Source organism: Doryrhamphus excisus, chromosome 10 (genome assembly GCF_030265055.1).
Source record: "Doryrhamphus excisus isolate RoL2022-K1 chromosome 10, RoL_Dexc_1.0, whole genome shotgun sequence".
NCBI lineage: Eukaryota > Metazoa > Chordata > Actinopteri > Syngnathiformes > Syngnathidae > Doryrhamphus > Doryrhamphus excisus.
The window spans coordinates 18,037,023-18,109,111 of NC_080475.1; the positions used below are offsets into that span (position 1 = coordinate 18,037,023).

The 72,089-nt window shown below is 42.2% G+C and overlaps 2 protein-coding genes and 1 long non-coding RNA gene across 5 annotated transcripts; 2 read left to right on the forward strand and 1 right to left on the reverse strand.

Moving 5' to 3' along the window:
• Positions 1–18,721: 18,721 nt before the first annotated feature.
• avpr2aa (arginine vasopressin receptor 2a, duplicate a) lies at positions 18,722–50,045 on the forward strand. Of its 3 annotated transcripts, XM_058084138.1 has the most exons (8): positions 18,722–19,038; positions 20,461–20,512; positions 29,762–29,830; positions 29,918–30,141; positions 37,730–37,975; positions 38,070–38,216; positions 42,689–43,202; positions 46,216–50,045. In XM_058084138.1, the coding sequence occupies exons 3-8, from the start codon at positions 29,764–29,766 to the stop codon at positions 46,413–46,415; spliced, it is 1,398 nt and encodes a 465-aa protein (XP_057940121.1). In that variant the 5' UTR covers positions 18,722–19,038; positions 20,461–20,512; positions 29,762–29,763; the 3' UTR covers positions 46,416–50,045. The 3 variants fall into 3 exon arrangements, with proteins under 3 accessions (XP_057940121.1, XP_057940120.1, XP_057940119.1); XM_058084137.1 differs by having other exon boundaries at positions 18,723–19,038; positions 20,461–20,535; positions 29,762–30,141; XM_058084136.1 differs by having other exon boundaries at positions 18,723–19,038; positions 29,762–30,141.
• Positions 50,046–62,483: 12,438 nt separating this feature from the next.
• LOC131137208 (uncharacterized) lies at positions 62,484–66,261 on the reverse strand. The gene is made up of 3 exons (XR_009131863.1): positions 65,787–66,261; positions 65,571–65,644; positions 62,484–65,170 (listed from the first exon to the last, which is right to left on the reverse strand). It is a non-coding gene; the product is annotated as an uncharacterized LOC131137208 (long non-coding RNA).
• A 1,183-nt stretch (positions 66,262–67,444) lies between these two features.
• Positions 67,445–71,204, forward strand: ssr4 (signal sequence receptor, delta). The gene is made up of 6 exons (XM_058085200.1): positions 67,445–67,690; positions 68,678–68,796; positions 68,884–68,958; positions 70,402–70,491; positions 70,560–70,625; positions 70,719–71,204. The coding sequence occupies exons 1-6, from the start codon at positions 67,642–67,644 to the stop codon at positions 70,821–70,823; spliced, it is 504 nt and encodes a 167-aa protein (XP_057941183.1). The 5' UTR covers positions 67,445–67,641; the 3' UTR covers positions 70,824–71,204.
• Positions 71,205–72,089: the final 885 nt, after the last annotated feature.

Below are 72,089 nucleotides of genomic sequence, written 5' to 3' on the forward strand. Positions count from 1 at the left end.
CAAAGAGGAGGTTTATGGATGTAGTGAAGGAGGACATGAGGGTAGTTGGTGTGAGAGAGACAGATGCGGAAGACAGGGTTAGATGGAGGAGATTGGTTTTCTGTGGCCAACATTACTGAGTCGCACAGGCCACACAGCTAGGAGACCTGGGTTCGATTCTCCACTTGGGCATCTATGTGTTGGCATGTTCTTCCCGTGCATGCATGGGTTTTCTCCGGGTACTCTGGTTTCCTCCCACATTCCAAAAACATGCTAGGTTAATTGGCCACTCCAAATTGTCCATAGGTATGAATGTGGGTGGGAATGGTTGTTTGTCTATATGTGCCCTGTGATTGGCTGGCCACCAGTCCCGGGTTTACCCCGCTTCTCGTCCGAAGAAAGCTGGGATAGGTTCCAGCACGCCCTCATGAGCATAAGCGGTACAGAAAATGAATGAATGAATAAACACTTCTGAAATGTACTTATATGAACACACTCTGTTAACACTTCTACTTCTATGAAACACTATTATATCACATACTCGTTAGGTTGGTATATTCTTGTTAAATCACACACTAATATTGTTATAATGCTCTGTAAAATGAAGTCATGCTAAACTCTATGAGTGTCCCTCTGCCTGCTACTTAGCTAACGGAAAGCAATATGTAAAGCTAAGAGAACACACATCTGCAAGTTTAAATATTAGGTGTGGAGTACTCCAGGGGTCAATACTGGAACCAAAACTGTTCAACTTGAATATCAATGGCATCAGTAAAGTTACGAAAGACTTAAAATGGTATTATTTGTGGATACTTTTGTTTTCAGATCATGAAAAGGTCAGAGATGAAATGGTCATATTAAAACGATGGTTCGATAATAATACATTATCCTTGAACCTAAGTAAAAGTAAAATGATACTGTTTGCTAATAGCAGAAAAGATACGTACCAGCAAATAGAAATAGATGGGTGAAGGAAAATGATCAGAAAACATTTCTGGGCATCACAATAGATGAAAAAATGAGCTGGAAACCTGATCTCAAACATATACAACATAAGGTGGCCAGAAATATTGCAATATTGAACAAAGCATAATTTGTTCTCCATCAAAAACCACTCCGTACTTATTGTGTCGAGTATTGGGTTATTAACTATAAAAGCAATCTTCATCACTAAATGTACTGCAAAAAAGATCAGGGAGGATAATCCATAATGCCGCCTATAGAGAATATACAAAGCCTTTATTTCTAAAATCACAATTATGAAATTGTCAGCTAAAATGATGCATAAAGCTAAAAAAGTCAGGGTACCCCAGGCAGAGAAAGAGAAGAAGAAGTGGCGTTTGGACATAAGCATAGTTACATAATAGTAGCATACTAGTGTCTCTATATGATTTCTATTAGGCACACCAGCTCTGCTTGGCTCTTGAAAGGCAATAATAAAATCAAGCCAACTTGTATCGTCTCAGTGTCTCACATGCTAGATTTACACTTGTGGAATAATAGGAACCCATTTCGCTCGCTCAGCTGTTCAAAAGCATGAAACAACTTGCGTCAGCATATCACTACGTGAAACATTTTATATTACATTTCTTTTGGGATTTATTATTATCCAACACACAGACATGATCAATCAGATGAGGCATTACATTAACATGGATACCAAAGAAGGCTCTCTCTTGTCTCTCTCCCCCCACACAGAGAACTATTCACCCCCGCTTCCTCACTCTCCTGCTCTTCCTGGCCGACGTAGCACTCGCTGCCTCTTCTGACACTACCCTCATTCAAGGCCCGTTCAACTTTTTTCCACGTCTGGAGAAAAATAAACATGATCATCGTCATCATCATTAAGGCTATGACGTCAGCACCCTCACTGTGCTGCCAAGCATGTCCGAATGCACACTTTATAATACACCGTTTGGATCTGCACACTTCCTTTTCCGAAGCATTTTCCACATATGACATAAACAAACATGCATTTTGATAGAACGCACATACGTACTTACCGCTAAGATGAACGTGCATTTGTGTGTGTGCTCATATCTGGGCAACAGTTTTTCCACTCTTAGCCCTCATTGGATGAAATTTCATGCACTGTAATGTTTATATTAAGTTTGCTTCATTCTGATTTCCACTGCAAAGTGAGATTGATATGCGTCTATTGTCAAGTCCCCTCTCACCTGCAAGCCTTCATCCATCTTTTTCTGCCTCACTCCATCCATCGTTTTGGGGGTTTCAGAAAGAGATGTTCCAGGATTCTAAACAAATACCTGCAGTTCATCTGGTAGTTATCTCCACTTGCATTTTTCTTCTGCTTGAAGGATGCAGGTACGCGTGGATAGAGTGAACATGCAAAAGAGGCCCCACAGCAAATGTGAGCTAATATGTTCCTATTGACCCTCCGCTCCAGTGCTGTTCTCTGGTAATTTATACTGTATATTCTCTCCACTTTGCCGGCAGGCATAAATCCAGTTACTAGACACACCACACACTACATTTCAAAGATGAATTATATGTCGCCCCATAGCTCTGAAAAACATTTAATAATACTACCTAAGCCCTCCGATGGTAACATATGGTAACATACACACCATGTTCCGAAAAGACCTTAAACAGGAGTATGACAAACAACTTCATATTTATTCAGGTCTTCCTTGTTAGAAATCCAGCTACGTCACTTCCTGTTGAAGGGATGGGCGATACTGGCAAGAGCTCTGACTTTGCTACTGGAGTTTAATCTTTTATGGGAAAATTCCCAACCATAACTTGTGTCTAAAATGTCTGCTGACAACTGTGTCTTAATTCAGCACAAGCCAGATAGCAACTCACCATATCAAACGAACAATAATGAGCCGACAGCCATGACAAGGCTAGCTAGCTAGCTAGCTTAGCTAATAGCTGTTCCTAGCCCAAAGTCCATAACATCTTAGAATCTTCTTGGAGAGATTTGCCGGTGACAGCACTCGCTATAACAACGAACATTAAACACCAAAGACAGTTATTAAGGCAAGCGAACGGGCTAATCGATGGACAGTGTTGACATAAGGTATTGCCTAGCAAGGGCAACAATGTCAAAGGCAAAAGGATCACCCGTCGGACATACGAGCATACCTGCTAGCTCTTGTAGCTCGGGTCAAAGCACTTGCAAAATTATTAGAAGCACGCAGACAACTTTTAATGATCCACTGCTGAGACCCGCTGAGGAGAATGAAAACATTCCCACCACCAGCCGGTGAAACTGCAAATGGAGGCGATTAGCACACAAGAGGGCATAATCAGGTTGCTAAAGAGGGTGGATTACACGAACCGCAGGCTGGCTCACATTGACAGGAAGGTACGGAAGTTGGACAATATGGGGCAGAACCTAGAAGAGATGGATCAGAAGATGGAGAAGGGGGATCTAAACATGGACACCCTAATGCAGGAGATCCAAGATTTGAAAGTGGCCAATAAGGAATTACAGGCGAGTCATTCCACACTGAGGGCCAAAAAGATAATGAGGAGAACGATAAAATAACTGAGCAGCTAAAAATCACAACTGACGACATGGATCAGAACTCAAGGATGAATGACATAATAGTGATGGGGATCAAACCCAGGTCTTATGCCAGGCCAGTCGGGAATAGGGATGAAGCGGACCAAATGGATGTTGCTTCTATGGAGCAACAAGTGGCTGATTTCCGAACATGTAAAGAGGTAGCTGTTGACATTCAATCCATGGACACTTTGTCTATTCCCACTGTATGGTCATCACGGGTAAAGGTCCTGTATCCTGCCTGCATGACGAGGCTGGATTATTCGGTTGCGTGCGGACTAGGGTTTGACCCCAGATGCAGAGGAAGGAGACAGGGGTGCAGGTAAAGTGGTCTTTATTGCAGTGTTTTGGAGCTAATTGTGGGCGAGAGCGGACTGTATGTTTATTAGGTAGTGTCGCTGGAGCATCTCATCCACACCAGAACTCCGGTTAGAGAGTGAGTCCGGACACTGTGGCAGAACTGTATGGACTTTATTGATTACAGTCCAATTCCAACTGGCAGGTTAACTGGTATGCCGTAATGAGTCTGGTTTCTGAAATTACATCTTCTGAAAAACATCAGCACAAATACAGGTCACTAGCTTGAAACAGCACAGGCTAATCTATGCAACACATACACTGTATTTGGCTATGGAAATGACGGCAACAGGTTAGCTAGCAAGTGAACACATACACTGTATTTGGCTATGGAAAGGGCGGCAACAGGTTAGCTAGCATGTGAAAGGGTCAGCATAATAAACGTGGGCACACGACACAATGGGCGATATTCGCCGCCTAATTAGCATATAAATAACGATCGCGAACAGTCGTTAACAGCCCATTAGCTTACCTTTCTCATGAACCAGACAGACATGCATGGAAATGAGAACAAGCCTTCTGATGGCTAGGCAGTGGTCTTCCAGAGGACCCCTAAGCTGCCCGCAAGTTGCCTGGTACAAACACGACCACAGTCTGCCCTGAACAGTGCCTACACCAAACATGTCTAGTCACAATGAGGGAATTTACAACACTAATGCTGCTAAGACTATGTGGGTGCAGAGAGGACACCAAGCTTGGGGGGGGGGGGGGGGGGGGGGGCAGGAGCACTGGTTGCACCACCTGGAAGACGTTGGAGAGAAGTCCTCAAGAGGAGAGAAGAGGTTACAATGAAAGAACGAAGATAGCTACGAGTCTTGTGAAGTTTGTCCATACGTGATGCACAAAACCAGAGGAATAATCCAGCGTCTCCCAGGTGTGGTCCATCAGGTCCATCAAGAAGGGTAGGAGGTAATCAGGAGCAGGTGTGCCCAGTGGTCCCAAGAGCTCCTGCCCAAGAAGAACAAGGGGGACAGGAAGGGCCTGACGGTGGAACAGGACATTATGCCTTTATGTTGTTGTTCTGGTCTCTGTGGCCTTTACTTCTTTAATCACTGTACCTGCTGCTGATTGGTTTACTGATTATTTGCTTCAGCCAGGGGCATCTTTCTGTTGCCTGAGCATTTGATTTGATAGTTTGGTTTACTGATTGCGCTATGTCAGTTGCCTTTTTGCATTTTGCTTGAGTACATCCTGCAAGCCTCCCTTTACTGCTCTGCTGCAAAGTTAAAATAAATACATTTTACATGCACTGACAAATGTCCTGAAGTCATTGTCACCAATACATCATGCCATGATGTTGCAATAATATATTTCCATAGGATTTTTCAGTGCCTCTGCAACACACACACACACTGAAGGTCCATAAGGTGTTGAATGACATGAATGACTCGAAATAGGCCAACACGTCTGGACTCTGACAGTTGATCCAGGAGACCCCTGAACTGCACAGAGTTCCATTCAACACATCTACATCTACATCGACATCTGCAAACTCACTCTCCATACTGATGCTTCTCTAAACAAACTTCCATTTGAATGGAAACATGCGCCGCACTGCCATGCTCACTCACGTACGTGTGCTGTGTACACACACACACACACACACAGAAACACTACCGTGCTGTCTCCTACAACTATCATGCTGTGCTTTCAGACTTTTTTCCAAGATTATTTTGTTCGAGGCTCCATTGGGCACAATGCTCCAGAAGCGTCTTCTTTTATCCGACCAGACGTCACGGCTTCTCGTCTTTCTTCCTTTCTCCTCACTAAACAGTTACTCCCCGCACCCTCAATTTCCCAAGCTCTCAGCATTTCTGCATAATCCCTATGATTCCTAATCCCCCAAATCTGTTTTTCTTTTTCCAGGATGCATACGTCTGTGTCCACTGCCTTCCAACCATTTTTTACACTTGAATTCCAGCCAATCCTGTTTTTCCTGCTCCCCTGTTACTGGAGAGGAGATGCCGGATCTGACAGGCTGGAAAAGCAGATAGTGTTTGTGTTGCTGCCCCTGTTGATTGATGGCTCCAACAGCACATGCCTAAACATGGTTCTAATTAAAAGGAGCAAGAGTCAACATTTCAAAAACATTTTTAAGACCACTTGAAAATACAAAAGCAGAAAAAATCTCTGAGAGTCACAGAAGATTACCCAGATAGCTTTTTGATGACTTGTTTCCTGTTCGCTCTCAACTTTATATTATGTTTATTTTCACTTCTGTTGTCAACACTTTTGGTGTTTATGCTTTTCTAATTTGGACCTTTTGTGCATGTTTGCTTAGCTGTGCAGACCTGCACTGACTGGCCACGACATTAGGTACACTTGATACCTGTATTCTATGCATACATGTCAGTCTTCAGTAGGGGTCGATGGTTCTCAGATGGTTCTCAAGACCCCTCTATGTGGCATTTGTGTTCAACTCAGGATGACCCATGCAGGACTCAGAAGGATGAGATGAGCAATTATGAGTTATGTATTGCAGTTGAGGTATGATAATGACATGATGGTAACATAGACTACAGCCAGGAACTGTTTTGACATAAGTGATTATGAAAGGGTGGCCTGATTAAATAGTGGAAGACACACATCACATGCTTGAGGTTAACCCTTTGGAGACACACACACACAAGCTTTATGCCAAGAGACAGTGCCGGCATGGTAGTATGATAGCTTGGTGATATGGTACCAGGGGGGTTGGAGTTTCCCCGCAGTTTGGGCCAAATATAACCTTGACAGGAGGTTTGTCCATGAGAAGACAACTCTTTTGTTTTGTCTGTTCTTTTCCTTAATGGCCTGTAGACGTGTCAGAGACGGAAGGAGTCATTTGATTCTCTGATGCTAGGAAGGTAAGGTGAGAGGCACAAGACAACTTGAGGATTTAGAAGCATACAGAAGAAAGTACAAAAAGACAAGGAACTCATTACCTGGGTGGTATTGAGGACGGTTGATGGCTCAGGTTACAGCCCTACTTCTAAAGACTAACATGAGGAAAGGAGGTTTCCACTGGGGATTAGGAGTTGGAAGCAGAATTACGATTGCAGCAACACATCAGCAGCATGGTAAAACTAAGATGTCTCGGGATGGTGGGGACGTAGTTTAAAGGGTAAAGAATGTAGACCTTTTTTGGTGTTAATGCTGCACTCTAGAAAAAGCCTCTCAAACACTGGAGCTTTCAGGTGGTGCAGGGTTGTCAAACGGTGGTGGGTTGTGTGCAGATGTTGCAGTGGTCATCCCTCATGAGCGAGGGCCCTGGTCTGTGTGGTAACAACTGGGTTATTCACCAGGACAACGCTGCAGTTCCCAATGCTGGCTTGACCTAGGACGTCTTCCGGGAGAATAACATTCTTTTGGGCCATCCCGCATCTTCCGCCGATTGACATCCCATAGACAACATTTGGGGATGGATGGTAAGGGAAGTTTATAAAAATGGCAATCAGTCCCAGACAGTTGATGCCCTTACGTCCTAGGACCAATAAGTAGCATGACTGGGGAGTAGACATTGTGAATTGCGCTGAGACATCACTCATAACGCCGATAGCGCAACGTGTTATTTCACCAGAAATATGGCATTTTGTGTTAGCTGCTACAATTGTCACGGTCGGTCATGAGAGCTTTACGGTTCGACCCCAGGATGCAGAGAACAGGACCAAGTGCAGGTAAATAATATTTATTCTGTGCAATAACAGCAGCAGAAGAACAAAGCAACTCAGGGATTGACTGACAAACGATAATGATCCAACAAAGGGAGAAGCACACACCTGAACTAAATAGAGATGACAAATTAGGGACAGGTGTGGGTGGCTATGGCAACGAAGGCAGAGGAGGCAAAACAGGAAGTCCAATACAAAATAAGAGTGTCCAAAAAGTAAACCAAAGCCCAGACAGGGAACATAGACAAACTGTCACACAGGAACCCACACAGGGCGTGACAACAATAACAATATCACTGTAGCTCGGTAAATTAAGTTATGTAAATGGAACACTGTTGATGTTTTGACATGTCAAAATAGCTGTGTCCCGGTGACGTGCATTGTTAGCACATATTAACTCATTTTCTTGCACGATAATGCACAGAAAATGGAAAGTGTATATGAAGTACAAATACATTATACAGTGTACACGTTTATTGTATACTCAGCTCAGACCTACACTCATCCATTGATCATCATTGCCAAATCTGCCAAATGACTTGTGTTTCATGTAGGCCAGGGGTCGGGAACCTTTTTGGCTAAGAGAGCCATGAAGGCCAGATATTTTAAAATGTGTATCTGTGAGAGCCATATACATTTTGAATGCAATAAAATGTGTGCATTTTTATGTAAGACCAACAGTTTTAGATATAATGGGCTCTAATTACGTAGACCAGGCACACTACCCCACGCCAATGGGGTGTGGCCAGCATACTTTCGTGAGCAGCGCAGTGTCTAATAATAAATCAAATACTTGCTGCCATTAATGCAACTTCTGCTGCTGCATAGTTTTGAACCGTATTCAGTACATGTATTTCATTCTTTTGGCCATCTTCACCAGAAGGCTTGGTTCTGCAGCTTTAGCTATTTGACTAAAGGAGGAAAGTTTACATTTACATGTTTTTTTGACATCTCAATGACCGAGGTAGACTACCGCATTACCCAGTAATAATCAAGTTTTGGTGTTTGACCTGGAAAATATCATCAGGAAAGATGGATATGGTTGGCCGTATTGCAGTAGAAAATAGATGGACGAATTAAAATGCATGAAAGTTTTGATTTTTAATATTATTTTTAACAGTGATTTCTGTGATGTTTACTTTAAAATGTTAGCAAAAATACATTTTTATTGTGGTAACAAATGCTTGAGGGCGGCACAGCGGTCTAGTGGTTAGCGCGCAGACCTCACAGCTAGGAGACCAGGGTTCAATCCCCACCCTCGGCCATCTCTGTGTGGAGTTTGCATGTTCTCCCCGTGCATGTGTGGGTTTTCTCCGGGTACTCCGGTTTCCTCCCACATTCCAAAAACATGCTAGGTTAATTGGCGACTCCAAATTGTCCGTAGGTATGAATGTGAGTGTGAATGGTTGTTTGTCTATATGTGCCCTGTGATTGGCTGGCGACCAGTCCAGGGTGTACCCCGCCTCTCGCCCGAAGACAGCTGGGATAGGCTCTAGCACCCCCCGCGACCCTTGTGAGGAAAAGCGGCAGAAAATGAATGAATGAATGAATGAAATGCTTGAGAGCCAGATAGTGTCATCAAAAGAGCCCGACCTGGCTCCCGAGCCATATGTTCCCTCCCTCTGATGTAGGCTAATGCAGTGACTCAATGATAACTTCCTCACAGCAGGCCTCACAGCCAGGAGACCCGAGCTCAATTCCACCCTCGGTCATCTCAAATTTAGTTTGTTGGAAATGACATTTTTCCTCACTCTAACGAGGCCAAAAGGGGCACTTCAGTAACTTTAAGCTAATTAGTTGAATTACCACTTTGCGTGTTCCTTACTCTCCTGTTGCGAGAAGGAAAAAGGACTCACAAACTTCTAGATCAGGGGTCGGCAACCTTTACTATCAAAAAGAGCCATTTTACCCCCTCGCTCACTGAAGAAAAATAGAATGGAGCCGCGAAACATAATTTAACAGCAGAATATAGGGGCTGCATAGCGGTCGAGTGATTAGCGCGCAGACCTCACAGCTAGGAGACCCGAGTTCAATCCCACCCTCGGCTATCTCTGTGTGGAGTTTGCATGTTCTCCCCGTGCAAGAAATGTGTAGCAACATGCTCACATCCAGAGCAAATTGCGAGTCTCCCAAGATTTTGATTGACTGCCAGATTTGGAGGGAATTTTGGGGTATCAAAGTAGTTCAGAGGAGAAAAAGCGGAGTTGATCAAGTACTCTTGCTAGTATACGGTCTCACAGAAAGTCCCATTTTTTTCAAAAGTAATTACAAAGATGCATATTTTCCTCATTTGGGTGTTAAAACAAATATTTGAGCATTGCAAAGGGAGCCACAACAAAGAGGCTGAAGAGCCACATGCGGCTCTGGAGCCGTAGGTTGCTGACCCCTGTTCTAGATTTACTAAATGTATTAAAAATACATGAAACAGAATAGAATTGGACGGACAATATATCAGTGCTGCACGGCGGCCTGACAGCTAGGTGACCCAAGTTCGATTCCACCCTCGGCCATCTCTGTGTGGAGTTTGCATGCATGGGTTTTTTTCCGGGTGCTCCGGTTTCCTCCTACATTCCAAAAACATGTTAACTTCATCGGCCACTCCAAATTGTCCATAGGTATGAATGTGGGTGGGAATGGTTGTTTGTCTATATGTGCCCTGTGATTGGCTGGCCACCAGTCCAGGGTGTACCCCGCCTCTTGCCCGAAGATAGCTGAGATAGGCTCTAGCATATCCCGCGATCCTCGTGAGGATAATTATATCTATTTCATCTGTTTTCCAGGGATGAGCAGAGATACTCTTTTACAAAGAGTATCCACAGCCTCATCACGATCATGTCGTTCATCCTTATGTTCTGATCCATGTCATTCCATGAAGTCATTATAAAACGGGTGCTACCTAAAACATAAGAATTTGGTTCATTTTCATTTGGGAGAACACAGACACAGGAAACTAACCACACTGACTGGCCACAACATTAGGTACACCTGCACAGTAGCTGCATCAAACACTCTGGCTATGGACTAATACCTGTGTTACACCCCTGTCAATATGTTGCAGTATGCACATTGCAATCTTAAAATTGTTTCGTACACGGCGCATTTCACAAGACAGCTGTTTATGGCTCGTTGTGTCACTACCAGTGTGTATTTTTCGTCTGCCCTCGTTTAATTTGGCTGGTAAGATAAAGTCACTTGGAAAACTTTGCTTGAAGTACTGAAGTCTTAAGTAAAATACAGTGAACAAGGTGGACAGATTATTTCTGTTTGCCATCATTGCATGTTTGCATGAATCATCAACTTCCCGCAGATCATTAAAAACACAATTAAATAAGTCTTACAGATCACTTACACACATACACGGTACACATATAGCGAAATAATAATAAATATAGCAACTTCAAATTAATCCATGTCAATTTCAGACTTCAAATACTCATATCTAAATCCTGGGGGGGTAAGACACAGGCATAGGACACACAGGGAAACACAAGAAAAACAGTGCAGTGCTAGCATAACACAATTAAATAATAAGGGCTGTCATTTTGTGGCGCAGCGTAATGAGGCGCAGGGTGGCGCAGCCAACACAATGGTAATGGTAATGGTCCAGCGCACCACGTTGCGCAGTCAATTTGGTAGACTGGACTGCGCCGACATGGGCGTGGCGGCGCACCAGGGGAGGAGTCCACATTTTCAGCTTGCCGTAGTGACAGTTTTGTGACAAAACAGTGGTAAATTAGATGACAATTTACCACTGTCTGAAATTAAATTAATAAAAATAATTAAATGTACCACTGGCTGAAATTGGCCACCACAGGTCACTATCAGTGTGTATTTTTCGTCTGCCCTCGTTTAATTTGGCTGGTGAGATAAAGTCATTTGGAAAACTTTGCATGAAGTAAAATACAGTGAACAAGGCGGACAGATTATTTCTCTGTTTGCCATCATTGCATGTTTGCATGAATCATCAACTTCACACAGATCATTAAAAACATAATTAAATAAGTCTTACAGATCACTTACACACTTACACGGTACACATATAGCGAAATAATAATAAATGTAGCAACTTCTAATCAATCCATGTCAATTTCAGATTTCAAATACAGTACCGATGTAAGCACCCCCACTTCCTGCATTGACTGGCCCCAACATTAGGTACACACAAGGGCAGCATGAAGCATTCTGCATTTATGGCTGGCATAAAATATTACACCCCTCTAAATACGTTGCAGTATGCACCTTGTAATGTTAAATACTACCAAGACGTCCGGACTACTGCTGAACCCCGCTGTGTCATTTTATTGGTATAACAGGTAATAATAAATGAGGAAACCCTTTGAAAAAGGAAACAGCTATTTGAAAAGGAGCTATTTAGGAGCTACTGCTACTGCTATCTCATGAGCTACTGGCTGGAGAACGCTGACGTACCGTGTATGACATCAAAGAGCGGTAATGTAGGTCTGTGTTTAAGTGTAGACAATGTGTTCATGACACAGCTTCTATCCAGGAACGCCCATACAAACCTCATTATCTGAAACTTTGGCGTAGTTTAACATGGCAGTACAACATTCTAACTACATTTATAATGTAGGTCAGAAAAGTGGAACTAGCACAACCCTTTATCATTGAACTGTTATCTTGAGAGTGATTGGGTAGTCATCCAATGCTTTGGCCGGTGTGAAGGAAAAATGGGGCAATATTAAAATGCATCCTAATTTATGATATAACTCCTAGGGGGAGCAAGGAACCAAGGCGGTTCTCCAGCAGCCTCTACAGAGTTCACATGATGCTCTCAGGAGACAATCTGGACTTAGAGCAGTACTTGGGCGATTAAGGGTCTCCATGACAACTGCAACAACACAGACAACCAAATATAGAGATCTGGAAGAATGTGCAGCATTTTCGTGGAACATGTTGCAAATGTCTGCTTTGACAGTTCACCATAACTATCAATGTGCACACTATGTTGATATGATAGGGATAGGCTCCAGCATGCCTGCGACCCTAGTGAGGATAAGCGGCATAGAAAATTGATGGATGGATGGATGACTGGTGAGGCTCTGCCCTGAATGCACTTCACTCGAACTGACTATCTTAGAAAGCAACTCTGCAGTTTCCGTTATGCGTCGCTAATAATAAATAAATAATAATAATCTTTTTTCTGGCATTGTGGTCGCTTTGTGTGGTGATCTATGAATGCATTATACTGTAACTATGTGCAGTGTGAAGCAGATTGAAACTTACGTTTGGGATTTTCTCACACGCTCTCACAGATCTTTGACCTCATCCTTGTTCACAAATGTTAACGCAGTGCGGAACTGGGACTAACTCGGACTCATTTTTATGAGGTCGTTCACATTTTGATTAGTTGCTTTACCGAGTATAAATACTTAATTTAATTACATTTTAATTAAATTAACAATTAACAATGTACAGGGTCTCAAACGCACATGCGGCCCGCAGGACGCTCGTTTGAGGCCTCCGCCTTGATATGAAAGTTTAATGTTAATGTGGGCCGCGAGGGTTTGATATGGATGCTGTATGGTATCATGTACCCAGAAACACCGGACGTAATTGACACAATTTTGCCCCACCCCTACGCAAGCGAGCCCGCCTGTTGCTTTTTCTCTCATCATCCATGACTGAGATCACCACCGTCACTGAGATGTACTGCTCTGAAGGTCCGAAGCTCCGCTGTCATTTCTGCGTACATGATACCCTCTGGAGGCGCACAGAGCTCGGCTGGTTCCAACGCTTCTTACCGGAGCTCCGCCTCGTTCACGCAGCTTCCAGCGGTACTTCAGGCTCAGTTTGAGGACCTGCTAGCTCGGGTTAGCGCCGGGATTTCCAGGCAGGAAACCAACTCCAGGGGCTTTATTTCAGCTGCTAAGTGTCTGTCCACCTGTCCACCTGTCTCCGGTCAGTATAGCGATGTTTGTTGTGTCCAAATCCATAAATAAGGCAATGCTGTCAATGCGCTGTCTGGTCCAACAACAACTCCAACATTCTTCTTCATTAGCAGTGAAGCTACAGGCTTATGATGCTGATTTGGAATAAAAGTGTAAATACAAGTCAGAAGATAAAGCAGCTCATCAAACATGTGGTTAAAGTTACGACGCTGCTCCCAGATGGAACTGAGTACGATGCTAATTGGCTCAAATTATTACGTTTCATTCATGTTAAAGGTTAAATAACTGTTCATACTGTTCATTTGAATGTGAAAAAAATTATTTTCTTCTACCCACCAACTATATGTGGTTTCTTAAGTTTTTATTATTTGCTGTTTTATTATTTTTTTGTTATTTTATTATTTTATTTATTTATTGCTGATTGATTGATTTTCTTTATTCTTGATTTGTTTCTTTATTTTTCCATCTTATTTTGAGTAGAAAAATAAAAATGAAGACATTTGAGAACAGTGAAATGTTTTATCAGAGCTTTTCTTGTGGAAAAGCGGAACCAAAGCACTGAAAAAGTGGAGGGTGTAGCAGAAGCACAAGCAGTTTATTGATTTATTTTTCTTTCTGTTTTTAATAAATGCGTTTGTTTTGTTGTTTTGAAAACCTGATGTGGCCCAGCCTCACCCAGACTCTGGCTCCTGTGGCCCCCAGGTAAAATGAGTTTGAGACCCCTGATGTACAGTATAGTTTAGCTCATTTTAAAATTGTTATCATCAGAATATTTGGGCAATTTACTGTTCACGCTGCACTTTACATTATGTTGTTCATATTTGGTGTCTATTCTATCTATTTATTCTCCACATTATTATTATTATTATTATTATTTATTATCACTTATCTTCTTTTGTGTCTGTTATTATATGGGAGCCAGGCAATGACATTTCGTTGGCAATTTCACTACTGTGTTTTTGTGCAATGACAATAAAGGGAGTCTATCTGTCTATCTATCTATCTATCTAATATCATCTGAGTATCTTGATCCACTCTGTTGCCGGAGGAGCCATCTCTTCCCACCTGGGAGAAATCATATAGTAATATTTGCTATTCCAAGTCTGAGAACCACCATGGACAAACTTTTGTAAATTTCCCTGATTTGTAGCGATGTTACCAGTTACAGTACTACAAGAACTAAAAACACATTGTTAGCAACCTCTTACTCTATGTCTCCATCAGTATCCTGTATGCACACAGTATGTATTATCTTCTTGATGGGCTTTTCTAATGTGGCCTAAAAAACTTGCTGTACTTCAAGTCAAACTCACATCTAAATCCTGGGAGGGTAAGACACAGGCATAGGACACACGGGGAAACACAAGAAAAACAGTGCAGTGCTAGCATAACACAATTAAACAATAAGGGCTGTCATTTTGTGGCACACTGTAATGAGGTGCAGGGTGGCGCTGCCAACACAATGGTAATGGTAATGGTCCAGCGCACCACTTTGCGCCACCACCAATTTGGGAGACTGGACTGGGCTGAAATGGGCGTGGCTGCGCACCAGGGGAGGAGTCCACATTTTCAGCTTGCCATAGTGACAACTACTACTGTTTTGTGACAAAACAGTGGTAAATTGGATGACAATTTACCACTGGCTGAAATTAAATTAATAAAAATAATAAAATTTACCATAGGCTAAAATTGGCCGCCTCAGGTCGGAGGGACGGAGGCGTGGGTGCGCAGCGCTGTGCTGGACTGCACTGCTCACGAGAATTTGAAAGTGTGCTGACCACACCCCGTTGTTGCGGCACAGGCGCAGTGCAGGGTAGTTGTGCCACGCCTGCGCCTGGTCTACGAAATGAAGAGCCCTAAATGTCAAAAACAATCCAGACCAAACAGTCAGTGGAAAATCAATAGTCCAAACAGCACTGTGTAAAACTAAAGTTTCTCAGCACATTGTGAACTGACACAAGATGAAACCCGGCGAGGTCATCCGTCTCTATTATTCAAAGCTTGACTGACAGTAAATGGATCTCTCAGATGTTCCTTCGCTCGTTCCTTGCCAACAGGTGTTTTGTGTTGTGTGTAATCCTCAAGCCAAGGTAAGGCCTACTTCAAGCCGTCCCAAACAAAGACAAATGGCTTTGCCTCTTGGTGAACATTCTGTTCAACTGAATCCCTTTGCTTTTGAAGTCGATGGTTGCCTTGTTTGCGGAATCTGACAGAACCAAACATTTTGTAATGGAAATGAAATGAGATTGAAGGACTCTATGGCTTCAGTTCTAGGAGTGCCTTCGATGAGAACCGGGCTCCAGACTGACACGATGGCTGAGTTATATCATCTCAACTTTTGATGTTGTCCTCACCTCTGCTTGAATAAGTATCTAAGACGATTTATTGCAAGTTCTCTGCAAAAGAAACTCCCTCACTGAGGGAAACAGCTGTCACTTTCTGTCTGGCACAGGATCAGGACCCAAACATCTGGTCCAACATGTGACAAAATGTCCAGACACAAGTCACAGAAGGAAACGAGGTAGTATATTGAGATGGCTAATTCCTGTTTATTGCTATGCCTTTGTGACAACATATAACGTTCAAGACACTCAACTGTATGAGGGATGAAACAAGTACTAAAATCAGTGTGTGTGTGTGTGTGTGTGTGTGTGTGTGCATGCACCCACATAAAAGCTCCTTGAGGGCGTAAACTATAAAACTGTCATCTCACTGAAATCTTTTCCAATTGTTTCCCACAGAGGACCAAAATAGATTGTGGATTAATTCGGGTTCTGACGAAAAGGGGATAATCATATTAGAGAGACTCTCAGGGATCTTACCTTGTGAATGGCAGAGGTAAAATCTGATGTGAAGGATGAAGAGAAAAAAAATCTGTTTCCCTGACATCATGGGAAAATTGTGCCTTCGTTGGCCAGCAATGAATGGCTGGAGAATGTGTCCCATGGGTGCAGTAGGCTTTACGTAGGTGCACTACAGCACTACTGGATGATGTTCCAAAGAGGACGATGTGATGATTTCTTACTCCGTTTGTAAGGCAGCCACGATTGTATGACTCAGGGTAGCTGGTTCCATTTTCCTGATATATCAGTATCTCTGCATTACTTCAACTTGTAATATTTACTTCCTCATTGTCATTCGACAGATCACAAGATACTACATTCATGGACAACGTCTGTATTACACGTGTAATTAAAAATGCAAAGAAAAACAATATATGGATATTCTTATCACTCTGTAACTCTCAATGCGGAAGTACAATTTGCTGCATTTAAGTATGCTTGGAAATCCAAGAAAATAGATTCAAAAGATTCAACTTAAATGACGTGGTGCCTTTGAACGCAACTACTCATTGTTCATAATAACAGTTAAATAATCTGCTATTTGCTATATCTGTTAATACATCCATCCATTTTCTGTACCGTTTATCCTCACGAGGGTTTCGGGGCGTGCTGGAGCCTATCCTAGCTGTCTTCGGGCGAGAGGCGGACTGGTGGCCAGCCAATCACTGGGCACATATAGACAATTTGGAGTGGCCAATTAACCTAGCATGTTTTTGGAATGTGGGAGGAAACCGGAGTACACGGAGAAAACCCACACATGCACGGGGAGAACATGCAAACTCCACACAGAGATGGCCGAGGGTGGAATCAAACTTGGGTCTCCTAGCTGTGTGGCCTGTGCGCTAATCACTCGTACAACATGGTGATTAATCATGATTAATTAATTTGAAAAGCATGATTAATCAGATTGAAAATGTTAATAATTTGCCAGCCCTAATAATAATACTGTCACGATCAGGCTTCACCCCCTCGTGACAGCTTCCTTAGTTTTCGTCTTTCCTCTCTGTTCCTCGTTCGTGCCCTTATTTTGTATTCACTTCCTCTGTTGCTCTGCCCTGCTTTCCGTTTCTTTCCATTTTCTCCATTTTCTCCCGCACCTGTTTTCAATCGGTGATTGCTATTTAGTTCAGGTGCACGCTCCCTTCGTTGTCGGTTCATTGTCTTGTGTTGAGTTTTGCCATGCTAGTGCGCCATCCTGCTGCACAGCGAAAATAAATACATTTTACCTGCATTTGGGTCCTAATCTCTGCATCCTGGGGTCGAGCTTTACAACTCACAAGCCGGACCGTGACAAATACATCACATTTCTGTAGCGCTTATCCAAATAGGCTAAACAGTTTAAAAAAGGACTAGGATATAAAGAGAACAGAAAGGTGTAAGAATAGAAGGACAAATAAATGACAACATTATTCTTTATTATTCATTATTCTTTATTATTGTTTATTTTCTAATTCATTATTAATATATTATTATTTAGTATTGTTCATATTATGCTTGGCATGTTAATATCTCTGGCATCTAAAATTGATCGTACATAAGAAAAATATTGTGCTAATAATTTCATTAATTGATCATTCATTTTCCCTTTTTTTGAAAATATGTGTTTTAAATATAGTTAACTGCTCACTCTACTTAGAAGCCAGGGCGAAGTGGTTTCTGGAAGAGACAAGACAGTTTTGTTTTGGTTAAAGCTGAAAATGTACACCAAAATTTTGCCTCAGTTAGTGTACATTTTCTGGTTTACGTACAGAGTCAATTTGTGTTCTTCATTTATTTTTATGACAAAACATCCTTGTTAGCAGCATATTAGCTTACTAGATATAATAAATGATGAAGTGAAGGTATAAATGAACATTACTTACATTACAAACCAAAGGCTTGAGGTTGAATATGGAATATGGAGACTGACTGTGATTGCATGAACTTTTTCCACTGTGTACACGCCAAGGGCATGACCTGCTGCTGGCCTGGCTGACTCAGCCAAATGACATTCATACACTACATGTGCTGAAGTGCAGGGACCTGGCTATCAGCAGCAAAGGACAGAAGACAACTGAGCATGCGGCAAGGGAATAAAAACCATCGCATGGAAGAGCCATTCATCACATGAATGACGGGAATAACAACACAGAAAACATTCATCTTTATGTGAGTCAGCATGCAAATAAACAGTCTTCAAGGATGATCACCTTTCTCTCTCTCTCACACACACACACACACACACACACACACACACACACACACACACACACACACACACACACACACACACACACACACACACACACACACACACACATTACAGGTATGTATAACAATGACGCAGCCGCAGTTCCTCGACTGCCAGCACACTCCACCCTCCGTCCTAGAGGACAGGCCTGCCCAGGAGGAGGAGATACTGGGTGGGTGGGTAATAGGGGGTAATGGGGAGAAAAGGGAGGGGGAGGCAGGAGCTCAAATTCATTTGTGCTCATGCAGCTGAAGCCACAACGTTGCAAGAGAAAGAAGAAGTGACACATACAACGTTGGGACACATGGCTACCACAGTGGATTATTACCAGCACTTGTGAAGTGCAACACGTACAAGGATATTCAAGGATATTAGAGAATCAGCCGACAAAACTACTCTGTCACCGTCACTCAAAAACATAAAGATGCAGTGACCTTTTTAAAATCAGGAATTTTATTATTGATACCAGAGCCAGCTGATGTTTTTGTGCTGACTTGGATTATTTTTATTTTAATTTTATGTCTGCTGGACATTTAAGGTGAGTGAATATTATTCAAACTCTTTTATACAGTATATTGAATTTTATTATATTGAAATCTTATTATTTTATTATTATTATATGGAATAAATCTAACCAAAGAAGTGGGTGCATACACTTCAAATGTTTGTGAACCAATCTGGGTTTTAGACACACATGCCTCTCAAACATGGTCAAACATTATGGGATCAATATCAATAAATACACCGCTTATACTTAGTTTCTCCAACACTGTTAACTCTAAAGAACCGTGAGTCACAGCACTGCTTTTGTTACTGCTTCACCTGTAGTTGATATGGAAATATGACAAAATCATTGCCAAAATGTACTTTTCTGTTGATGTTAATGAAGACAACTTGAAGTATTTGCAGTCATAACACGATCTTTGTCCTAATTTACTTTGGAGATTTTCCATATCAGTGGAATATACTGTATACAGTACAAACATTCACGTTGCACTTCATTAGGTACACCTCCACTAATGACATCCAACACACTTCAGGTGGATAAATAGATCATGATACAGTATGATAATGATATAATTGTATGTAACCTGTCTAGTATTCATATTGGCCGAGTATTTACACCTCTGAGGACAACATATTGCAGATAATACATACTGTATATAGCATGCTGGAGTGAATTTCTACACCATTGCAAAATGTGAAATGAATCAAATCCAGTAGGACAATAATAAAGTCATTCTTGCAAGAGCAGAATTTTTCACAAAATGTTGTATTGGATCTCGAGAGATGGTGCAGGTGTGATACCTGATAAAGTGTCCAGTGAGTGTATCTCTCTCAGTCCTGATCCCCTAAAATCCGCTAAGTGATAATGGGCTCTATTTTCGCAGACCAGACGCTAGAGCGGCGTACCTGCCCAGCCCCACGCTTACTACGCTGCGCCAACAGGGTGCGGCCAGCGCAATTCTCGTGATCAGCGCAGTCAGGAGGAGGAGAGGGTTTACCACAGCCTAGTGTAATCTTAACCAATCAAATTAAACTTTAAACCTGCAGGACTGGACTGCGCATCAGCGGAACCCCACAATGTGTGTAATTCACCTCATACGCCACCTGGTGGGACATGTCATCTGTTCCTGATGGTTACATTAAACACAGCAGCAGGCTAATCCAAGCATCTTACTGGTTTCCCACCAGCATTCCTGCTCTCCATCGCCAAATAGGAGAACCTTTGATGGTATATTGGTGGTATCACTGCGTGGGGTGCGCCATTGTCAGCCACACAAAATCAGAGCTCATTGTGTTTAATGGCAGAAACCACAAGTGAAAATTCATGTGTCCCTCAAGGGGTTTGACTGGATGCCAAAAGCTCCAGGAAAGTGTCAGGTTATTGGTGTGAGCGGCCGAAGCATGCAATGTTAATGGAGTGTAATGGTGACAGTTCTCATGCTTTGTCTCACAGTTGCGGCTGCAAAAACACGTACGTGAGGAGCTAACCATGCACTGACAGCAAGGTGAACGGCAGCGCTGGATGGGGGCATGTATTTTTATATTCAATGCGTGATGCTCAATTGTTTGTCCAATCAATGTGCATGTGTCTTTGGGCTCATAGTTTCTTTTATGGCACATAACACATCATCTGTTATCAGCTTGCACTTGTCATTGCGGCACTTTCCAACCGGAGTCATCGCAATTCATCTCAGAAATCTATTCCACTTGTCACTTGGAATAGATGAATGTTTGCCAAAATTCTTTTAAATGATGAGTCCAAGACTGAAGGAGCAAGTATATAGTACAATAAAACCTCATTGAGGCTGCACGGCACCCTCAGCCATCTCTGTGTGGAGTTTGCACGTTCTCCCCGTGCATGCGTGGGTACTCCGGTTTCCTCCCCAATTCCAAAAACATGCTAGGTTAATTGGCTACTTCAAATTGTCCATAGGTATGAATGTGAGTGTGAATGGTTGGTTGTCTATATGTGCCCTGTGATTGGCTGGCCACCAGTACAGGGTGTACCCCGGCTCTCACCCGAAGACAGCTGGGATAGGCTCCAGCACCCCTGCGACGCTCGTGAGGATAAGCAGTAGAAAATGAATGAATGAATAAAACTGATTGATTGTAGTTGCTATTAGTTGTATTTGTTCAGGACACGTGCAGCTTGACAGTACGCTGGTTAATGATACATAACCCCCTCAAAAACAACAGTAAGTGTTCTTTATCAGGGCTGATAAGTCTTCAGCACGGCCATGGTGTATTGTGGCAATAGCCTGAAGGCAATGAAAAGGCTTCTGACAACAATGGCTACCAAACACAGGTGACAGACAGAATGTGGGCAAGTAATGAGATGTCTGCCCCACACCCACGTGATTCATATTTAATAGGTGAACAAATTGTTTACTTTTATTACTCAGCTGGCACAGGCTGGAAGCTGGCTGAGCGTCCGGCTGTCATGTAAGCAACTCATTCAGACCGTGTGCTGCATGAAAAAGTATCACCGGACCACCGGACCACCGGAGATCAATTGAGGCCGCTACATGTTTTATAATGCGGATGAAGTGCAGCAGCAGTTCACTGACTCACCAATCTCTTTCTTGTGTGTAACCACCTATTGATCGCTATGTAAATAAAGTTTCATGTCATGCCGACAAAAACAACACGAAACTCACCACATTGTGAGGTCTAATACACGCACTTTAATTGTGTTCAAAGACTCCATGACATACAGCGTTAATCCCTCTCGGTGAATATGTCAGATGGTTTTCCTTAGATTGCAATCATAATTGATGGGAAACAGTAAGGAGTGACACAAATTTGAGTGAGTGATCAGTCAGTGAAGACCTAAATAGAAAAGAGGAAGAAGAGTAGAATTAAGAGGAAATTAGTAGGACATTGTAAGTACTTTTACGGAAGCACAACCGATGTACAAAATGTGAACCAGTGGCATCATTAGACCTATTTTAGGAGGACTTTGGCCCCCCTAAAATGTTCTTAAGCCATCCTAAATAATTTGATATTATTTATAGATTTTTTTTATTTTTTATAGATGTTTTTTTTTTTATTAAAAAAACTCTCTGACAAGCCAATAAGCAGACTAATACTAGCCTACTACTACTATAGTAGTAGTAGTAATAATCAGAAGAAGAAGAATGATGACAGTAATAATAATAGGCTAATGAAAAATATAATAATGATTATTCTATAATTGATGACTGTCCACTGGACAGAATGGTTGCAGAGCTTGAGCAGCGGTTTTGCAGTGTAGATTGTGTGTACTTGTGTACATTTAATGGTGGCCTAAAACAATTGAGTATCTCTACTAAATCTGTCCAAAAGTGGGGAAGTTATATCCCAGTTCTTGTTCCTTATTTGTTTTGGGGATTTTTTTTAATGTTTACTACATTCATTCATATCCTGTGCATCTCCAGGGGGCTAAGCCCCCCCCGTCCTCAGAACCTAGTGACGCCCCTGATGGGAACTGTACTTGCATATTCATTTCAGATCCATAAGTTTAGAAAGTTCATATGAACACACACACACACACACACACACATAAACAGACACAGTGGAACCTCGATTTTTGTAATGAATTGATTCATGGGGCATATACCGGAGATGCCATATGAATTGTTTATTATACAGTTACTATAAATGTACTGTGTATGTGTGTAAGTGATCTATAAGACTTATTTGTTTTTAGTATCAACTCTTGTCCAACTTTCATCACAGGCCCATAAAAAATGCCGTCCACAAAAGTCCCACGGACATTAAATACATCGGGACTTTGGACATCCCAGGGAGTGTTAACAAATGAGTATGTTCATGCTGTGGTTTTGTCGCACTTTCGCTAAATACACCCCCCCGCTAGGAGCAAAAGCTGGATGCAGGCTTCCACAGTTGTGCATACACACCGGGTTGAGAAAGTGCGCTCCGGTAGCAAGCCTTTCGTTTTTCGAGTTACGATGCATTCAAATAAGTCTTTTTAGTTTTTTTTTGAGTGGGACAGTACTTACATCACAGAGAGCAGTCATGTTTCCTGCAACGCTCCATTATTCGTCTGATAACATAGTTAGCTACAAGTCCATCTTGTGCGGCCTAGACGATGTTAGACGGCCAACTTGCCGATGTTAACAAAGAAAAGTTGTAGGAGACTTCTAGATTTATTTACAGATACGCCAAAAAAAATCGACTCTACTTTGATTCACTTTTTGTGGAGCAAAATGCGTTTTGAAAAACGTACTGGACAAGTGTTCCCTTATGCGAGTGAAATGCTCCATTGTCCAGGGAGGGGCGGCCTCTGTGTGTGACTGGCCAATCACAGAGCGTGAAGAGTGAATACATAATTTACATCATCACGTTAATGGATAATAAGGAGCTGTATTCATTTCATGACAATACCAGGCAAAAATGCATCATTTGTAATGAACACTTATTTACAACGAGTATACAGCTCAAACATATTCCAAAGGATCCATTTAAAACTGAAATGTATGAAACTATTTTTCCACAGGAAACAACGTCAAATCAATTAATCCAGTTAATCCAGAACATTTTTTTTAAATAACAATTTTACACCAACCTTGATTGAAGACTTGTACACAAAGAGAGCCACAGCAAGGTTCAGCTATGAGTTATTTATTGAATTCAACAGTGTTTCTCACCTTTATCAAACTTTTAAAGCACCAAATAACTCTCGGGCACCATTGTGGGTAACAGACGTGATCAATAAAAAAGCAAAATCAAATGATCAATCAATGATGTCATAGATGGGTGATGGAGCTGTGTAACAATAATCTCTGAGTGTGTCTCCCAGCTACGTACATGCATGCACGGTGCACAGTTGGGTTTATGCAGTGTAGTAATAACACGACAACACCAAAGCCTGTTTTATGCTTTCTGCATCTGCGAGGTCCGCAAATGACATCATTTTCAGCACCCTCGGTAGCCCCTGCGACATATGGAAAATGTCCACTCCACACACCTCCACATTGTTCGAACTATGCACACAGAGACACGCAGACAAGCAGGAAATCCTTGCAGCTGAAGTACAGAAATGTCGGCAGTTATAAGAGGCAGCCTACCCTAATACATAAAGAAACACTGAAACAAGTTGTGTTTTGTTTTGTGTGTGTGTGGGGGGGGGTTCTGTGCAGCTCATTTGTGTGAAAAAGTATAACCCAGCCTCAAAGTGGAACAGCACTTTTTAAAAAAAATTCACCCATCATTCAAAATCCTTATGTGAAACATGAACACATATTTCTTTCCCTACAATGCTGTCATTGGGGTACACCTATTTCTACTATGAATCCCTCTAAAAATAAACCTCTACCAACGTTGCATGGTTAGATATCCATGCTGTGATCATGCATTAACACGTACACTGATGATAACATGGAATAGTTGCAGTATCTTGCCCTATTTGGATGCCCTTTGGACGCCCTTTCCTTGGCGCATTGATACTAAGTAACTAACACGACACCTCGCTGAGCGCTCACATCAGCGTCATTCACAGACGAAAGAGTGGATACCTAGCTCTCAATTTTGCTACAACTTGTTGCCGAGATGGACAAATAACTCCTGGTCAATTTTGAAAGCAGCGGAAGATCCACTGACCTGATTTGCTTGGTTTTTCCCCCGTGTCCAATGAGGAACTAGACGGGGAGGCGGCGGTAGACTTGTCCGTGTTGTGGTGTCCCCTTTTTCTTTTCTTAACACGGCATTCTTTGCAAATGACAGACGTTTTATCGAGCTTTCCGCCGATCTTTGAGAATCCATAGTGCTTTCAAACATACCATTTAAACGTTGCTGGGGCGGGGGGTGAAATATAGAAACTTCCTTGCTGCTGCTTGCTACGAACGTCCATGCTGTTTTACTAGTAGTTGTATGTGCCTCACGGCTTCTGTCCGTATTCAATAAAAACGCAAAATAATGATGGTGCATTCATTGTGCCTGGGGAACAGCATATGGGGTGAAGTTGAACATTAATAAAACGGCGCTTGCATCGGATTTTACCGATACCCACAAACACATTGCGATGAATCTCGATTTCACCTGTCAATGCATCCATACCCAGCAAATGAGGACATGCACATCGATGTATCGATTAATATCAATTATTTTCCACATGCTGAGTCTTGTGCTGGAAGACAGAGCCATCCCAAGGAGAACGGGCATCAGAAGTCTTGTCGCTGCTGTTGCAGCATTGTGAGCTAGCTGAAATTAACACATTTTCTCATGTTCTAATGCACAGAAAAGGGAAAGAAATATGTGTTCATTTTCCCCAAAACAAAATTCCCCCAAAAGTGTAGTTTTCCTTAACATCAGCACGCACAGTAAAAATGTTTATCTTGAGTCACATTTTTGTTGTTTGTTTGCTGTTGTTGTTGGCAGGACTAGCATAAGTATTTGTATCAATGCGCAGAGAAAAGAGGTTTGGGTAGTGTTTTAAATCATCCAAATGGGGCAAGATACTGTAACTGTACCATATTATCATCAGTGTACGTGTTAATGCATGATCAGAGCATGTATAACCAATGATGCGACTTTTTTTGGACAGGGCTTCATTGTCAAAATAGGTGTATCCCAATGACTTGCAATGTAAGCTAGCCCATATTAACTCGTTTTCTCCTGTTATAATGCACAGAGGGATGTAGTATATCTAGTATAGCGAACTAATGACTAATGTTTGCAGTCCATCCAACTTGGAGATCGGACCGATGGCAATTGCATGGTGGGCTCTAGTCCTTGGGGGAGGGCAGAGAATTTATATATAAGGAAGTCCGCCCCTCTGTGACATCACAAAGGGACGGTTTTACCACGCCTTTTCAAACCGAGCGTTTTGATCCATCCCAAAGTTCTTTCAGGGCTCACTTCCAAATGTTCAAAACTTATGATCTGAAACTTTGGCATGGTTTAACACCAGAATACAACATTCTAACTACATTTATAGGTCAGAAAAGTGGGAAAAGCATCACAGGCCCCCTTTAACACATCAACTTTAGTGGACCTTTCGAGTGCAATTTGAAAATAATCCATCCTAATTTCTCAGCTACATGAGGCATACACATAAGAACATTTAAAGGAAATTAGATATAAAGTCCCTCATTTATCGTGGTTAAATGGTTCCAATAAGGGAATTTCTACAATATTTTCCTTGAAAGAGCATAGAAAACCTTATTATCACCAGAAAGATCTTACGTCATTATAACTCCCTAAAGCAAAAAAAAACCCCTCTGAGATTATGTCATTAAGAGAAAATGCATTTCAGTCTTGCAGCCTCGAATTTTGTAATCAGCCCACACATGAAAAAGGGTCAGGATATGGCCTTGCTCTGTAATTATACTTTGTCTTGGTCACATGGTCAAACATACAGTAGATAATGAGACGATATTGTAGCTATAAAGAACTCCAGCAGCACAAAGAATCCTCTCAGGGAGCATCGTGTAATTAAATAATAATTACAACTACTGTGTTCCAACAAAGAGAGGCCATGAGATATTTGAATGGAAAAAAGACCTCATTGTCCCAAACCTTAATTAAAAAATGTAAATCAGAAAAAAATCAAAGGAAACAGTCATTCAGGTCACAATATATCTGTATAGAGGCATGATGGATTGGCCTAAAGCTCCCTCCGTGTGTTCAATGTTGCCTTTGTGTGCAATTTGGACCAATATAGTAACAGCTAACATTTAATATAAAAGGCTAAGTCTGCTCATCATTGAATATTTGAAGGAATGTTTCACGAAGTCCATTCCTGAATCTCTACCCCGCATACGTGGTTCCGCCTCGCTGGTGCTATCCAGAGCGGTCGCAGCTGGCATGGCTTGTCATGCATTTATAACGACGCATTCCTTCCTGAAAGCCAGTATGTAACACTTGACAATATGTCATGCAGCGCTATTACTGTCTAATTGGCCAACAGGACTAAGAGGAGGAGTGAAAACCTGCAATATACAATTCTACGACTGAACTTTGACCTGCCTATTTTAGTCTACTGTGGTCATTTTCAAGATGTTCCTTTCTAAATGACTGGTTGTTGGGATCATCCATTCCAGGTAAATATATCATATAGCAGACCAACACAGGGATAGATGAGAAGGGAAATGAACTTTATAGGATTTACAGAAAGTCTACAATCATTATTTAAACTAAAGTAGGCAGGTGGATAAATTTGGGCACTCTTGTTGTTTTATTGATTAGAATACCTTTAACACTAATTATTGGTACACAACATTAGTTTGGTAAGCTCATTGACCCTTGACCTGCATACACAAGTGAAGCCAATCATAGAAAGGGTATTTAAGATGGCCAATGGCAAGTTGCATCTTCTCTGAAGAGTAGCACCATGGTAGCCTCAAAACAACTGTCACATGACCTGAGAGCAAAGAATGTTCAACATCATGGTCTAGGGCAGGGGTGGGCAAACTTTTTGACTCGCGGGCCGCATTGATTTAATAAAATTGACGGGGGGCAGACTGTATAGTATTTTACACGTGACAGTCCATTTGTACACGTATATTTTTACACATATTTTAAGTGTCATGTAGTCTGCTATATGTGCACTTTGAGATCATTTATTTGATGTAAAGTGCATTATACATTTATTGTGATTATTATTGTTATCATTATTATTATATTAATAATGATAAATATGAATTATATTAATAATTTTTATTCATAATTTTATTAATAATGATATTTTTATTTTTATTTTTATTTTTATTTTTATTATATTTTTATTTTATTATTTTTACGACCAGTCCAGGTGTACCCTGCCTCTTCATTTTGCTTCATTTTGGAATAAGGTGCTGTGGACTGATGAAAGTCAAATGGAGTTATTTGGACATAACGCGGGGCGGTATGCATGGCGGATGAAGAACACAGCATTCCAAGACAAACACCTGCTACCCACGGTAACATTTGGTGGTGGTTCCATCATGCTGTGGGGCTGTGTGGCCAGTGCAGGTACTGGAAATCTTCTTCAAGTTGAAGGTGGCATGGATTCCAGTCAGTATCAGCAGATTGTTGCCAACAGTCTTCAAGAATCAGTGACAAAGTTGAAGTTGGCTGGATACTTCCACCAAGACAATGACCCTAAACACTGCTCCAATTCTACTAAGGCATTCATGCAGAGGAACAAGTACAACGTTCTGGAATGTTGTCCCCAGACCAAAATATTATTGAAAATCTATTATTGCTTGGAAACCATCAAACCTGACTCAACTGGAGATGTTTTGGAAAGAGGAATGGTCCAAAATACCTCCAACCAGAATCCAGACCCTCATAGGAAGCTATAGGAGGCATTTATTTCTGATAAAGGAGGATCTACTAAATATTGATGTCACTTTTGTTGGGGTGCCCAAATTTATGCACCTGCCTATCCATCCATCCATTTTCTATGCCGCTTATCCTCATTCCTCGCTGGAGCCTATCCCAGCTGTCTTCGGCATTTCCGAACACTCATTGAATGTAACACTTGCATGTCAAAGCACTCCTTGCAGTTTGTAAATCATTTCTGATCTCCCAGTATTAAGTGAATATAAAAACACAGTAGTGCAACACGCAAAACATATTTTTACTGTGCATGTAGTCCTTTTGAATGGTCTCACATTGGGACCCACATTCTCCGATGGCCAAATGTTTGAGAATATGTACATGTCGAGTAAAACATTACACATAATATATGTCCAAAGTTTTTATTAAGGCTTTTTATTAAGGAAATGACGAAGGTCATTTTCTTGAAATTATACATCTGTTGTGCATTACATATCCGCGATCCACTTTTGAGGGCCGACCCACAGGTTGAGAACCACTGAAACAATGAGAGTCATTAAAGAACACATTTTAATAAAGTTATTATCTCATAGATTGTTGTCCAATAATATAGTATATATAATATAATATATATTATCAGGTTTGAAAAATTATTTCACATTTTTTTCACACTGCTGCACTTCCCCAAAATCCCCACAGGATGAAATCTGTTCTAAAAAGAAACCCAGATCTCTTAAGATCCATATTTAGCTGCCCACTCTTTTTTCTTCATCTCCGACTTTCAACCTTATCTGGGATCTTTTCCTTTCCGGGCCCGATATCCGTAATGTCCTCATCATCTTCCTTCCATTCTCCTCTCGGACTTTCTTCTCGTGCGCGTTTATTTGACCAAGCCTGTACCCAACCTCTCATGACTCCGCTCCCGAAATGTTCATGTCAGTGCTCCATGACTTTTGAGCAATTTATAAATAAAAATAAACATTGCATTTATTGAGCTTGAGGGTGACATGGGGAAGAGAGAAAAGGGACAGGATGCATGCGAGAGATGGATAACGAGGGAAAGGAGGAATGAACGGGAGTCAGCATGGAATGAGAGTGGAGGTGAAGGAATAAAAATGGAGGGATTGAGGGAAAATCTCTTCAGTCAACCTTGAGAAAGTATGAAAGAGAAAATAAACCATGCCGGACTTGCGTCATCCAGAATAGGTGGACAAACACACTCGGTCCAGACTTATTAAAAGTGGAGAGGTAATAATGTTGACATGACAGCACCATCGCTGCCCTTCTGGCTCTTGCGTCTGCCTGTCCAATCGGATCAAGACACGGCTGTTTATAGCAAATGCAATCAAATAGTGCAGACACAATTAACGAGGGCATCTGGGAGGCTTTTGGAAAGGCGGAAAACAAACCACGACCTTACACGTTTTCACCACGTTCACAGACAACTAAGGATTCTATTATCTTTCACACATGACCGCATTGTTGTCTTGCAGGAATGGAAAGCATCAGCGTGGAAACGGACTGGGATGCTTTAGCCCTTTCTTCTGTGGTGGTGGCAGGAAGTAACAACCTCTCTTCCACATCTTTGCGTGAACTAAACTATCTCAACGGCTCCCACAGCAGAGGATCCTTCTTTGGAATCTTTTCAGAGAATGGCTCACACACCACCCCTCACACGCTGCCCCAGCCTAGGGTGAGGGACCAGGGCCTGGCCCAGGTCGAGATCGCCGTGCTCGGAGTGGTCCTGGCTCTGACCACACTGGGGAACAGTTTTGTGCTGTGGGTGCTGCTCCGGAGGAGGAAGCACAATGCGCCCATGCACGTCTTCATGGTCAACTTGTGTCTGGCGGACCTGGTGGTGGCATTCTTTCAGGTCAGTTCATGGGTTCTTCACGACAATACTTAACCTTTGATCTGTGAGGTACATTTCTGTTCCTCCCTTGCTCAAGAAGATGTTCTCTAAAGAATTTAGCAGGCTTTTTTGATTTAGAGCAGGGGTCTCAAACTCAATTTACCTGTGGGCCACTGGAACCAGAGTCCGGGTGAGGCTGGGCCGCATCAGGTTTTCAAAACAACAAAACAAACGCATTTATTAAAAACAGAAAGAAAAATAAATCAATAAACTGCTTGTGCTTCTGCTACACCCTCCACTTTTTCAGTGCTTTGGTTCCGCTTTTCCACAAGAAAAGCTCTGATAAAACATTTCACTGTTCTCAAATGTCTTCATTTTTATTGTTCTACACAAAATAAGATGAAAAAATGAATAAACAAATCAAATATAAAGAAAAACAATCAATCAGTAATAAATAAATAAAATAATAACAAAACAGCAAATAAGAAAAACTTAAGAAACCACATATAGTTGGTGGGAAGATAATTATTTTTTTTATATTCAAATGAATAGTATTAACAGTTATTTAACCTTTAACATGAATGAAACGTAATAATTTGAGCCAATTATCAAGTTAGCATCGTACTCAGTTCCATCTGGGAGCAGCGTCGTAACTTTCTTTTTTTTCTTCTTTATTTCTTTATATCATCCAAAGCACAACAAACCAAACATACATCAACACAAATACAAATACCTATGTACATATAAAAATACACATGTTCGAAAGGGAATGGGAAGAAGTCAAGACTTATCTAGTCCCACCCCCCTAACCACCCAGATTCCAACCTCATCCCAACAAAACATATATTATTCCTTGTCTACCAGAATGAAAATCCCACATCCAACCACCCTCACCCAGCTTGAGGCACCCAACCACGTGCCAAGAGCAACCAGTTCATTACTAGTCATCGTATCGTACATATACATACATAGTCCAGTACAAAAGAAAGAAAGAAAGAAACCACTGCAACTATACAGTCACCACACCATCATCACAAGCTAACATGGATATAAAAACATCAATGTTATGGTATTGTTTCAGTCAGATTGAAAAATAAATGTGAGAGAAAAAAATAAAAATATTCTTTAAAATACCTCAAATTAAATAACTTGAGTCTTACTACTTCCCTACTACTTTAAGCACATGTTTGATGAGCTGCTTTATCTTCTGACTTGTATTTACACTTTTATTCCAAATCAGCATCATAAGCCTGTAGCTTCACTGCTAATAGAATGTTGGAGTTGTTGTTGGACCAGACAGCACATTGACAGCATTGCCTTATTTATTGATTCGGCATCAACCAAATTACCAAATTGCCACTGTGTGGGCCGCGCCACCAAATTCGAGCCCATTGTTCCAAAATGTTCTACTTATAACAAACATCAATGTTAAACAAAGCTTTGGACAGATACTGCTAAACTTCCCCCTTCTATTTGCTATGAAATTAATATGCAGACTTAAACCATAGCCATCCTGAGTGGACAAAAATGAAGTCTATTCAAATTGAAAAAGGGAAGTTGAATAGTTTTGGTCCCAGTATTGACCCCTGGGGTACTCCACACGTAATATTTAATGTTGCAAATGTGTGTTCTCTTAGTTTTACATATTGCTTCTGTCTGCTAGGTAGCTTTTGACCCAGTTCAGAACTAATCCTCTGATTCCATACCTTTGTAATTTAGTTATGAGGATGTCATGATTGCTTTTGTCAAATCCACTTTCACTTGTACACTTCCTATGATCGATAGCATTCGTGATTTCCTCTGTAATTTGAATCAATAACATGGAGGTAGAAATGTTAGCTCTGTATCCATACTGACTTTCTGCTAGGATTGATAAATTTGTCCTACCTGTTATTGAAATGTACGTCAGCGGTTCTACGATCTCGTTGATTACCCTTTTTATAGTTTCCATTTTGATTCCATTACAATCAGTTGATGCTTTTTGTTTTACAATTATTGACAATATCAATTATTTCCTCTTTTGTCACACCATTGAGAAACATAAAATTAGGATTCCTTTCTATTGTTTCATTCCTTTCCTCCCTTGTCCTGAATGTTGGAATTCATTCTTCCAGTTTTGGACCAATATTGACAAACTAGTTGTTGAACTTTTATTTCATTCATATCATGATAGATGTTTCCAACCATGAAATAACGAGAGTAGTCTGTCTTCTTGTTACTTTCTAATAATACTGTTGTGGTCAACTTATAAGTCTTATATTTTCTTTCTGATTCTTTAGTCTGTTGAGTGATGAATTTCCTGTATAGTGTGTTCTTCTTCTTGCAAGCATTAGTAAATCCTTTTGTCATCCATGGATGGTTGTTTTTCTTTTGCTTCTTGGATGTTTCTTTCCAGGGACAATTCTTATCGTACAGCTTCATAGAAGTATGTAGAAAGTGTTCGTATGCTTCATCCACGTCTTTGGCACTGGACACACACTCCCATTTTTGTTCTTCTAGATCCTTTTGAAGGTGTTGACGCTGTCTTCTGAACGTAGTCTTTGGACAGTCTTTGTAGCCTTCATCAGTCTTTTTTTGTAATGATGGTTGCATGTCGTGAACACTGGAAGATGACCACTGATGTCTTTAATTAGCAGGCGACATTGGGGAGTATATTGTCGATTAAGGCGGAACAGTGGTCTGGTCATTCTGGGAAACTCAAGCTGTATATTGTGTCTAAAATCATCAATGAACTCGTTCTTGTGTGGATTCAGAAGAATATTGAAGTCTGCACATTAGGGCTGGACGAAATGGACCAAAACTAATATCCTGATATATTTAGGTAGAATTGTCACGCCCTGTGTGGTTTCCCAGGTGACAGTTTGTCTATGTTCCCTGTCTGGGCTTTGGTTTCCGTTTTGGACACTCTTGCTCACACTTGCTTAAGGGGTCGTATGCTTTAATAAACAATAAGGAAGGAATAAATAAAAAACTAGGGCGGCACGGCGGTCGAGTGGTTAGTGCGCAGACCTCACAGCTAGAAGACCAGGGTTCAATTCCACCCTCGGCCATCTCTGTGTGGAGTTTGAATGTTCTCCCTGTGCATGTGTGGGTTTTCTCCGGGTACTCCGGTTTCCTCCCACATTCCAAAAACATGCTAGGTTAATTGGCCACTCCAAATTGTCCATAGGTATGAATGTGAGTGTGAATGGTTGTTTGTCTATATGTGCCCTGTGATTGGCTGGCCACCAGTCCAGGGTGTACCCCGCCTCTCTCCCAAAGACAGCTGGGATAGGCTCCAGCACCACGCAACCCTCGTGAGGAAAAGCGGTAGAAAATGAATGAATGAATAAATAAAGTACTATGAAATACTAAAAACTGCAGGAGACACAGAGCTGTTGTAACCAGCTTGCACTCGGGTGGCGCCATCTTGCATCTCCGCAAGAGATTGCATCTCTCCAGTCTACGTATATCGATATGAACAATATGCTTGTTTTTGATATATTATCCATATATATCGCCCAGCCCTACTCCACATATGAAAATAGTTTTTTGACTATGGTCAGGATTGTGAATAGTAGACGACATGTTCTTAGAGTTCTTATAGTTCAGTTGTTTGTCCACATACAGAGCGACTCCGCTTCCCCAAGGGTTGTTCTTGTTGATGCAGGTCATCTCGTAACCTTCCAACTCAAAGTCCACGCCTTTGTCCACGTTCAGCCAATTTTCCGAGATTGCGTTCCTTGAATATGTTCAAATATTGTCGGATGTTGTTATAATTTGCATACATGCCTCTGCAGTTTATGTGAATGATTGACAACTTGTTGTCGATGTTAAAGGAGACCTCTTATGCTCATTTGTGGACACGTGTAATGAGTTGTAGACTCCTATAGAGCAGCTACACACAATAACCCGCACAGAAAACTTTTTAGATTTTCCAGAATCTGCACCTATTCCAGTTGTATTTCCTGTGATTTGTGCTTCCCGTCAAAACGGTCTGTTTTAATTTCTTCCACTTGTTCTGATCTGATTTGCTTGTTTTTTCCCTGGTGTCCAACCAGGAACTAGACGGGGAGGGAGCGGTAGACTTGTCTGTGTTGTGGTGTCCCCTTTTTAAGGGGGTCTGCATGTTTGTCGTGCTGCCGTTGTACGGCTTCTTAACGGCATTCTTTGCAAATGACGGATGTTTTATCGAGCTTCCCAACGTTCTTTGAGAATTCGTAGTGTTTCCGAATGTGGCAGGTTGAGCGCTGTTGCGCTTCCACCTTAATGTGCCATCGGCAGCATATGTGAAAGGTAGGCATAAAATCCCTGGGCTTGTACCGGTGACGGCGCATCATGTGACCGCAGCTGTGATTGTTTTAATTTGCAGCGGGGTTGGTTGTTGGCAACCTGGCGTGTATTTTGGAGGGCCTGCAGGAAGTGCAGTGTCGGCTTCTTCCTCTTTAGGCTAAGATTGCATTGTTAAGCTACCTTCGCTCCGGTAAGCTGCTGATGCTTTGTACATCTTTTGTAGCCCTGCTAACCGAGGTTAACATTCGCCCTGCTTTGTCTGTGGTAGCTGTTGAAGCCACAACCTGTGGCTTCCACTCTTCCTCTATGCTCGGCGCGGGCCTGCACTGCATGCAGGGGATGTGCATTGCCAGCTGCCCCCCCACGTACGGCTATCCAAAGCCTCCAACACCGTTGCGGCCGCTCCGTCTCCATGCTACCTCCACACTTCCTGGTTTGAACTGGTTCAGCGCACCCTCATGTGCGCCCATACCCCTGGGCTTTTTGCCCCACCACGTTTACTTTCTTTTGGGTTAATCAATTCTCTTTCTTATATGGTTTAATTGTGTATCGGTTCTTGTTTACGGTTTCCTTTTTTTTTTAGTGGTTTTGATTCCTCAGCGGCTGGGAACGAATACAATCCCTGGCCCCGCCCACAGCTTAGTTTTGTTCGGGTTTGGTTTGTATAGATTTTCTTTAGTTCAAATTACTCCTGTTTTGTTTAGTCTGGTCGCTGCGCTCAGCATCCTTGTTCCTACCTTTTTAAAATTTGTTTTAAACGCATTAATTTTGTGGCCTATTTGGCACTCCGGCTGTTTTGATCTTTGTGTGTATTTTTAACTTAGAAATTTTAAACCAATAAATGTATTAATACTTTTGGAAGTTCGTCTCTCATCCTCTGTATATTGGTGTGATGAACTTTTGTGACGTTGAGTGTACTATATTTCTTGGGGTGACAACTTCCCCTTTGTACCCCTCCATTAGCTCGCCACACAAACATACCATTTAAATGTTGTGGGGGGTTAAATATAGAAACTTCCTCGCTGCTGCTTGCGTGTGAACGTCCATGCTGTTTTACTAGTAGTTGTATGTGCCTCATGGCTTCTGTCCGTATTCGATACGAAACGCAAAATAATGATGGTGCATTCACTGCACCTGGGGAACAGCATATGGGGTGAAATTGAACATTGATAAAACGGCGATATATATTGATTATTTTCCACACCCTTAGCACATATACATATACATGTAGAAATGCACACATACACCTACAGTACATATGTACTTCCCCACATAACTCATTATACTATTGGTTATATTATAGTCATGGTGATGTCAGCAATAAGATTATAGTTCTTGCAATTCTGTGTTATTGCCATTCTGTCATAATGTCATAATTCTATCATAATTCTATCATAATGTTTAATATTTTCATTACTACTATTACTACTATAACCACTAATATGTTTGACTGTTTCATTTCAGTAATATTACTGTGGCTTTTTAATACTTAGTCCCTCTCCATTATGGCCTTGTATAACCATCATGGATATTTGCTGATGTGCTGTTTCTGTTGTTCTGTTATTGTCGTTGCAATTGTTGTTGTTTCTGTTGTTGATGGGTGGAGTAGTCATTTAAGATTATTGTTACTTTACAAGAATTCTACTCAAGAAAAATGTATGTGCACATACCAGTGACAGTATCAGTTGATATCAAAATCGAAAACTGAGAGTTGGACTATATCGTCATATCGGTTAATGGCAATAAACCCAAAATTGATCATCTGTAGTATTAGTATTCGGGCTGTAAAGGTTATTCGGATAGTTAGAATACTCCATTTCAAAAAATAGTCTAGGCGTTTTTCTGCTTTGAGCAATCGAAGCGGATGAAAAAGGAAGCGGGTGTTTGAAGAAGCAGGAAGATTGAAGAGGCCATAAAAAGCAGCAAAAACTGAAAAAATTGCTAACCAGGAATTTGAACACCATGACGTGTATCCATTGTACCGCCTTTCACAATTGTTACTCATCGTATTTTAAGGTGCTATGTGGTGTAGGTTGTGTGGAAAGGTTTGTCTCATTTAATTTACTTTAGTTGACCTATTAATTTGTGGCTTTCCGAATTGGTAATGGTAATGGTTTTATTTCATTTGAACATGCATCAGATGTGCATCCCATAATCAGTTCCCAGTTCCACATGTCCAAAAGGAGTAGGAAGAAGCAAAGCTTATTAAATCCTACCCCTCCATCTGGTATTTTTACAATCAGTAACTGTTACATTTGTTCACTTCCTGCTTTCCATAATACAGTTTAAGGTTTTTTTTTTGTTTTTTTTTATAATGTACCTCGTACCGAAGTAGGAGGTGATATGACCATCCAATGACATAATGGGTACCATAGTAAGTGTCAATATAGTGATATATATAGCACATCATGACTGGTTCAAGACTCTTCATCCTTGTATTTAGCAAACATCAACTGCTTGTATTGTTTCTTGAATTGGCTCATCGTTGTGCATTGTTTGAGGTCCTTACTCAATCCATTCCATAGTTTGATTCCACATACTGAAATGCTATGGCTTTTTAACGTAGTCCTAGCATAGAAGTGTTTCAAATGTACTTCTTCCCTGAGATCATATTTCTCCTCTCTTGTAGAGAAGTATTGGATGACATTTTTAGCTAATTGGTTGTTTTTAGCCTTATGCATTATTTTAGCTGTTTGAAGATGAACTATATCAGCAAGTTGAAGTATTTGTGATTTTAGAAATAATTGGTTTAGAAATGTGCAAATGGCACAAGTTCTTGGAAGAAGTTCTACGGGAAAACGATTTGATGCTTGACTGAATCGGAGGAAAAATGAAGTATATAGGTACCAAAAGACTGGCGGAATAGGAATAAAACTGCTAATAATAATAATAACAATAAATAGAAATTTTAGTGGAGAGGCCATCTGTTTTGAACGTAATACGAATTGGTTGAGAAATGTGGCAGAAGTTACAAAAATGGCCCTATCGAAAATTTTTCATTTTTTCTGTGGAATTTTTGGAAAACCTGGGAACTTTTTCCCGGGAAGTCTGGGCTTCCCCATTGAGACTGCTTCCCCCGTGACCCGGACCGTATAAGCGGAGGAAAATGGATGGATGGATGGGAACTTTTTGAAAAAACTGAAATGTTACCGTAGATGTTGCGAACGATCTGACCAATTTGATGCTTGAATGGTCTGAATTGGAGTAGAAAGGTACCAAAAAAACTGGTGGAATAAGCATAAAACTAATAATAATAATAATATAAATAAAAAATGTTGTGGAGAAACTCAAGCTGAGGAATCCTTACCAAAAAGAATGATCCATCATGTGTGTCCAGGTTCTTCCCCAGCTCATATGGGACATCACCGATAAGTTTCAAGGACCTGATTTCCTGTGCCGCGCCGTCAAGTACTTGCAGATTGTGGGCATGTTTGCTTCCTCCTACATGATAGTTGCTATGACGGTGGACCGGCATCACGCCATCTGCTGCCCGCTGCAGGCCTACCGTGGCGGGGCAATGTCCCGTTGGAACACCCCAGTCATGGTAGCTTGGGGCCTGGCACTCGTACTCAGCCTTCCACAGGTAAGGACTCCCTTTCTGTCATAGACCCGTGTTGTCATAGTAACAGTTCAGCTGAAGTGACAGTCATGTACCCAATGTCTCTTTGATCTGTCAGGTGTTCATCTTCTCTCGTTCAGAAGTAAGTCCTGGGGAGTTTGAGTGCTGGGGTCACTTTGCCGAGGCTTGGGGACTCAAAGCCTACATCACATGGATGACGGTGGCGGTCTTTCTTTTGCCCGCCCTCATCATCACCATCTGTCAGGTAAAACTGGTCTAAGATGGTCTTAAATCCTCAATCGGACGATTTAAGACTTATATAGGATTTAAGGATCTTAGTATATTCAAGTGTTACATGAATGTAAGAATGTACAGAGGTGGTTTATTTCTGAATACTACAGCAAATACTTTGAAACCCTAAAGGCAGTAGCATCCATCATAGCCTTAAAACAAGCCACACTGCCCACTAGTGTGAAAGAGGTATGATACTTGGCCCACTAGTTTTCATGCAAGAGGAACCTCTGCAGTTTGTAGCTGGAGGCTGAATCCGAAAATGGCAGACTACTTTGTGTTGACACAATGCTGTTGGTTGAGCTGAATATTTCACAGTACTTAAATCAGCTTAATGTCACGGATAGTTGGCTGCCTTGAGGTCTTGACAGGGTTGGATGGAGGAGATTGATTTGCTGAAGGGAAAAGCCCAAAGAGAAATTTTCGAATGCACTGCAAGAGTTATGTCTTGAACTCCCGCTTTAAGCATGTAAACACATAACACATAGACATCATTAGTTATGTTTTTGTCAGCTAATGAAGAGCTGTCTTTGACAAAAAATTATCATCATCAAATCTTTCATCGTCAAATCTGATTTGTTACATTTTGTTAGTGGACTAGTCAATATTTTTTTTTGGAGCGCAGCCAATGGGGATCCCTTCCAATAAACAGATCTCATTTGCGACTGTTTCCACCTCAACCAATTAAAACAGTCAGATACACAAATAAACAACAAAAGGTACATGTATTTATTTGGGACAAACATGGTCACTGTCAGCAAGTTGGCAGAGCAAACATCAAAAAAGTACACAAAATAAGTACAACACGGCTTGACAAACATCAGTTTGCCAAATCTCAGTTAGCAACCTAATTTAGTGGATTAAAATTTAGTTGGTATCACAGCCTTACCCATTTTAAATGATACACTATGTTGGTTGTTGTCACGCAACACAGTTGCTCTTTACTTCCTTGCGGTCGTCTTTAACCTTTTCACAGTACTTCCACATTTTAGCAGCCATTATGAGCCAATAGGTCCATCAATGTCACGGTTGGCCCAGCAGTCACCTTGGATTTTATTAAAGGGGATCTGTTATGCTCATTTTTTGGCCCTTTGTATTGAATTGTGGACTCCTACAGAGCAGCTACAAACAATAACCTACATAGAAAGCTTCTGCACCTATTCTCGCTGTATTTTGGGGGATTTTGTGCTTCCCGTGGTCTGTTTTAATTTATTCCACCTCCGGACCTACTCCAGGCACGCCCACCAACACTGTGGTTGGTCACACTCCCGAGTGCTTAAAAGTACCTCCGGTTTGTGCCGCTAGCAGCAAACTCAACTTTATAGGACTTGATAAACGGTATAGGAGTTGATAATGAACGGAGATTTATCTTTTTAAAATGATTTTAACATTTGCCGTATATGATACGGAGGTAGCGACTGGACAGTCCGAAGTTTATCAAGAAAAGAGGTTACATCAAAACGTCTCTCAATAGTAAGTAGCTTTAGCGTCTTACCATGAGGTTTTCTACAGGGACTACCAGTCTTTAAAAAACTCGAGTAGAGCCACAGATTGTGGTGGGAAGCGGCAGTTAGCAACCCTGCTCCCTGTATGCACACTCTATAATGCTTCACAAACAACTGCTTTTGATCCATGACTTAAACACATTTATAGGACACTGATAAACTGTTACATCCTGCTGACCCTTCTGACTCATCCACGTGACCAAGTAATGTTGGAAAGGCGTAGGGCTTCAGCAGCAGTTTGTGGGCTAGTCCAGCTGCATAGTGGCCCATGTTCACTAAACAGTCCATGATGAAAATACATTTATTTGGCTGGTAGGGAATCAGGAACTCCAACCACTTGCGCCTGATGTTGGCGTCTTTAGGTGGCTTTCCCTTACATACAAAGAAACACTTTTTAAGAGATAAGATATGCCTTTATTCGTCCCTCAGTGGGGAAATTTGCATTGCACAGCAGCAAGAGTACAGAAAAGTTAAGCAGTACAAAATACACAATATAGAAAAATAAACAATGTAAACAACCCAACGCCCTCTTAAACCGAGCGTTTTGAGCCGTCCCAAACTTTGTGCAGGACTCACGTCCAAATGCACAGACCTCATTATTGGAAAATCTGGTAGGGTTTAACATGAGAATACAGTGGAAACTAAGTATGTATAGTAACTATGTATAGTAAGTATAGGTCTTCTGTTTAATGGTAAACAAAGACATTTTCAACTTTTAGGCAAATTAGGCTGATTTTGGATAAAAATAGGCTAAGTGTAACAAATCCATAAACTATTTATTTTATTTTATGTAAGGTCAGCAGCAGCTGACATTTTGCGGCCGGTCTTGTAATGCGACCTGCAAGGTGAGGCTAGCCAATGTTACTCATAGGATGCACACATCAGCCTACAATGAAGTCATTGTGAATGAGTCACTTCAAAAATTTGGTAAAAAATTCCACCCATTCTCTATCCTGCTCGTCTTCATTTGTGTCATGGGCAAGCTTGAGCCTATCCCAGCTGAATGCCGCATAGCTGCCCTATAGGAGTCCACAACTCAATATAAAGTGCCGAAAAATTGTCCCATTTAATAATGCTGGGCAGTGTTTCATATCAATTGCACATAAAAGAAGATTAATGATGCATCGCATCTTACACAAATATGACAATGTAATAATGAAATTGGTGTTTTGAGTTTGTGGGGGGGGCACGTGTGAAGAGTTTGATAAGGAGGCTGCATTTGGTGTAATGTAGCAACCCCCCCAGCAGCCTGGCTTGTTGCCCATCTATTTAAAGAAAGATATTTCTAGGGTCTAGCTATTTCCCCTAATTGACACAACACTTGGAGGACCACTGCTGAGAAGACTGCCAGTCAAAGAACTTCCTGCCAAGGAGTGGAGTATACCTCATATCAGCCAAACATAGAATCTCTGACCTGTTTTCGTGATCCAATTCCATATTGAGAGGCCTCTTTGGGCACTTTTCCACAATTCATTCATTTTCTACCGCTTTTCCTCACGAGGGTCGCGGGCGGTGCTGGAGCCTATCCCAGCTGTCTTCGGGCGAGAGGCGGGGTACACCCTGGACTGGTGGCCAGCCAATCACAGGGCACATATAGACAAACAACCATTCACACTCACATTCATACCTATGGACAATTTGGAGTGGCCAATTAACCTAGCATGTTTTTGGAATGTGGGAGGAAACCGGAGTACCCGGAGAAAACCCACGCATGCACAGGTAGAACATGCAAACTCCACACAGAGGGATTGAATCCTTGTCTTTTAGCTGTGAGGTCTGCGCGCTAACCACTCGACCGCCGTGCAGCCACTTTTTCACAATGTTATGAGCTATTACTTTCACTACAATGAGTGAGAAATTGTTGTGTGGCAGTAAATGTTTATTGAGTTCATTCTTTGTTCATTTGTTCGTTCATTATGTGGTGCATGTCTGTATTAACATTGAAAGCAGAATCCATTTCGATGAGCGAAGGTCGCTATGATTGACTGTTTCAACTCAGTATTATTACTTGCTGTTATATTATTTTGTCGTTGGGCTGGTTTAAACGATTATTTTTGTAATCGATTAATCTAGAAAATAGTTTTTCGATGCATCCATTAATCTAACGATTCATTTTTAAATGTGATTTGATTCAATTTTGATTCAATTATCACTTATCTCCCCATAATTTGATTTATATAGCATTCATTCATTTATTCATTTTAGCCTCACGAGGGTTGCCGGGGAATCAGCCTCCCTGGGAAAGTCTATTCCAGGGTGCTGGAGAGAAGGGTACGAACGACCCTTCTCTCCGCATTGAAGCTCTTGTAGCAGATGTTGGACTTTGGTCCAACATCTGCTACAAGAGCTTCAATGCGGTTTTTGTCCCGGTCGCAGAACACTAGACCAGCTCTACACCCTCATGAGGGTGCTGGAGCGTGCGTGGGAGTTTTCCCAACCGGTTTACATATGCTTTGTGGACTTGGAAAAGGCATTCGATCGACTGAGACTGCTGCCCCCGAGACCCGGATAAGCGGAAGAGAATGGAATTGAATGATCCCACACAGTACTAATAATTCACATCTAGCATTACAAAACTAGTCTGCTCTAGTTGGTGGACACGTTCCTCTAGCAGGGAAAGCCTCTCATGGAGAAGGGTACAAGTGGTGCATGAAGGCATACTCACGTCTAGTTGGTCGGCTAGTTTTCAGGAAACTCAAAAAAAAAAAACTCTGCTTGGAAGTCCAAGTCGACAGGGCGAGCTTAGTCTGGTTGGTTGTTTACTTTTAGAAAAAGTAGAAGAAAAAAGGCTATAAGAAAAGGTCTGCTGAAGGTCCAAGTCAACAAGGCTAGCGAGCATTTAGATGAGCAATACTATCTGCCCCAATGGCTGGAAAGAATATAAAAATAATAAAGTGAACTGTGGTATCCAGTATTCATGAAAATATTGACATTTTTTCAGATAAGAATCTTCCGGGAGATCCACAATAACATCTACCTGAAGTCAGAAAAGATGGTAATGACTGAGCTCAGGAGGAATGAAATCCTCTTCCGCTTCCACAGCTTTAAGAAGGAAGAGGAGCGGGCCAAAGAAAAGGGTCAGCGGATGTCTGGTAGATCAGGGCAGCACTTGAAGGCTGTGAATAACACAAATAATAAAAGCCAAGAGGGGGAGTCTTACGACTACGTTGGATCCACGGCATCAACAACATCACCCATGGATACTCAACTGCAGCCGAACCGTGCTGATTGCCAGGAGTCCTGCACGCCCTACGAGGTGGGCTCAGGATCGCCTCGCTGCTCCCTCGATTATGCCAACCCTCATTCTGGGACAGCTCCACCACCTAGCATCACCAAAGCCATGTCTAAAACGGTCCGAATGACGCTGGTCATTGTGCTGGTCTATACCGTCTGCTGGTCCCCTTTCTTCATTGTCCAGCTGTGGGCCGCCTGGGACCCCAACCCTCCCAATCAAGGTTAGTAATAAACACGCGTCCAAAAACAATCTCATCAGCACCATATTAAGTGCATAAGTAACAAATTGGCATACAGTGGTGTGAAAACATTTGAGCACTCCTGATCATTTTCAAGATGTTTCTTTATAAATAACTGGTTGTTGGGATCATCCATTCCAGGTAAATATATCATATAGCAGACCAACACAGGGATAGATGAGAAGGGAAATGAACTTTATAGGATTTACAGAAAGTCTACAATCATTATTTAAACTAAAGTAGGCAGGTGCCTAAATTTGGGCACCCCAACAAAAATGACATCAATATTTAGTAGATCCTCCTTTATCAGAACTAAATGCTTCCTATAGCTTCCGATGAGGGTCTGGATTCTGGTTGAAGGTATTTTGGACCATTCCTCTTTCCAAAACATTTCCAGTTGAGTCAGGTTTGATGGTTTCCAAGCAATAATAGATTTTCAGATTTTCAATCATATTTCGGTCTGGGAACTGAGACGGCCATTCCAGAACGTACTTGTTCCTCTGCATGAATGCCTTAGTAGAATTGGAGCAGTGTTTAGGGTCATTGTCTTGGTGGAAGTATCCAGCCAACTTCAACTTTGTCACTGATTCTTGAAGACTGTTGGCAACAATCTACTGATACTGACTGGAATCCATGCCACCTTCAACTTGAAGAAGATTTCCAGTACCTGCAATCAATAAAACAACAAGGGTGCCCAAATTTATGCACCTGCCTACTTTAGTTTAAATAATGATTGCACATTACTTTAAATCCTATCAGTAAATCCTAGATCTTCTCATCCATCCCTGAGTTCGTCTGCTATATGATATATTTAACTGAAATATCTGATCCTAACAACTAGTGTTTTATAAAGGAAAATGTTGACAATTATCAAGGGTGCCCAAACTTGGCAAACTGTACAGTGTCAGTCTGCCACTTTATTTGGTTCTGCACCAACACCTAATGAGTTTTCAACAAGCACACAAAGGGAAATGATTACATAAGGTATAATCCAAGAACTGCATCAAAAAGCATTGACTGACACTTAATTTAAAGCTATGTTTGTTGTTCTTCTGTTTATGTAATAACAATAACATGTTACATTGTTACATGAAGACCTCTTTAACTGTGTCACTCAAAACTGATAATAAAGTGGACTGTCAGTCTAAATGCGTATCTATAATAATGCCATTACAAGGACATAGTACCTAACAATAGAAGAGTATTTTCATTGTTAAAAGATTAAAATGATCATAGAAATTCCCAGATGTTTTAGATCGATTAACATTGTAACTTTCTGAAAACACATGTTTCAAAATCAGATATTCAGTGTATCACAAAGTCCAAAACAATGTTTGTTTTGAAGAACAACCAGGGAGCTCCCTCGGACAAACTCTACATCGGCCCATTTTTAGGACACAAACAGCACGTGTTGATGCCAAGTGGCAAGTGTATACAGCTTTTATATTGTTTATATAGTGTGATGGTGTCCTCTGATCTGAAGCTAAAGACAAACAGCAGACATCAGTAAATAACCTGATTATGTTCCCCGCTGATTTGTAACCTGACCAGATGTCCACATTTCATAAACAATGATCCGCAACGGCAGCTTGCAGAAAGAAATTGCAGGCGGGCGGCCGTCGAAGGACAAGCCAATAGTATTCATACGCCAGCCTCAGTTAATTTGAAGTGACCTTTACCTTAAACTGAATCTTCCAAAATGTCATCGTTTCTAGCTTCTCATTTGTTGTACCAAAATGTGAACATAGAAACTAATATTCTCCAGACACTGGTGCTCTTGATTGGTCTGTATTCTAAAATCCTTTTGCTGTCATTTGTTATCCACAGTCGGTATGACATCATAATTTTTCTGTTCTATAGAATATTTGTTATTGTAACAAAAAAACACAGAAGTAATAGTAAAGATACTAAGTGTGATGATAATCATAGAATCTGAAATCACCAACATTACTAATGAAATATCAAGGAGAAGGCGAATACAACTAGCGCAACTGGATGAATTAATTATGATCTGTAATTAATTGATCTAACTAATCTCTCTCCTCTCCTAAAAATGGCTGATAAAAGCCCTCACTTTGATGTCTTTCCATTGGCATTCATTACATTGTTGTGGCAGATCAAAAGGTTGATATGCAGTATAACAATAAAAGTGAATTTAAAAAGTAATTTCTTGTTTTTAACAGACTTGATAAGATGTAGTCCTCATCATTTACATTCCCATTATCAGTATAGTGCATCAACAGTGACTTACCCCCCACTTTGTCCTGTGAGTTCTGGTCGAATTTCGGTGATGAGGAAAGTAGTTCCGGTTAGTTAATGGGGTAACTTAAGTTAAGAGTAGGGATGAGCGAGTACACCACTATCTGTATCTTTATCTGGTCAGCTATCTAAATGATCTGTATCCATATCTGTACTTGGAAAGGGCGGGGCATACACCTGGCATGGGCGTGGTTTACCTCAGAAATTATCAGTCTGAAATGGACATGTATTGATCAGAAGTTGCTATATTTGTTGTTCATTATTCAGCAATAAGTGTACTATGTAAGTGATTTTTTCTTGGTTATTTTTGTTTTATTTTATATTTTGTTTCTAGAATGTGCCATTCACTGGTCCATAAAATATGTGATCTCTGATTTACATATTTCACAGGGAGGAGGGGTGTTAACAAATGAGTAAATCCAACACACCAAATATGACTAATCAATTAATCAATGAATGCTTATTTTTGACCACTCTGTTCCTTCTCCAATACATATCTTTAAAGCATCTTCAAAAGGTGAAGAGTTTCGCTTTATTGTCGTGTTTATTTTAGTTTTATGACACAGTGGTTAGTTTATCTTTATATTTGTATGATCAATAGGTGAACTTGTTAATTCATGTTTTCTCATAGGAAATATTTGTTTTGCAATTAGACCAACGGAGTGTCAACCAGCATCACAGAAATGACGATGGCGTTGTGGTGATGGTTAACTGATGAACAATCCGATGTTTGCAGGCGTGGCCTTCACTATCCTCATGCTGCTGGCCAGTCTAAACTCCTGCACCAACCCATGGATCTACACGGCTTTCTCCAGCAGTGTTTCCAGAGAGCTGCATAATCTGCTGCTTTGTGGGTCACGGCCTGGACGCCGTGGCTCGTTACCCGATGACTCCACCGCCACGCACACCTCCACCACCAAGGACAGTCAGTACTGACAGATAAGATTCAGGAGACATGCAAGTGCTCTTTGCAAGGACGCAACTCTGCCACGTCAACTGAGGTTGTCTGTTTCTGCCGGATGTTCCCGACAACATATGACAGCGAGGCCGTCAACAGGAACTCCATCTGCAAAGGTGCTCTCCAGTCATACAGTGAATGAGTATGTGTCACTGGAAGCATCAGTGTATAATAGAATACACAAAGACGGTGTCAATCTAGGTCGCCTCTTTTGGGTAAATGGATTTTCACGCCAGCTTGAGTACCATGCGTACTCCCTGAGGAAAGCCTTCAAATAGGGAACAGCAGGAATGCAAGGCGTTAAAGGCTTGTTGGCACTCCCAGTGTACACAGCTGAAGACAAAGCTAAGGGCAAAGGAAAAGAAGAGAGGGCGAAGTGCATATATGTACGCAGAGTGAAGCAACAGCAAGGCTCCTGCAAGACTGAGAACAGACAGTTGCTGTCGTGGATGGATGGATGGGAATTTAATAAACAAATTTAATGAACAAACTTTGTTCAATGAAAGAAAGTGAATCAGCAACGGTTGAATTTACATTCACGAAGGAGGAACCCAGTGTCTTGGAAGAATAGTGAACTGTGAGCGAGCTGGTCACAGGCTCACTAAGGAGCCAGTGGAGTCAAGGCTGACACTGACAAACAAATGACAAACAAATGTGATTTCTATTACACATGAACACAGCCTACGAGGCCTCAAAGTATGAAATGAAGCATTGTGCTGGAACAAGAGGAGACATTAAACCTGCATTCCATGTAGAAGAATGAACAAGTTAAAATATACGTATTGAAGATGTATGGTGCACATTAGACAGGACTATATTGTGTCCAAGATAAAGGTTGCTGGATGTGACTCAATTCTGCAAGATATTTATTGTATATTAGTAGTGGTACAAAGGTTTTTTTCAAACTTTCATATCATTGAGCTTCACCAGATAAGACATTTCAAATGAATCAAAGTGTACGTCATTCAGGTTGCATGTCAGCTCCACAAAAACGTTATTCATTCGCGGCGAGGGGGTGCTGGAGCCTATCCCAGCTGTCTTCGGGCGAGAGGCGGGGTACACCCTGGACTGGTGGCCAGCCAATCACAGAGCACATATAGACAAACAACCATTCACACTCACATTCATACCTATGGATAATTTGGAGTAGCCAATTAACCTAGCATGTTTTTGGAATGTGGGAGTCCCTGGAGAAAACCCACGCATGCATGGGGAGAACATGCAAACTCCACACAGAGATGGCCAAGGGTGGGATTGAACTCGGGTCTCCTAGCTGTGAGGTCAGTGCGCTAAAAACGTTATCTTGATCATTAAACTCGTCCCAGTCTGCAGCAAGTGACTGTGATGTCCGTGGACGTTTTTCGAGAGGCCCCTCACTCTGGCGAAATCTCACGCTAATGTCAGCTATGTTATTCTAGACGGCACTATCAGCAGAGGCAGGCTCTTATTTTGTAACACCCCAGCATACAGTCATTCTTCTTCGGGAGCTGAATGACAAACTAAAGGGGAATTGCACTTTTTTTGGAATTTTGCCCATCATTCCCAATCATTAGTATGTAACCCTGAACATATACTTATTCCCCTTTTCTGTCCATTACAACACGAGAAAATGAGTTCATTTCAGCTAGCGTACGATGCTGTCATTGGGATACACCTATTTTGACGAAGAGGCCGTCTAAAATAAAAACCTCTACCAACGTTGCATGGTTTGATATCCATGCTGTGATCATGCATTAACACGTACACTGATGATAACATGGAATAGTTGCAGTATCTTGCCGTATATGGATGATTTAAAAACCTACCCAAACTTCTTTCATTGGTGCATTGATACTAGCTAGCTAACACGACACCTCGCTAACCGCTCGCCTCAGCGTCATTCACAGACGGAAGAGTGGATACCTAGCTCTCAAATTCGTTACAAAGACTCAATAAGATGCTGGTTTGCCGTCAGCATTTTGTACCTGAGGACTTGATCACATGTCTTGTGCTGGAAGACACAGCCATCCCAAGGAGAGCGGACATCGGAAGTGCAACTATTACATGTTATCATCAGTGTACGTGTTAATGCATGATCACTGCATGTATATCAATATGTGATGTCTGTAGCCGGGTTAGCGCTGTTAGCGCTTCCTTCACACGTTCACCATGACGACAGACGGTAAACATGGTTGATGCCATCTTTATATAGCAATGTTTATAACGTCTTTTTTGCTGTTCACTCCCGCTATGCAGCCTCTCCCCTCCATATATCTGCAGGGATATCCGATCATTCAGCGTAGTGGGGATGCTCAAAGCTAACAGCTGCTCCCGAGTGTAAACAATGGATGGACCAAGATGAACATCCGTAGCTGCACACTTGCTTAAGGGGTCGGTATGGCATAAAAACAATAAGGAAGTAAAAATAAACACTAAAAACACAGCAGGAGACACAGAGCTGCTGTAACTAGCTTGCACTTGGGCGCCATCTTGAAACATGAGACCTCCGCATCAAATCCAGTCTATATCGATATGAACCATATGCTTGTTTTTGATATTGTGCTTAAAAGAAATATATATCCCCCAGCCCTAGTGTATCCCAATGACTGCATTGTAAGCTAGCTGAAATTAACACGTTTTCTCGTGTTATAATGCACAGAAAAGGGAAAGAAACATGTTTTACATAAGGATTGGGAATGAAGGGCAAAATTCAGAAAAAAATTGCAGTTCCCCTGTAAGTACACATATTGTGTTTGTTGTTAAGTTAAAGTACTGCTATGTAAGCTCCTGGACATGCCGTAGGCGTCAGTGCATATAAGCCTGGTTCCCACCACACAGGGCTGCAACGTGGGTTACAACCGCACAAACCAATGAGCTTCAAACAAAAACGCAAACGTCTTCAAACTTCTGCCCATAACTAGAATGGCACCCAGCAAAGCGCAGGCTGAACTGCTAACGAAAGTGGAAAAGGCAGATGCTCAGAGCCATTTTTGTGTTTGTTTGTCGCGCATGCAAACTCAACAGGAGAATCTAACCCATGTCTTCCCAACCTCCTGAATGTGTGGCCAATATGCCACCGTGCAGCTGGAAAATATACAAAATGTATTACAATGTAACTTAAAATGACAAAAAGATAAAAACAAATTCCTTAAGCAAAAGTGCAGAACTATTGTGGGCCATTGTGTTTATTTATTTGTGTACATCTTAGAAAGGTATAGAAAATGGATGGAAGCCATTTGTTAATTCCTGAAGCATGATAAAAAAAAAAAAGTTAATTCTGGTCACGGTCAACAGTTCCATGATAACTCAAATGGCAAACAGAGAAAATACCAGGAAATATGTCAACCATAAGTGGAACAAAACATGGAGTGCTGTAATTATTTTTGTTTGTCCTTTTGTCTTTTAGATTGCGGACCATTTCATGGTTTCCGGAGTATGGTATAGGAATAGACGGACAATTTGCCTTCTCACCTTCTCACTCTTATTGCGGTTGTATTTTCTACTTGGGTACAAGTACACTGTACCATACTGAGAGTTGTTTCTCTCAATACTGTAAATAAAATGATATATGCAGTGTCCTTCTACAACATTGCAAATTACACCCATTGTATTAAACATTTGAATGAATACTTCTGTTACAGTGTCTAAGACTGATACTAACTAACTAACATGACGCCTCGCTGAGCGCTAGTCTCAGCGTCATTCACAGACAGAAAAGTGACGCTACAAAGACTCAACAAGATGCTGGTTTGCCGTCAGCATTTTTTACCTGAGGACTGGCGCACACTTGTGCTGGAAGACACAGCCATCCCAAGGAGAGCGGACATCGGAAGTGTTGCCGCTGCTGTTGTTGTTGAAAAAACTAGCATCAATGCGTCGAGAAAATAAGAGGTTTTTTTAGAGGGATTAATAGTGGAAATAGGTGTAACCCACTGACAGCATTGTAAGCTCGCTGAAATTAACAAATTTTCTCGTGGTATAATGCACAGAAATATGTGTTCATTTTCCCGCAAAGCAATTGTGGCTGATGGGCAAAATTCCCCCAAAAGTGGAGTTTTCCTTTACATCAGCACACACAGTAAAAATGTTTATCTTGAGTCACATTTTTCCTCATGAAAAATTGACAGAACTTGCTCTGTTCTTCTTAATAACGTGACAGAGGTTTTCTGTGACAGTTCACTTCCTACATCCGCCAAAGAACTCATTGGAATGGGTTTGTTTGTTATTGTGAAACTTCCTGTCTCAAATTTGATATAGAATATCAGCCTGGATCTCTATGATGGGAAGGCCTTCTTCTGAAAACGATCCCATAACAAAGTCTTCAGACTGAGGGCTTAGCTGCAGTGTTGCATTTGAGGACACGCCCTGTATATATTATACAATATTATACGTTTTTTGTCATCTTATTTTTCAAAAAAAATTTCTCATAGTATTACAACTTTATTAAAAATGTTTTTATAAAAATGTTTTTTCAGGAGGACTACATTATAATATGCCCATGTGCACTTTAAGCATATATGTAATAGTATATGCTTACATTACCTACAGGCACATATACTTCACACTTGCACATATATACACACACATATCATCATAAGCTAGTCTAGGATGTCCTCACTGCAATTTGTCACTTGGAATGTCAGGGGAGTCGGGTCTCGAGAAAAAAGACAAAAAATGTTTAACCATCTAAAGAATATCCAAGCAGACATTGTCTTATTGCAAGAGACTCACATCTCCAATGCAGCTGCCCATACATTTCACTCACCACAGTTTCCACACATATACCTAGCAAACTACAACTCCAAACAGAGGGGCGTAGCCATTTTAATTAGCCGGAGGGTCAATTTTACACTGCTCAACAATACTATAGACATAGAATGTAGATATATAATAATCAACATATCGGTGGACAATGTTAAATTTTGCATTGCCAACATATATGGCCCTAATGTTGATGACCCCTCTTTCTTTCACACCTTTTTTTCTTCTCTCTCTGCACACCTGGATTCAAGCTTGATCTTGGGAGGGGACTTCAACTTGGTATTTAATCCAGATTTAGATAGGTCTAGCCCAGCTGGAGGACATCGTGAGTCTCAAGCAACAACAACACTGAAAAAATATATGTCTGATTTTGGTCTTTGTGATGCTTGGCGCTCTTATCACCCTACTCACAGAGAATATACGTATTTCTCACCAGTGCACCACACGTACTCCCGAATTGACTACTTCTTAACAAGTAGCTCAATCTTATCTGACATATCAAATATTCACATACACCCTATCATTATTAGTGATCACGCACCAGTCTCTCTCTTTCTCACTAACCAAACCACAAGTACACCTACTAAATGCTGGAGATTTAATACATCATTGCTGAAAGACCCAGACTTTTTAAACGACTTTGAGAGAGATTGGACAATGTTTTTAGATTTTAATGACCAACCGGGAACCTCGGCTTGTGTTCTCTGGGAGACAGCAAAAGTAGTAATGCGCGGGAAAATTATCTCCTACTCATCATATAAGAAAAAGAAAGAAAGATTATTGGAATTGGAATTGGAGGAAAAAATTAAACTCCTTGAAACCACTTTTCAAGGATGAGAATACTCTGAATAATCTTAGAAAATTGAAATTAGATTTAAAAGAAATTACTGATAAGAAAATTCAGTTCCAATTACAAAGACTACGTTTGGAGAAGTTTGAACATGCCAATAAATCTGGAAAATTCTTAGCTAACCAACTAAAACTTAATAAAGAAAAAAACTCTATCTCCTCCATTAGAAACTCAGAAGGTAACATCACTCACCTTCCGGAGGAAATTAATTCAGTCTTTAGGGACTTTTATAAAAGACTATACACACCTCAGATTAACCCTTCTGATCCAGACATTGAAACATTTCTAAGTACCATAGAATTACCAAAATTAGAAAAAAATCAGGTGACAACCCTGGACTTACCCATTTCACTAACAGATCTTTATGATGCTCTACAGGAAATGCCAAATAACAAGGCACCAGGACCGGACGGGTTTCCTGCCGAATTTTATAAAACATTCTGGTCACTGCCAGCCCCAGTTTTTTTTAAAATGGTTCAGGAAATAAAAGAAAATGCACGCCTACCCCCATATATGAATTCTGCTACAATCAGTCTTTTGCTAAAATCAGAAAAGGACCCAACATTACCTTCCAGTTATCGTCCAATTTCACTTATTAATGCGGATCTTAAAATAATATGCAAAGTATTAGCTAGAAGACTGGAAAAAGTTACCCCTCATATAATACATCCCGATCAATCAGGATTTATCAAGGGGAGACACTCAGTTAGCAATGTACGCCGCTTAACCAATTTGATTGATCACTCTATCATCCATAATTTGGAAACCACAATCGTCTCACTAGACGCTGAAAAGGCATTCGACAGAGTTAACTGGAAATTTCTCTTTGCAACCCTACAGAAATTTGGCTTTGGAGAGTCATTTAGAACGTGGATCCAAATATTATATAGCATCCCAAAGGCCTCCGTTCGAACCAATAATCTGATCTCTCCAGAATTCACTTTACAAAGAGGTACTAGGCAAGGTTGTCCACTCTCCCCCTCATTGTTTGCTATCTTTATTGAACCTCTTGCAGCTGCAATTCGATAACATGGAAATATTAAAGGGATCCACACAACAAACGTTCATCATAAGATAAGCCTTTATGCTGATGATGTGTTACTCTTCCTAAAAAACTCACACTTCTCACTGCACCAAGCTATCACACTCATCAATAACTTTAGCACCTTCTCGGACTACTCTATTAACTGGTCTAAATCCATAGTATTGCCCATTAATTTCGTTTTCCAGAGCACCCCCTCTATACCACTGCGTTCAGGGAATATCAGGTATTTGGGCATCAACATTTCCTCCAATCTGTCAGACCTGATCAGCTTGAATTTTACCCCACTGTTGAAATCGATTGAGGATGATCTTGAACGTTGGAGAACTTTGCCGATCTCTCTTATGGGCAGAGTATCCACTGTGAAAATGATGATATTACCAAGGATCAATTATCTGTTCTCTATGATCCCAACCAAACCATCTATAACTTGGTTTAAGTCATTAGACTCATATATAAATAAATTTCTTTGGAAAAATAAGCCAGCACGAATAAGCCTAAAAACATTACAAAAATCTAAAGAATGTGGGGGCTTAGAACTGCCAAATTTCTCCAATTACTTCCTGGCAAATAGGCTACAGTATATCTTAAAATGGATAAAACCTAACCCCTTGGATCAGTTATGGCTAGACATTGAACAATCATTTAGCCAAGAAATCCCCATCTTTAACTTACCTTTCATAAGTCAAATCCTTAGGAAACACGATTGTTTTAAAAGCATAAATATTAAAACCACTCTGACAGCTTGGTGGGAATTTTTAAAAATAACTAGGTCCTCGCTCAATCCTTGCCAGTACACTCCGATCTGGAATAACCCTGATATATTGCTTAAAAAAAAAACCTTGGATTTTACAACATGGCATGACAAAGGAATAAGTTGCTTGGAAAATATCATAAGGGGGGGAAAGTTTGTGTCATTCACTTACCTTGTTACACAGTATGGGTTAAGCCAGAATACATTTCTTGAATACTCACAAATTAAATCCATAATTAGAGCTAGGTTTCGTAACATATCTTGGGAAAGCTATCCCACCATTGACCAATTCTTAAACATATCCGCTCCCCAAACATTATCCAAGTTGTACATTCTTTTGTCAAAGTGTGACAACACCATTGGGGTTCCAGTCTCCAAATGGAACCTAGATTTATCTACAAGCTGTGACCCTGAGTTCTGGAAGCAAATATGCCTTAATTCGTTCCGTTTAATAAAAAATCCCAACCTACAGTTGGTTCAGTTCAAAACCATTCATAGAGTACACTACACAGGGCAGAGAATGATTAAAATGGGTCTAACCGACTCCAACATCTGTGTATACTGCCCAGATCATGTAGTAGATGATTATTTACACTCCATGTGGGCATGTGCCCCCATTAGTAATTTCTGGCAAGCAGTGTGCGAGGACCTTTCTTTGGCACTTGGGACCTCTATTCCTTCCTCACCTGTATTATGCTTGTTGGGTGATCTTTCTACAGTCAACGTAGAAACAAATCACACACAACTCCTCATCACAGCGTTAAGCATTGCCAAGAAAACCATTCTTATCAATTGGAAATCCAAAAAAAAACTGAACATAGCCTTTTACAAAAATCTTCTGTTAGATCATATAGCAATTGAGAGAATGTCTGCTGAATCCAAAGAACAACTGTCAGAATTTCAATCTATATGGGCTCCAATAATTAATCTCTTAAATTAATCTCTTAATGTAATTCACGAAGGGCTGAGTGTGCCTGTCTCTGCCCCTGGCGGTCTCGTTCCTCTGGCTTGGGGCATGGTCTTGGTCGCCGGGTTGCCCTGGCGTCTGGGGGGTGAGCGGGTGGGTGCCGTGTATCTCTGTCCCTTCCTGCTGGGCTGACCCCCTGGAGGTTCTGGTGGGGGTTGGTGGGGGGCTGTCCGGATCTGGGGATGGGGCGTGGGTGGGGTGGTGGTGGTCGTCCCGGGGGTGGTGCAGGCCGTCCCTCGGGGTGGTGGGTAGACGGGGAGCCGCATCCTGTGGGTGGTGGGCACCTGCTGCTGCTGGGGGGGGCCTGTGTGCGTCCGGTGGCGCTGGTTCCTCCGCGGCCTCCCTCGCCCCTGGGGGTGGGCCGGGTTTGCCCTGGGTGCTCTGGCCTGGCTACTGTGTGGGACCGTGGGGTGTGGGCATGGGAGGCTTTGGCCCTGCCCTTGGTGTGGGCACGGGTGGTTATACCCCGCTGCCCTTGCAGAGCCTTCCCTCTTAGGTATGTACATGGCTATATATGTGTGTGTGTAGGTATGCATGTATATATTTATTATTATCATATCTAAAATAGCTAAAAGATCTAAATTATTAGAAAATATATTTTATATAAATTATTATATATTAAGTAGTAGTATCATTATTATACATACATAACTATCAATAAATATTATTATTATTACTATTATTGTTATTATTATTATTATTATTGTTATTATTATTATTACTATTATTATTATGGTTACTATTATTATTATTATTATTATCAATTACTTTACTTTATTTTTATTTTTTTATTTATTATTTTTATTCTCAATTTTAATTTTTGTGTATGGTAGGTGTATGGCTCCGGGTGGGGCGCCTGGTAAGCTCATACGGGAGGGGGGGTCTCGTTTGTGCAGCTTGGGCTCTGGGTGGGGAGGTGCGGTGCTGGGGTGGGGCATTACCTGCTTCCCTCCCTTCGGTGGAGGGATGGCTGGGTTGTGGTGGATGTGGGGCGGGCGGGTGGGGGGCTGGCTGTGGGTGCGTGGGTAGCGGGGCGGATAGCGGTGGGGGTGGTGCTCTGCGCGGCGTGGGCCGGGATTAGCGGGGGGCTTGCTTGGGGGGCGGGGTGGTGGGCTCTGGGTCGTGGGGGGGCCTCGACCAAGGGTTGGGGGGTGGGGCTGGCCGGTGGCTCACGGGCGGCCCCTGCTATTTGCCGGTGTCTGGTTGGCCCCTTCTGTCTCCGGTCTGGGTGGATGGGAGATGTGGTGGAGACGGGTCGGCGCTGTGGTGGAGGGTGTGACTGGGGGGGGCATTCACTTTTTGCGGCTGTTGGGGTATCGTCTGCCTGGTGGGCTCTGCTGCCTGGTGTGTGTGTCTCTGTCCCGCCCTGGCACTCTTGGCTCACGAGCCCGGGGGGTGGGGTTGGGCTCTTCCCCATGCGGGTCCCGGTTCTCCTGCGGTCTCTGTGGTGTCACTCCCTGGGCTGCCATGGTGACGGATGTGTTGCCGGGGCGCGGTTCCTGCTGTTCTGGTGGTTGTAGGAGCTGCCTCGGGGCGTGTGGTTTGTCCGCGGCTCCTGGTGGTCCGGGGGTGGCGTAGCTGGCTCAATCTCTGGTGGGGCCCTCCAGGGGGGAGCTGGCAGGCCGGACTGGCCGCCACGATGGGCTGGGTGGGGCCCGTGGTTGGTCCTGTGGCCCAGGGCTTGCTCCGGGCGGCTGGCTTGCCCGGCTCGGTTGGCCGGTAGTGCGGGGTGGGCGTGTGTGGGGCCCCGATCCTCCCTGCTGCACTGCACCACCTCACATACATGTAGGACTTTGGGGGGTGGCCTGCAACTGGTTTTGCCGGGGGCGAAGGGTTTCCTTGCGGATGCCCTTTTGTCCTCGGCATTCCTCTGGCTGGTCACCCTTCAATTTTAACCGCACCTTAGACACTCAGTTCTGGGGGGGGGTCTGGGCAGGCAGGGGACCCACCATTGCTCAGCTTCCCTCCACACACACACACACATACACATACACATACACCACACACATAGGTCAGCCATATGGGGCAGGCCAATTTTTAATTGCACTATCTACACAATACCATCTTCACACACACAGGTGTAGCGGGCTGGACCGGAGAGCCTACTGCCTACCCCGGTGATTGGCCCGCTGGCTGCTGGGGCTTGGCGGCTCGCTCGGGGTGCCCTGGGCTGCAGGATATTTTGGTCTGGTCTGCCTGGCCTTCCTGGGGGTCCCGCTGGAACCAGCTGACGCTGGGGCTTGCCCTGGTGTCATGGTTGGCGCTACCTCCCTGGATCTGTCCTGGGTCGCGGGCGCCAACGTGCCCTTGGGGGGGCGTTCACCGGCCTCCAGGCAGTGGGGTCCGCGCTGCTGGTGGCCTGAAGTCTACGGTGGTGGCTTGGGGTTGTTGCGCTGTGGTGGCTGCTGCGGGGACCGGGCTGTGTGTTGGGAGGGGACCTGATCCTGCTCGTGGGTACGGGGGCCGGGGTGGCGTGTGGGGATGGGGAGCATGCTCCTCGGGGTGGGGCCTGCTGGGGGGGCGGTGCTCTTTCGGGCGTTTGGGTGTCTGCTGCCACTGGTCCTATGCTCTGCCGCATCGCTGTCCCTGTCTTTGCCCATCCCCAGTCTTGCCTTAGGGCTCGTCGGGGATGGTTCTCCGGTACGTGGGCGGAGCGCTGCTGGTTCTGGGGGCGGGGGGGGGGGCTGGCCCTCCCGGTGGATGGTGGGGTCCGTCGGGGGCCTTGCGCTGGTCTTAACTCCTCGGCTCTGGTGCGTGGCCTCCCCGTGACTTGGAGCTATGGCTCTCCCTCACGGGGGTGAGGTGCCCGGCGGATGTCGGCCGGCGCAGTGGAGCGCCTCACCACTCGCCTGCTCGCCCCCTCCGCTTGCTCATGTGCGGGCCTCCTCCCCTCGCCCGCTCCTTTGTCTGCCACACTGCAGTAGCCCTGATGCCGTGGTCGAGGGGAGTCTGGGGGTGCTATGCCTTGGCGGTCCGTACCTCCCTGGGCTCGGGGCCTGGTTGTGGGTCTGGGACCCCTGGGTCCCCCACCCTGTGATGCCCCGGACGCCCCACCCGGGGACGTCCACAGCATGTGTGTGTATTGAGTGGATGGGGTGTGCATGTGTCTGAGTTTATTTTATGTATTTATTGTTTTAAATACTTAGATAATTAATGATTAGTTTTATTATAATTATATATATATATATATATATATATATATATGTATATGTGTGGATGTGTATGTGGGTATATGGCCATGTAGATATACGGGGGGGGCTCTGCGGGGGTCTGGCGTAGGGTGTTCCATCTCAACCGCCCGGTCCTCCATGGGGCAGTGTGCCCGGGCCTCTTCTGTCCTGGCCGGGGCGGTCCTATGTCGGTGGTCGGGCCTGGGGTTACCTGGGGCGGGCCTGGTTCTGCTTCCTGGGGGTGTGTGGGGGGCGGGAGGCGGTGCCTCCGGCCGTGAACGGGCTCCCTTCCGGCCGGCGGGGGCGCCCCTGTGCCCACGGGTGTGTGGCCTTCGATGCCCTTCTGCCCTAGTAGGGTATGGTCTCCCGCTGGTCTCGGGGGTGCGGCTCTCCTCCGGCCTGCTGGCGCCCTGTTGCCGGTTGGGATTGCTCCTCCATGGCCTCTTGCTGGTCTCTTCGGGGAGTTGCTTCGGGGGCGGGTCTTGGGGAGTCGGCCCTGGCTTTGCCCACACCCACGGGGCCGGAGGATCTCTGGCGGTGGGGGCTTGACCTGGCTGCGCGGGGCGGGGTTTGCTGGGTGGTAGAAGGCAGTCTCTCTCCTTTTGTCATTCTCAGTGACAATTACACATTCACACACTCGCATTCACATACACAACACACCTCCATATGGGCACTCACAGCACATGGGTGCTTCTCTATACAATCTACTATCTTATCCCTGATGTTTATATAGTATTGGTATGCTATTATTACAGTAATAATGATGTCAAGCAATGAGATTTTAATTACTGTAACTGTATGGTTGTAATTGTGTTTACTATCATGGGTCATATCCTCATTGTTACTATTGCTACTGGTAAGTTGGACTGTTTCATTTCACTGATATCATCTCCAGGGTGACCCTTAGCCATCATTGACATTTAACTGTTCTGTTTGTCACTGTTGTTGTTTTGGGAATTCTTGTTGCTGCTGTTTTTGTCTCTCCCTCTACTCCCCCCCCCCCCCCCCCCCCCGACCCCACCTTTCTCTTCTCTCTTCTTCTTTTCTGTTCTTCTTCTTGCTCCGGTCCGGTCGTCCCAAATGGCATAACAAAGACATCAAATAACGGCAAATAAAATTTCATGGTACAGGGAAGTTGTAGCCAACACCTTTCCTGACACAGAGCAAATCTGTCTAGCATGTAAGGGCATTTAGATCAACAATACTATCTGCCCCAATGGCTGGACGGGACAAAAAAAAAAAAAAAAAAAAATGTTTTTATATTTCCACTTTATGCTATAAAAACTTAGGACACCACTGGTTTAGCGCTATAAACCACTTCGGACACCACTGGTTTAATGGTTTAACGCTATAAACCACTTAGGACACCACTGGTTTAACGTAGACGGTGTACATCTTGGAAAGGGGTATAGATTTAGGGTGAATCCCAAATATATGCCCTTTGTCTTTCGCCTACCCCTGCCCCTTAAAACCTTGTGCCGAGCGAAAGAAGCCACGATAAAATGGAACACCACTTTGCATTTCACCTCACCTTTCACCCCTCGCTGGCTGTGACATAGTAGATAATGAGATCATTAAATTGTTCATGAAAAATGTTTCCTACCCCAAAGTTAATAAGAGTCCAAAAGTGCTTTCTGTTGCATTTTACTTTTCCATCCTGGGATTGCAGCCTTTGAATGGTCCTGGAGTTCTGTGTGGTGTAGCGGAGGGCTCACTGCACTTGGCTCAGCCTCATCTCCTGCAGGATACACGTATGCATGATTGATGGGCTACAGCGACTATCCATCCATCTCTTTTCTATTGCGCTTATCCTCATTAGGGTCGCAGGGGTACGCTGGGGCCTTTCCATGTTTTCTTTAGTTCACGTCCTTCCCAGACATACTGTATGCTGAATGTGTTAAACATATGTTACCATGAGAATAGTTGCTCTACTAGGGGGATACAATTCACAGCAAAACAGACTTCACTACGGTGTGCTGCGTTACGTGAGTGATTAGACGGCTAATATAAAAGGCAATCATCACGGCACAGTTCAGCAATGTAGATTCCCCGCACTAGCGAGGGATTTCAAAATACAACTCACAAATAACAGGCTAATGTGGTTGCTATCTAATCATTGTCTAATTATTGATGAAACGCAGTACATTACTAGGAGGTTAGATATCTGTGTTAGCTAGTTATATCTAGCGACAACCAACAATTGAAAACATGCCCAATATTTAAGTGGAGTAAGAAATGATGAAATATTTCATAAAACATGAGTGACATTACTGTGAAAATCAATAATTATGTATAATTACGGCTGCACGGTGAACAAGTGGTTAGTGTGCAAGTGCAGGTAGAGGAGACCCGAGTTAGATTTCACCATTAGATTTCACTTTTCTCTCCGGTTTCCTCCCGCATTCCAAAAACATGCTAGGTTAATTGGCCACTCCATAGGTATGAATGTGGGTCCAGGGTGTACCCCGCCTCTCGCCCAAAGACAGCTGGGATAGGCTCCAGCACCCCGCGACCCTCGTGAGGATAAGCGGTAGAAAATGAATGAATGAATGAATAATGACTTACATTTATTTGATTCTTTTGGCATAGTTAGCGTGTGTTGTAGCTCCGCCTACTTCTTCATTTCAAGTCTGGTCCCCCGCCACATTTGATTTCTGGGGCTGTACACCCCTTACTCCTCCGTTTTAGGAGACTTCGAACATCACTTGATTCTTGGAAACGCGCAAAACCGAGGGGTAAAGGATTAAGGGATTAGGCTTAGAGGTAGAGTTGGGATTCAGCCTTAATGTCTGCTAATGTCCGCTGATGCACAATAAAAGCAGTAAAAAAAGAGTAAATAAATGGACATGGACCAAAAATATAGCTAAAAAAATACAAGGTTTTCTTTTCATTCATTTTGCAAACGTTTCCACCTGAGGTGGTGTTGCCCTGTACTGTATGTGGCGGTCATGCATTCCAGGCTGATGTCACATGTCAAGGTCATTTTGTTATTACATGTTGTTTGCTGCCAAGACGTGGACTATAATGGGAATGAATGACTCTGCTTGGAGGCTGCCACAAGGTCAACAAAAGAGGCGAACTTCTTGCATGAAATCAATTGAGGTTCAGCCGAGAAGGGCGCCCAGTGTGTAGAATGACGGGGCCTCCAGCCTTGACCAAAGTCAATATACCGTAAATCAGACCCTTGGACCTGGGGCTCCTGCGTTTCTTCACTCGAGACTTCTCTACAGATGTGAGCACATCTGCACACAGCCAATCCCTTTTGTCCTGTGCAGCAACACACTCGCAACTATGAGAAACAAGAAAACTGTTAGTATGCTTTTAGTTTGTCCATGCAGCTGGGAATGTATGTTTTTATAGTATAGTATATCTGCTGCAGGTTTTTTACCAAATATAGCCATACTTCTATTTTTATTGTTTGTTTGTAATTCTTCAGAAGTTCTCACCTCATTCTTTTACAGACGCCATTTATTTAAAAGGGCTTACATCAAGAGCCGCACAGATCCGGATTACCTTTTATCGTCTTCTCACACCTTTTTTCCATTACACAGGGTCATCTGTGTTTCCACCGCAACTAGAACCTGTGTTTTTGTGTTCTTCTTTTAAGTCAACAGTCCAGTGAACAGCATTTGATAAAAGCCATTTTACAGGAGATCATCTAACATGCTTTCATTCGATTTATGGTTAATAAAACAGTTTGTAGTGCTGTGTCTGCTGCACTGTTTCATGGCTCACAGCCAGCTGGGAGCAATAAATAAAATATTACTCTCTCACAGTGGCTGTTCTGTGAAATAGGCGCTCTAATATAATGGAAAAAAGGACAGAAACACCAAATGAAAGAAGAATTGGAAGTAATGGGGTGGTTTCCCATATATGGTTGGTTTTTGACAAGCAACTGGCTGGACAGACAAAGTGGATTAGTGGATGCTTATGCGGGACAGGAAGAGGGAGAGGAAGGCACAGAGGCTTTGATGGGCTCACTGAGGGTTTATTCCCTCATCTAAAATGGTTACGTTAGCAGCTGATCTACTGTACGCACCTTAAATCACTCTGCATGACTGTACATCCCTGAAATAACCAAAACAATACTTTTACTCTAATGTCATAATGAGTGAAGCTGGTGTGACTTCATGTGACAATCATTTGTGGGACGCCACTTTCCACATGGCTGAGTCCCACCAAGCTGGTTGGGTGTCTGCCCCAGAGATGTTTTACACACCTCTGTCAAAGCAGCTCTGCTTGGCCTCACACACACATGCAGTACACACACAGTACACACACACACAGTACACACACAGTACACACACATTCCTCTATCTCATTCGAACTTTAAACTTGCTATTGTTGGATCAGCAAAAGAAAGCATGTTTGTATTGTTACATAAGTACCTGCACACATCATACTGACATATTGTAAATTACTTCACAGAGACATAAAGTATCTCTTGTCTTTTCTCCTGTAACTCCAGACCATAACCCATTATGACTTGTAATAAAACAATAACAACAGTAAAAGTTTCAATCCAACCACTTTCTATACCACCAGATTTCGGGTGAGATGCTGGATCTGGACTGGTACCCAAGTTAATAACGGAGCCATTGGGTGGGAATTGACTTCAAGTCAACGAAGTGAAACACAGCATTATCGATGACAGCAACAGTCAGAGGAAGAGAAAGTCAGGAGAAAATCAGTGTTTTTCATGTCTCAAATCCTTCATCCTAAGTCTCAAGTCAAAGCAATACAGGTTTCATTCTTTACATATCACTGTTCAGTGTTACCAAATAGAATGTCATTTTAACAATGTAACAATCTGTTACATTTTACAAATACAAGGTTTCTTTACATACAAGATGTAGTCTTGGAAAAAGAGTGCTAACATAGCATTCAAAATTGAGTCAGTACAAACCAGGACAACAAATTAACTTCTGAAGCCATGCAAGGTGTACGCATTTTCGTTAATGGGACCTATCATGCTCATTTTGTGGCCCTTTGTATTGAGTTGTGGACTCTTATAGAGCAGCTACACACAATAACCAGCACAGAAAGCTTTCTAGTTCTTCCAGAATCTGCACCTATTAAGCTGTATTTCCTTGGATTTTGTGGTTCCTGTGTCTATTTTTATGTATTCCACCTACGGCCCGCCTCCAGGCGCACCCACTCAGCTGTGGTTGATCACACTGCGCAGTGCATAGAAACACTTGCCGCGAACTGTTGCTGATAATAAACGGCACTGCTGAATGCATATAAGGACTTCCGATCCGGAAGTAGAGACTGGACAGTCTGAAGTTTCTCAAGATAAGAGGTTACTTCAAGACGTCTCTCAATGGTAAGTAGCTTTAGCATTTTAGCGTTTAGTTTTCTACAGCATCGGTAACGTCTAATGTGTTTTGCGGGACTACCAGTGTGTAAGAAACCTGGATAGCGCCACTGATTGTGGTGGGAAAAGGCTATTAGCAACCTTGTTTCCTCTATGCTATAATACTACCCAGACAAGCGCTTACTTACGCAAATTAAATGCCGTTAGGCCACTGATTAAATAAAATTCTACCTGATGTTTGCCTCTTTAGGCAACTTCAAACTTCAAGCCATTAGTGTTAGCTTCGGGCTAACATGGGGAAATCTTTGACAAACAGCAGAGTGGGGGGAGGGCAGGCCCACAGCTGGTACCCGGGAACGCCCATGGAAAGGAAGAAAGCATTCAGAGCCATCCCCAACTTTCAGGGCTTATGTCTATGGGCAAACCTCATATCTGAAACTTTGGCATGGTTTAACACCAGAATCCAACATTCTAACTACATTTATAGGTCAGAAAGGGGAAAGCATCATAGGTCCCCTTTGATTAGTTGTTTGTTCTCTTGCTAGAAATTAAATGAATATTTTGAGTGGGGACACATTTTACACATTTACTCAATGGAAATCTGTAAAATTCTCAAGTCATTCGATGAAAGTCGGAGTCGAGAACCAAGTCACTGACGTCAAAGTCCAAGTCAACTTCTCTTTGATGATATTACAAAGTCAACAAAATCTTACTTGAGTCTAATTACAGTCCAAGTCATGTGACTCAAGAGAGTAGGGTTCTAATCCAAATTTTATCTTGTTAAAATTTGATCTTTGACCCCTGAAAGTCAAAGGCTACATTCCATACACCACGGGACCATATTTCATAGGTCGTAACTCATAAATCAATCGCACGCCACTGAGCTCACAGGGACGGAAATCATGAACGGACGTCTGGAAAACATGAGGCGTCTTTGAGGTTAAAAGTCATATTTCATAGGTCATAGATGGTATTTAATAATTCATAAACCGTGTCCACGTGATTGTATGATTGCGACAGTTCCCTCTGTAAGTTCTCACTTGTCATTCTCTCCACCTGCAGCGATTCCAGACCTGTCCTTGCACCGACCCACTGCCTCACACTGCCGTTCCTCCCTCCACCCACCCTGGACCTTTCAGGACTAGGCACCGTCTGGCATCCATTCCTTGGAGAGGGGACACCGTCATGCGCCTGTGCCTCTTACTTTGGTATGCTGCACTTCCACTGGGTGTAAGATGCAGGCGCTTCACCCCAGTGGAATTGTGTGCAGCTGTTGGCAACCACATTAGGTGGGTTTATAAGCCTCTGTTGCTTTGTTGGCTCTGGCCACCCCTCCAGACAATGAATGGATGGATTAAAATGCATAAGAAAGTTTTATATGTTTTACATTCAAATGTCAGTAAAAATAAAAAATAAATGCATTTAAAGTTATGAAATGTCTGGGAGCCGATGCAGTCATCAAAAGAGCCACATCGAGCTCCCAAACCATAGGTTTCCTACCCCTGCTCTAGATACCTTTAAGAATGCCAGCAATGATTTTAAAACCTAAAACTGGACAAAGTTTGGACAGTTTCACTTAGGACTCGACTTCCTGCAGCTACAATTACTCCCAAACAATAACGCAATAACGCAAGTACAAATATTCATTTTTTTTCCTCCCACAGTGATGTGTAATCATGCCTTGGAACTTCATCACACAACAAGAAAAAAGAAAGAATGGAAGAGAAGCCTGCAGCCTTTTTGTGCAGTGTTTGTTCTAGCCACCCAATGATGCACCGCTTCCCACAGTCTAGTAGGTTATTCCATCTGGGAGTGTCTGGATTCCTTCCAACTCATGTCTCCTTTTTATTATCAACACTGGGATGTCTCCATTGTCCTCTATTGCTGAGGTGACTGCAGACAAAAAAAGATTTACATGTGCTTGGACCATGAGAGTGTGTATGTGGACAAAGGCACGGAAAAACAGCCATACGAGAAAATTATCGTACTTATTGTACTGTGTTTACAGGACTGGATCCTGTTACAGATGTAGAGTTTACATTTAGCCTCATGGGATTGGATGATGCTACAGTTGTGTTATGAGAGCCAAAACTTAGCATATGATTTTAAAAAAGTAATATGCCCCTAATATACAGTATTTTCTTGTCAGTGACAAACAGTGCATAATGATAATTTGATTTGCATGCATACTGGTATGCATTAAATATGTGGATCAGAGGTTATGCAATATGTCTCATTACATTAGAGGCATGTGAACTCCTGTTCAGGCAATAATAAGATAATAATAACTGACCTCATTAGCAGCCAAGACCACAGGACCTGGAAGAGTACAACACTGCCCCCCTCTGTGCACTTGTTGTAACTGCACTACAAGGGAACGGCATGAAAAAACTAAATAAGACAAGTATAGAAACCCCCATTTGAACATCGTGGTTAACAAATGTGCCGAACAAAACAGCAGACATAAACACTTAAAATGACCAAGATTGATAAAATAAACCACACTCACCGCTGATGTCAAGCTAATATCATGGTCCAAATCAGTCTAGTGGGATTTCTACGTATCTTTTAATTTGCTTTGGGAAATAAATTTGTCAAAAACATAAGTTCAAAAATATATACGTATACGTTTTCGCATGTGATGCTAGTGTAACCCCCTTCCTTTTCTCTGCGTTGTGTTGTGGCGGTGGGTATAAAAGAAGGTCTTGATGGTCTTTCATGTGGTTTATTGAGCTGTGCGCCCCGCCACGAATTCCCTGTTGCTTCAGGAAATAAAAGGAGAAAAAATGAGGACAGCTAGGAAAGGACAGGCCGCTAGCTAACGGAGCTAGCTAACGGAGCTATTTATTGACTGAATTAAAATAATTATGATTTACGATTATTTTGTATGCCTAGACCCGCCCACATCTCTAGCGCCCTATCATAGCGGACTTTCAGCTCTGAGGCATACTTCACTCTGTTCCATTCATTTGTGGTAGAGTGGACAATCCTTGGTTCCGGCGAAGGAAGTAACTCACATTTAGTTAACTATTGATATAAGTTTTGGAAATATCAATCAATCAAACTTTATTTGTAGAGCACTTTTCATACATAGAATGTAGCACAAAGTGCTTTACATGTTAAAAAAAGAAAGACAACAACAAGACACATATACACACACACACACATACACATAAGAAGTTTGTTTGCCTGAGTACAGAGGAACCAGTTCAGGAAGCGCTGCCATCTGCGCTGGGGGCTGCCCACGTCCCAGGCCATGATGCCGCAACTCAGGGGGCCACCACACAACAGTTAGGCAGGGGACCCATAGACATTTTATTACATTTTGCGTCCATTCATGCCTATTAGAAATATGTACTTGCCGATTGTACTTGCCAGCACACCCAAAGTAGGTGATATTTACAAAACCAACCACTTGTTGCTCATACAACAATAAGACAATGTTAGAAAATGTTCTACTTCTAACAAACATCAATGTTAAACAAACCTTTGGACAGATACTGCTTTATCATGATTGGTCAAGTTTCCCCTTCAATTTGTTATGAAATGAATGAGCACACTTAAACCATAGCCATCCTGAGTGGACAAAAAAGAGAAGCTCGAATTCGGTCTACTTAAATCGATTCATAGGGAAGGATGCCAACATCAGAGTGGAATAAAAGATATGTAGGATGATAATTTATCTATTTATCAATGCTAATGTCAAAATTGATACTAATGAAAAATACACATTTCACCCAGGATTACTATAAAATGAACGAACCAATAGATTTTCTTCAATATTTTAAGTTAATTAACATAATATGGTTGTTTTTTTTAAGTGTATAGGAAGGGGCCCTTGACTGTTAAAGGTTTGGGAACCACTGTTCTAGAGGATTGAATAAGAGGGGTTTTTTTCGAAACGGAGAAATACCATCCTCCAGAGCAAATACTTTTGTGTGTATTTTTTCGGTGCCGAAAAAAGTAATAAAAAAATCGATTATGTTGTGATTTGTCAAATTTCTATCTATTTTAATAACGACTGTGTGTGTGTATGTGTGTGGGTCGACGACTGCCGTAGATTACGCATGTCGAACATGTGACTACCAAAAAAAAAGGGCGCCCGGATGTAGACGCCTTCTGTCTGCACATGCGTAGAATCCAGTTAAACCGATTGTCTTCCGGGTACGTATTGCGTCGACAAACCTATATGTGGTTCTTGTGTTGTCGGCGTCCTGGACAAGGCCACGTCATGACATCGCATGCGCGGTGACATCACAGCAACTCGCTGATGTGTACTTCCTTTGCCTTCCTTGCAGCCCTTTAGCCAGGAGCAGGACTTCTTGTGAGCTACACTTGAACAAACAACAAAGTCAAAAGACAAGATGATTCGGATAGCTGCCTTCCTCGCCCTGCTGGTGGTGGCCTGCTCGGGTAAGCGTGAATGATATAGTCATTGTAAAAGCTTTACTTGAATAGCTCTATATAGTACATGCTATTAAGCTAGTGATTTACTCCATGCTAATCAGGTCTACACATGCATCCACATTGGACGTCTTGGGTATTTAAATGGTGTTAATGTAACGTGTAAAAGCTGTTTTGCCGTATTCATGTAGCAATGTTTTGAAACGTTTTGAAACATTTTGAAATTTGCCGTTTACGGCAAAAATCTGTACACATGCACTGTGGGTAAAGGCTAAGCACGTTAAAAAGCTGTGCTCGCACACCGACAACAGGCATTTAGACACACATTGGGTATTCACAAGGGGTAATAGTTTTCCTGTCTGTGGATGAACTCATATTATTCAGCGTGTGTGTGTGTGTGAGAGAGAGCGAGAGAGAGAAATACATTCGTGCGCCCGGAAGCTCAGGTCTGGGTAACCGGAAGGCACCTGACGCTGCAGTTGCTATGACTTCCAGTCTTCAGTTTCAGAATAAAATGCTCTCCAAAATGCTAAAACTCCAATTTACCCACAATGTGAGGTGGTTTGTTCTTACAGTTTGTAAATTTACGTAAAATAATAAACAATGAGTCATTGTCTCTCAAGTATGAAGTTTTTATAGCATAGCCTATAAACATTTATAATGTAGACAAAATTATTCTGAAGCGGCAAAACGTTGGCAGGCTTCCTGGAATCAATAATTTTTAGGTGCCTGTCTGTTGCACTGATCTGAGCTTCAGTGCACACTGAATTTATTTTTACACACAAACACACACGCTGAATAATATAAGTTTACACAGAAAAGAAAACTACTGCCCCGTGTGAAAGGTGGTCCAAGTGAATATTTAATGTATGTGCCTGTTTTTGATGTGTGAATTGTGTTTGTTTGTAAAAAAAAAAAATTGTTTTGCTGCATATGTGCCAAAAAATCAGTAACATTTTGTAACATTGCTAATTTATGCTATAACCGTGGTGACAGGAGAGACCTGTACCGAACCGACCATCACCCCTTCGGCCTACACCACCTCGGACGCTGTCATCTCTGCAGAGTCAGTGTTCATTGTGGAGCTCAGCTTGGTCTGTGCCAACGGTGCTCAGGTACCTAGCCACAAGTGGACCACGTAGTTAATAATAATCATAATAATAATAATAGTTATTGTTGTTAATCACTGTTCTCGTCTGCAGAGTGTGACTCTTTATGCTGATGTCAATGGAAGACAGTTTCCTGTGACCAGAGGCCAGGATGTTGGCAAATACCAGGTAATGTATGCCTAACCAAACTGACTGTGGATTAGGGTTGGTGATTGTGCACGAATGATATGACTGTGGAGCTTAAGGAATGGAAAACGTGCAAAATTTGTCCAAAAATAATGCCTTTTTATTTTTACAAAATTGTGTGACCTGCATGTTGAACATAATGACCTGCTTGTATTGTAATGTTGATGTTCAGACATCCGGTGTTCATGAATGCACCTTGCAGGCTGTAAATGTGATTAGTGGATAATGAAGATGGCTGGATTTTGTTTATGATGTTATAAAAACAGGGAACTTTAAAAGCCAACTTTTGAGTGCCTCTTCTCTTGAAAGGGAAACAAACAAGTGAGAGCGATAATTGATACATTTTTCTCCCATTTGGTGGGAAACCTCTTGGGACCCATGAGCTGTTATAACAGTAATAATAAGATGCTTTTGCATAATATGGAACCATTAGAATAAGCCCCTTTCCTTGAAAATGTCTTCCCTGATATTATTTGACTTAAGTGTTTGACCTTTCGGTGCTACATGCACATTAAATGGACATTTCGGTATGGGGAAATTAGCGTTGCACTCAGCCGTAAGGTCTTTTTCACAATCTAAAAAAAAAAAAAATACACATCGGTGACATCACACCATGCTTACTTAACGTGTTGTGATCATGTGGGTCATGTGTATCCGGTGGCTACAGCATAGCCAGGCAAGGGTGGTTTATGGAATTGACTGCTTGTGTTGGAGTGCCAATATCTTGAAGTTTTAGATGCGGATGTGGAGAGGATTGAAGATTAGCCACAGCAGACTGAATATATGTGCGTGAATGAGAGGGACCCAAGTGGAAGTGGAGTGGAGTGAGGTTACAGGGAGAAGAGATACAGAAGGTGGAGAATTTGAAGTACTTGGGGTCAACAGTCCAGAACAATGGAGATTGTGAAAAGGAGGTGAAGAAGCGTGTGCAGGCAGGATGGAACGGGTGGAGAAAAGTGTCAGGCGTGATGTTTGATAGAAGAGTTTCAGTTAAAATGAAAGGAAAGGTATGCAAAACTGTGGTGAGACCAGCCATGTTGTTTGGTCTAGAGACAGTCCCACCTAAAGAAAAGACAGGAAGCAGAACTGGAGGTAGCAGAGATGGGGATGCTGAGGTTCCCATTGGGAGTGACCAGGATGGATAGGATCAGGAAGGAGTACTTCAGAGGGACATTACATGTTAGAGGCTTTGGAGATAAAGTCAGAGAGGCCAGACTGAGATGGTTGGTGTGAGAGAGACAGAAGTAGAAGACAGGGATGGATGGAGGAGATGGTTTGCTGTGGCGACCCCTGAAGGGAAAAGCCCAAAGAGAAAGAAGAAGAAGATATAATCATAAACTTTGCTGATATCGTCCCGATAGCCAATACCGTTATCGCATCTGAACACCCCCATTAAAAACCCAATTCATTTACGTTTTCCCTTAGGTGTCCTGGAGTCTTCCTCACAAACAGGCCAGCTCTGGCACTTATCAGGTGAAGTTCTTCGATGAGGAGTCCTACAGCGCCCTACGCAAGGTCAGTCGACATCTTTTGCCATGCAGCTGCTTTGTAACAACAGCTTTTAAAAGTAATTGTGTGTCTAGGCTCAGAGAAACAATGAAGACGTGAACGCCATTCAGCCTCTATTCTCCGTCAGCGTTGACCACAGGGTGAGTCTCCTCTCATGCTGCCATGACCCCACGACCACACCTACTCGTCTTTTTCTTTCATTCCCGTATGATGTCCTGTTTATTTCCCTTCAGGGTGCGTGGAACGGTCCATGGGTGTCCACTGAGGTGGTAGCGGCTCTCATCGGCATCCTGGTCTACTACCTGGCCTTCAGCGCCAAGAGCACAATCCAAGCATAAAAAGATCCACGGCCGCTTTTTGGGATCATGGGATCATCGACAAAATGTTTCTTCCTGCTTTGGGATGAGCACTATTTGACAGTCTTTGGATGATTCTTTTTTTTTTTTTATTATTATTATTGGGACGGTGTCTGTATGTGCTCACATGGACATTGCATCAGGTTGCCCTCATCAGCAACGATGGACATTTGTAATCGTTTTTGTAAACCACAAGACCGTAAAGCTGGACCCGTTCATAGGTAATGATGCATGTGTTTGGTATGACCTCATAAAGGCCCAGGCCACGATATGCTTTCATGAACCACAGGCCACAAACCTAACACATGCACCATAATAATGTGATTCCAGTGCTCAAAACCAATAAAAGAGGGTTTCTTTTCAGTTTTTCATGTCCAGTCCATTAACACCAATAATGTTAGTTTACAAAACAAATTGCAGGGTTTATTCATCTCCGTGAGTTCTTTTGGCCAAACTCAAACTTTGGACACTTTATGGCTATTTGTATCGCCACAAGGTGACTGAAAAGAGCTGCAAGTTTGAGCACATCAGTACCGTAGCCATGCCCTGCTGGCTGGGTTTCCACGTGCGCTGCACCAACAGGGTCTCAATCACAATGTGTCAATGTCACAATCATTCTATTTCAAACATGGTTGTTGACATAACAGCCACGAGTTGCCCACTACCCGTGGTGGCTTGCAAAAAAAGTCAGTCCAAAGCGTCGTCTTTGATGCAGCGTTACCCGTTTGATGGTAATGGTTTTATTTCATTTGAACATGCATCAGATTCCAATTGAGTGCATCCCATAATCCGTTCCCAGTTCCACATGTCCAAAAGGAGTAGGAAGAAGCAAAGCTTATTAAATCCTACCCCTCCATCTGGTACTTTTACAATCAGAAACTGTTACATTTGTTCACTTACTGCTTTCCATAATACAGTTTAAGGTTTTTTTTTTAAATAATGCACCTTGTACCAAAGTAGGAGGTGAGATGACCATCCAATGACATAATGGGTACCATAGTAGGTGTCAATATAGTGATATTTATAGCACATCATGACTGGTTCAAGACTCTTCATCCTTGTATTTAGCAAACATCAACTGCTTGTATTGTTTCTTGAATTGGCTCATCGTTGTGCATTGTTTGAGGTCCTTACTCAATCCATTCCATAGTTTGATTCCACATACTGAAATGCTATGGCTTTTTAACGTAGTCCTAGCATAGAAGTGTTTCAAATGTACTTCTTCCCTGAGATCATATTTCTCCTCTC

Excerpts from the sequence above, each read along its gene's own strand:
- avpr2aa (XM_058084137.1), top strand. The coding sequence starts at position 29,764 with ATGGAAAGCATCAGCGTGGAAACGGACTGGGATGCTTTAGCCCTTTCT. Across the intron at positions 30,142-37,729 it reads TGGTGGTGGCATTCTTTCAG|GTTCTTCCCCAGCTCATATG; the intron begins GTCAGTTCATGG and ends ATGTGTGTCCAG. Across the intron at positions 37,976-38,069 it reads TCGTACTCAGCCTTCCACAG|GTGTTCATCTTCTCTCGTTC; the intron begins GTAAGGACTCCC and ends TTGATCTGTCAG.
- ssr4 (XM_058085200.1), top strand. The coding sequence starts at position 67,642 with ATGATTCGGATAGCTGCCTTCCTCGCCCTGCTGGTGGTGGCCTGCTCG. Across the intron at positions 68,959-70,401 it reads AGGATGTTGGCAAATACCAG|GTGTCCTGGAGTCTTCCTCA; the intron begins GTAATGTATGCC and ends GTTTTCCCTTAG. Across the intron at positions 70,626-70,718 it reads CCGTCAGCGTTGACCACAGG|GGTGCGTGGAACGGTCCATG; the intron begins GTGAGTCTCCTC and ends ATTTCCCTTCAG.